The sequence below is a fragment of the Trachemys scripta genome, chromosome 8 (assembly GCF_013100865.1).
Source record: "Trachemys scripta elegans isolate TJP31775 chromosome 8, CAS_Tse_1.0, whole genome shotgun sequence".
Taxonomy (NCBI): domain Eukaryota; kingdom Metazoa; phylum Chordata; order Testudines; family Emydidae; genus Trachemys; species Trachemys scripta.
In genome coordinates, this window is record NC_048305.1 from 39704320 (window position 1) to 39776408 (window position 72089).

Genomic DNA, 72089 nt, shown 5'->3' on the forward strand with positions numbered 1-72089 from the left:
GGTCAGAAAAGATGGACCTAGAGCATCTGCTTAAGTGGATGATGGAAAACTAGCAGCAGGCAGCTCAGCCCAGCAGCAACAACAGCTTCTGCAGTAAATGGCTGCCCAGCAGCAACAGTTGATCTGAGACTTAGGGGCACAACAGCAGGAGCAGCAGCAACAATTGGTCCAATAGGTTGTGGCATTGATTCAGCCACAGGGTTCCCCCAGGGCTTCTCCTCCAGGGGCTGTAATCCTGTGCCTGGGGCCCTGCCCCATCCATGAAATTGAATGGTAGGATCTAAGGATGATCCTGAGGAGGAATACCACAAAGGGTGCCCAGAGATTGTGGGACCTGAGCTGGCGGTGCATGTAGCCAGAGATGTGGATGGGAGTCAAGGTGACTGAGCTCATTCTTGTGGACCAATTCGCTCACTTACTCCTGACTGGGGGTAGGGACTGGATACTTCAGCATGAGCCAGAATCCATAGTTGATGTGGTCCAACTAATGGAGAATTATTTAGCAGTAGAGACAGCCCTAATTGCCTCACCCGAGCAGCTGCCAGAGGCCATGGAGGCCCCTTGACTCAAGAGGGAACCCAACACAGGGAACCAGTGAGCAGACAGGGTGGTTCCCAAAGCACCAGCCTCTAAGGGGCCCAGCTGTCCCCCAAGCTTGGGACTGGGACCCAGTAAGAAACCCCAGCCTGGACAAACGCTTTTGGGACACCTGTGGACTCCCCCACCCGAAGGCCAGGAAAGGGGCCCAAACCCCAGATGTCAGGGCACTGGCCAGCAGCCCCTCGGTCAACCACAGGGGTATGCTTTTCATGTCAGTGCCCAGGTCAGCAGTATCATGAATGCCCCTATATGGAGTGTGAGTATGGACAAGTGTGGATGGCAGAAAGCATGCCTGTAAGCACACTCCAGTGAAAGTAACAGTACCTATGCTGATAAATGGAACTGCGGTAACATGCCTAGTGGATTCTGGGAATGGGTAGATGTAATCTGGGCTGACTTGGTCCCAAACCCTGAAATCCCCAGGGAGGCTATATTCCTGCAATGTATTCATGGAGACATTAAACCCTATACCACTTAATGTGTGCAGTTGACCATATAGGAGAACACAAAGTCCCTTGAAGAGCCCTGGCCTCAACACTAGCCTACCACATTATCTTGGGTCAGGATTGAGAGCATTTCTCTGAGGTATTGAGGGGCTAAATCAACTCCAGAGACACCAGAGAAAGTAGCAGAGAAAACCTGGGACCCCATGGCCTAAAATGGTGACAGGTATAGGTGAGAAGCTGGACACTGGAGATGGGGGATTTGGCCAAAAGGAAGCTCTGCTGGAAGGGCCTCCTAACAATGGGGAAATATTGATTCCCTACCATATGGGGAGATACTGACCACAGAGATGGACTTTTTAAAGGACCAGAGGGAGGACAAAATCTTAAATCAGGTGTGTGACCAACTGCTGGCATGTAACGTGGAACTAGGGTGACCAGACAGCAAGTGTGAAAAATCGGGACAGGGGATGGGGGGTAATAGGAGCCTATGTAAGAAAAAGACCCAAAAATTGGGACTGTCCCTATAAAATCGGGACATCTGGTCACCCTACGTGGAACTGACAGACCCTCAATGAGTGGCACACTATCCCTGGTTTGAGCTCCAGGGGGAGCAACTGTACTGACTGAAGAAAGACTGACTAACAAGGGAAGTTTGATAGGAACTCCTAATCCCCTGGCATCACCAGTGCGAAGTCATGTGCCTAGCACATGCTATCCCCTCTGCAGATCACCTCGGACAAGAGAAGAATATGGCCCAGATTTTAGATGGCTTCCTTTTGGCCTGGAGTACACCAGAAAGTTAAAAAAATTCTCCATCTCCTGCCCTGAATGCCAACTAGTAGGATCAAGAGGGGGGACAAAAGCCCCTCTGGTCCCCCTCCCCATTGTCGACAAATCCATATTAGTAACAGTCAATTATGCTACCTGCTATCCTGAGACAATCCAACTGCACAACACCAGTGCAAAGACTATTGCTGCAGAACTGCTGTAAGTCTTTGCTTGAAAAGGGTTACCTAAGGATATCCTCATAGATCAAGGTACTAACTTTGTCTCAGCTGCTAAAGGAGTTCTGTGGTTTTCTAAACATAAAGACTTTACGCACATTGGTCTATCATCCACAGACAGATGGTCTAGTTGAATGATTCAACCAGACCCAGAAGTGGATGTTAAAAAAGTTTATGCCTGAGGACCTCCAACACTGAGATCAGCTGATTCCCCTGTTATTTGCTATTCATGAGGCACCTCAATCACCTGCTGGGTTCTTCCCATTTTAACTCTTGTATGGGAGATGACACTGGAGAATTCTCAACTTGATCTGAGACATGTGGGAAGGGCAGGCTCCTAGGATAGAAAATATCCTACAAAATTTGCTGAAGCTCAAGGATAGGCTTGAGATCCTTGAGACCTTTTGCTAAAAAAAAAAAAAATATATCATCAATATTCAACGTACCCAGAAGTGAGCCTACAACTATGGGGTGCATGTGCACTTATTTAAGCCTGGTGATTGAGTACTCCTCCTGCTCCCAAGTTACTTGCCAACTGAAAAGGACTCTATGAAGTGGTATGCTAAGTCAGGCCAGTTAACTTTGAAATTAGGAAGACCAACAAGGACAGATCTAAAGTTGTGGAAGGAATGAAAAAGCTTATTTATTTCCCCTTATGTTTATGACCCAGAACTGGGGGCCCATGTGCTCACCTCATTGCCCTCAGACTCTATACAGATGGGGGGAACACCTCTGCCTGGAACAAAGAGCCCAGCTGAGAAGCCTCATTAAAGCCTTCTAGTTGGTGTTCTCCTCCTGGCTGGGGCAGACCCATTTCATGCACCACCATATCCAAATGGAACCAGGGTGGCTAGTCAAGGAGAACCTCCAGCCATACAGTCTGTGATGGGTTGGGTCACAGAGAACTCCTTGGGACTGCCATCTGATGTGCTGAGACTATCTCTGAGCCCATTTTCCCTAGCAGGTTGGGACTTCAGTACCCTGTCTTGTTGAGCCAGATGCTAGCCTGCTGCAAACACAGACCCAGGTCTGAACCATATCCCCCTGTCAAAGTTAGACTCAGGACGCATAGTTTGTCAGACCACTTTGTTTTATTAGCACAGCGCTCTGCTAATACAGTCAGATAATGTGAGCCCCCATGCAAGATTCAAACAGTCTTATTTATACAGATAAAAGGGTGCAAACTAAACAAAGGGACAGAGAGAGCAAAATTGTAAAATTTGCATAGGGCACAATATGCATATCCTGCTTCCTTATTAACTCTTATCGATCTAAGGCTAATGCTTCACCAATTGCCCTTAAGTGGGGCAATTCATTAAGCAGTTAATGTCTGCTTTCCTGCCCCCTGGCTTGCAGCATTTCTCCTTAAAGATACATACAGCATTCTTTAATTCATTCTATTTCTTTAATATAATTCATTTCGCTTTCACAATCCCTCCTTTTGGTCAAGCTTATGCAAAGACCAACAATTACTGGGTTCCACATATTAATCGTTCTTTATCTTTTCATTCATCAGTGATATTTTGAAATCATCATATTAGCACTCTGTTTTGGGGCAGTCACTTGGGTGGCATACCTTACACAATTCTGGATACAACAGGAGATTAGCTGAAAACATACAAAAATCATTAAGATTTCAAACAGGATAGTCAGGGCTCCCTGAAACAACCAGTTTCCTATGCCAGAGAAATTGAACAGGTTACTTAGCCACTTCCATAAAGAACTCGGCTCTTCATGGGGAAGATATGCAATTTGTTCTAAGTGACTAGCGTGATCTATTACCTCATTGGTGTCGTCAGGTATGAACACACAATATTCTTTTCCAGTGAGAGCACAGGTCCCTCCTTTGGCCACCAGCACAACGTCCAATGCCTGACGGTTTTGGAGGGTCATCTGTCAGATCGCCCCTGTTTCTTTGGCCAGGGTTTTTTAAACTCTCTCCGATTTCATTTGCCATTATTTCAACTACTGCTTGTAACCTCAGGAGCCTTTTTGCATGGTGTTGAAAGATTGTATTGTTTTCACTAAAGTTACTGTAGGGGGAACATGAAATTGATTTTTCTTCTGTTTGATCCTCAGGTCAAGAAAAAATTCATATCCCCATACCCACCCCGCCACTTTTTAGTTTTATTTGAATAATCCCATACACCATTGGCCGCAATATGCTGAAGGCAACAGCTTTTTCCCAGATCCAGCCCTGTCCATTACACACCCAACACCAATGACCTTTTCTCTCCACCACACTTATCCATTTAGATACATTTATTCCCACTGTTTCTCAAGTGTCATTATTGTTCCATGTTTTGTTAAACGGACAAAGTCCTCCAGTGAGGTCTGGGGAATTGAGTGGGATTGCCAGGACAGGAACACCAGCTTGAGAGTGGGCTGGGATGTGGCTGCAGACCCAGCAATTAGAAATATTAAGGGTCTGAGCTATCCACACTTGCTGCTGGATAAAAGAATTGTCATTGTGGACTCCCCAGACCTTAAGACACCAGCAGCGGAGGAACAGGCACCACCAGAGGTGCATGTTGGAGGCAAGGCCCTTCTGGTTCTGACAATCTCAACTGAGGGAACCGCAGTCATGGTTTTACATCCACCAGGCAGCAGGCGCTAGGCTCACTACTGCTTCTTTTTGGGCCTTGCTTTAGGTCCTTGTCTGCTTCTGGCAACCCTTACAAGAGCGTAGATGGTAAGGTATTGCAGGCTGTTCCTCTAGGTCGTCTTCTGGAGTCAAAATTGACTCTGCGTGGTCCTGAGGTGATGATTGATTTGCTGGGGGTGGTGCCTTCTTACACTGAGAAGCATGTATCCACGCTGTGATGCCAGACAGTTTAACAGCCATCTGGATAGTAAGCAGTACCTGATGATTCTTTGATGTTCTTTAAGTCTCTTTACTTCTTCCTTGACTCTGGCTATAACAATGGCCTTCACACCTTATCTTTTCCTGATGCATACATTCCTTATTCACACAGATTGAGAATACAAACAGTAGTATTTTATATCGAGCAAAAAGGCATTGCAAATTAAACCTTGCTAAGTTTTACAATCAATAACCAAGACAATTTACATTGAGACCTAGGCCTTCAATGTTCCTCTAATCTACTTAACAGACACAATAGAGAATCCTGTTTCTTACTTACTAAACCTTAAAACAAAGAAATGTATATTTAATTAGACTGCCTACTTCGTAATATATATAGGAAACCACAGTAGACATTATAACTTATTCTAAAACAAAAGGGTGACCATAATCAGTCATAAGGATTGTTCTGGTCTGTCATTCCTTTCTGCTATTCAAAAAGGGTGGCTGACAGGATGAAATCAAATCATACATTAATTCTTATGGGACATTATAAAATCCTGCTCCTACATATCCCCCCTTTTGACACTAAGATTATTAATTGCCAGTGTCACTTCTTATTTAGTCCATGTAATAGAAAATACTGGGAGGTGATTTGGGCCTGTGCCTCTAGCTTTGCATACATTTGTTTTATCCAACAGCACATTTCAAACATTCCAATTAAACCCACATACAATTTAAAACCAAAAGCAATTAGGGTTAGTAAGATTAGTATGCCATTAGTTGTGGGAGACCATTCAGAAAATATGTTATATCAATGGAAAGCAGTTATGTCTTTCTGCAGTGGCTATTCTTAACATGTTCCCATTTGCGTGTATAATATGAATGGGTCAGTTTCCCACATTGCCTTTTTGTTTGTTTTAGGAACTATGTTATCTTTTTACCTTTTGTAAACACAATACTTACATTACATTTACATTTGTCTATTGGAAGGTTGCTAACACTTCCATTCTTTTAAAACACTTTTCCTCCAAGAATTAACACATACACATAGCCCATTATACAGTACTTTGTTCTCATTATTCATTTTATCCCACATACAGGATCCTAGTGAGATTCTTTACTACAGGGCTTTGGAGCAACAGGCATGGATAATCATACCCACTTTTATTTGTTTCTTATTAGGTTGTCCTGTAGCTGATATTAGCTTTTTCTGAAAGACAAAAATAACATTTTTCTACCCCTTTTGGGGTGGCATTTATTATTGCTTAAAATATTCCTTTCTTTTACAAATACCCTTGCTGATTGCAGGCAAAACAAGAGGAATTACCTCCATATTTTCCTGTGTTTTTGTTCTATAGGAAGGCCAGGTTTCAATGGTTTCTATCTTTTAAGAGTTATGGGGAAATTATCCCACTGTTCAGTCATTAAATCCATGAGGTGGTGTACCTCAGTTTTCCCTTTACAGCAGACCAAGTTTACAATGTCTTTCCTGCTGTGTTAAGCTCTAAGTTTGCTTACAGGTAACAGCTGAAAAGCATCATTACCATAAAAGATTTTTCCAAAAATCATACACACTATACATTGTTACAGGGGTACTTATTAACATTAAATTTATTCTAATTAAAGGTATCTTGTTATACCATGCCTTTTATTTAGACAATTTGTTTGCTGACCAGGTATGTTCTTTATTTGCAACTTCTTTGCGCTGGCAGATCTCTCACTTCCTTTATCAGTTAGGTAATTTGCATCAACACAGGCTTGGCTTTTGGATTCAAAGCCATCAGCAGAGCTCAGAGACTCTGTCTTAAAAGGAACACAATTAACTTTTACCAGAGTTTTGATTACTTTTAACTCTTGCTTCCAAAACACACAGAGAGCTGAAAAAGAAAACACAGTATATTGTGGCTTCTTTGGAGCCCTAATAGGATTTTAATTAAGTAGCATGTTTCGTTTGCATTTCTTTTACCCCCTCTATAATATACACTGCACGTGTCTGCACATTCCTTCTATACTTTAACTTTTAAAACATTAGCCATATTAAGTTTTACATAAGGTGTAACTGTTTCTTTTGTTCTTACAGAGTTTTATGTACCCTTATCAAAGAGACAGTCTGATTACACAGAGCCATTTTAAGGCTCAGTGTTTCTAACATTGCTTCTTTTTGTTTTGTGCACCTCACCCCTGCTGTTGCTTCAGAGGGGCACTGTCTTTATTCTTTTACTACAGCTTTCATCTGCTATTTTGTTACAAAAACAAACAAACAAAAAAGAATCCAGAATCCCTCCCTATTCTTCTGATTTTGACTGCCCTGCTGCAGTCATGACTTGGTCTTTATTTGAAAACATTTAAATTTTGTAAAGAATCAAGTTACCCCTTAAGGGTTAAATACCAAATCTCAAAGCCAACCACCACTGATTACCTGTGTCTGGCAAAAAGGTCTGTCAGTTTTGCAACTTTGAATTAAAGAGTCAAATGGATTTTTAGTGGCATTATAAACAAAACAAAACCAATTTATCTTAAACCTACAAAACAGGAGTTTTACAAACATCACATATTCCCACAGACAGATGGATACATACACATTTTCGTTTACTTAACATCCCTTTTACACTGCTTTGTTTTTACATAGCTGTACATAAATTACATTACCTTTATACATTTGGAGCAGTTAAGTTCCAATAGAACCCCCCCTATGTTCTTTTAACAAATTTGACTCAATTGTCCATAGTCAAATGATTTTAATTAGATAATCTCTTTACCTGGATTATTTACAGACACTCTTTTGGAAAAGGGCCCATTTTTCCTTCAGAATGGCTGCAAAGAAACCAAGAATTCTTTTAACAAGGTCCTTTTTAACATTTTTACAAGGTTTAACTGCTTAATTCTTTTCAGCCTCTGTAGAGTTAACTTTTCACTCTCTTTCCTTAAATCATTTGTTTATTTCACAAGACGACAGCTTTATCAACTCAGATTTCACCATTTTAAGTATTGTTCCAGGGGTTCATGCTTGCACTTACTCCTGACACTATGCCCTTAGGGCTTCCAACCTGTTTTTCAGTTTCTTTATCTGTTGCTTGCCTGCTTGTCTGGGCCCGATCCTGCTTTTTCCAATGAACCGTTTTTGTGAGTGATATTGTGGTCATTTCACAATTTTGAAAGAAATGTTTAAGGAAAGGGACCAGGAAGGGGAGTTGAGGAGCCCACCCTCCTTGCTGAATTGGTAGTGGAACACTAAAGAATCAGTTTCTGAGGCATTCAATGAAGGGGAACAGAACAAGGGGCTTTTTGTCCTTTTTACAATGAGATGGGAGTATGGACGGGGTTGGGATCGATCCGGGGTCGTTGGGGGTTTTTTTCGGAGAACGGGGTAAAGGGGAGCGCTCGGTCTGGCGGTGGGAGAGGAGGCTTTTAATAAAGCTTTTAACTTATTATTTGAATATTTGAGAGAGGCGAGTTTTGATTTTGTCCACCTACGATTTGCCTCTTCCCACCACTTCATGAAACAATTAACCTCTCCTTTTCCAATTTAGTTTTAGATTGGCTGAGTTTGTCTTTTAAGATGTCCTCTCGGTCCTTGTTCCAAGATTTTAACAGTGGCCACTGAGTTTTGGGATCTCCCTGAGTTAGCCTAGACCATTTTTCCAGAAATTTACAGGAGTCCGGACCCTTCCTAAAACTGAGCCGGCATTCCTTTGGGGAACTGTCCCAACTTAGACATCTGGTTATCAATACAGGAGGACTTTACCACACCAATCACACAAGAAGGAAATTCGGGTTCATCAGAGCGATGCCCAGTGCAACACACAAAAGGAGCCCACAGGCTACTGTCTCAATCGCCCTTGCTTTCACACCAAGGGTTTTACCCAAGGTGCGGTGCGGCTGCGATTGTGCAGATTTCACTCACTCAGACCACGAGGACAGGAACCCCTTGGTCGGCCGATCCCCGGATGGAGATGGCACCCAGACTCAAACACTCCAGGAGGACGAATAGACACAGAGACAGGACAGTCCTCAGTCCGGACAAAACACAGAAATAATTACCTGACCAGATTTCTGATGTCAAATCCCGGGATCCCTACCAGAACAGAGTGGGAACCAACAGGTTCAATGGCATAGACCTCAGTGTGGTCGTTCAGGAGGAGGACCGCTTGGGCCAGGTGCCAGCTGCCACAGTCATCCTACAAAAATGGTCAGGAATCACACGGCCCCAGTGAAGACGGTTGCCATCTCGGTGGGACCTCCAAATTGTCAAAGTTAGACTCAGGACTCATAGTTTGTCAGACCACTCTGTTTTATTAGCACAGTGCTCTGCTAATACATTCAGATAATGTGAGCCCCCATGCAAAATTCAGACAGTCTTATTTATACAGATAAAAGGGTGCGAACTAAACAAAGGGACAGAGAGAGCAAAATTGTAAAATTTGCATAGGGCACAATATGCATATCCTGCTTCCTTATTAACTCATCAATCTAAGGCTAATGCTTCACCAATTGCCCTTAAGTGGGGCAATTCATTAAGCAGTTAATGTCTGCTTTCCTGCCCCCTGGCTTGCAGCATTTCTCATTTCTACTTAAAGGTACATACAGCATTCTTTAATTCATTCTATTTCTTTAATATAATTCATTTCACTTTCACACCCCAAAAGCTGCAGGCTTAACTGAAAATAGCTTAAGAAGTGCTCCTGTCTCCAGCAACCAGATATCCAGTTCCCAATGGGGTCCAAACCCCAAATAAATCTGTTTTACTCTGTATAAAGCTTATATAGGGTAAACTCATAAATTGTCTGCCCTCTATAACACTGAGAGAGATATATACAGCTATTTGCTCACCCAGGAATTATTAATTGACCCAGAGTAAGTAATTAAGCAAAAAGTGATTTTATTAAGTATAAAAAGTAGGATTTAAGTGGTTCCAAGTAATAACAGACAGAACAAAGTAAATTACCAAGCAAAATAAAACAAAAACACGCAAGTCTAAGCCTAATACAGTAAGAAACCGATTACAGATGAAACCTCACCCTCAGAGATGTTCCAATAAGCTTCTTTCATAGACGAGACTCCTCTCTAGTCTGGGCCCAATCCTTTCCCCTGGTACAGTCCTTGTTCCAGCTCATGTGGTAGCTAGGGGATTTCTCATGACTGCAGCCCCCTTTGTTCTGTTCCACTCACTTATATATTTTTTGCACAAGGCAGGAATCCTTTGTCTCTCTGGATCCCCACCCAAGGCCGGATTAACTTTTTGTGGGCCCGGCACCAAACATATTTGTGGACCCTCCAGGGGAATGATGGTAAAAGACAGGAGATCAACACAGAAATTGTCTTTGACACAGCACATAGCTACACAGGTTTTATTAACAATAGAATGGTGTGAGGGGTGGAGGAGCCCCCATTTGATGCTCAGGGTGGTCTGCTCCTCCCCCTCCCTGCCCACCCTTGCTCCTCTGTGCCCCCTCCTCCGAGCACCTCTACCAGTTTGGGGGGAGGCTATTTTCAGCATATTTATACACATTAGAGAAAAAAGGTGGATGAGGTAATATATTTTATTGGACCAGCTTCTGGTGGTGAGAGAGACAAGCTTTTGAGCTTTCACAGAACTCTTCTTCAGGAAGAAGAACTCTGTGAAAGCTCCAAAGCTCGTCTCTCTCTCTCACCAACATAAGTTGCTCCAATAAAAGATATTACCTCACCACCTTGTTGCTCTAATTTCCTGGGAACAACAGGGCTACAACAACCTAGCATACAAAAATGCAAGATTCACATGAACAGCACAGAGTGACCACCATCACACCAGGACACTATTTTCAGGATTCATCTTAGCATAATGTCATCATCACACCAAGGAAGTAGCACTACCAGCACAATGAGATAAATATAGCCACATGTGCATGCCAAAAATTCACAGTACAAGCACACTGGGATCCACACAGCAGGATAGTAGTGTCAGTTTAGCTCTCAGTTTAGTGGGGATACACTCAGGGACTGAGTCCAAAGGTTCAGCTAAACACAAGGGCACCTGCAAATAGTTGTACTAACAGCAGGATCTACACTGGCACAATAGGAGTTGCATGTCAGGGCACTAATCCCCAATCCCAGTGCAAGGTAATATGGGCTCCAGGCACCAGGTCTTTAGTACCAGAATTTGTACTCCCAGGAGAGTGGGATGGAATTATAGAAGTTACAGGGGGAAAAGCCCTCTGTGATCATCCTGGCTCAGTCTATCTCCCTGCCAATGCAGGGCTGATCCTTACTGATGTTTTGTTCAGTCTCCTTTTAAAAGTCCCAAGCCTTGGGGTTTCTAGCTGTGACACTCTATACCAGGGGTTCTCAGACTGGGGGTCGGGACCCCTCAGGAGGTTGCGAGGTTATTACTTGGGAGGTCACAAGCTGTCAACCTCCACCCCAAACCCTGCTTTGCCTCCAGCATTTATAATGGTGTTAAATATATAAAAACAGGAGATAGTTCCATCCTTCCCTTGGGAGACAATTCCATCCACACCCCAAGGCAGAGCTTGCACTGCTAGGAATGTTTCCCCTGATAACCTCAGTTTCCCTCTCCTACCCCCCCACCCCAATCCCTTCCCCACTGCCTCTTCCCTTTCACCTACCACCCTCCTAAGAGGCAATCACCCAGGTGCCAGGGAGGGGGACCAAGCGCACTACATGGACATGGCCACTGTCTCTGAGAGGCAGGAGTCTCTGCCTGGGCAGGGAGGGCAAGCAGGGGGGCACCACACCCCGCAGGAGATCAGGCGATCCCCCCCCCCACACACACACACCATGCCCATCCTGGTCCAGCTGCCTGGCAGGGGCTGGTACTCTCAGTCTCTCTGTACAATGGGGGTGCAGAGGATGCTTTTGGAGATGCCTCTGACTGAGCCCCCTGCTAGATGCAGAGAGCTGGGTGGCAGCTGGTGCCCACCACCATACAGACGGCCACCGCGCCAGCAGCCAGGTGCCGGCTCTCAGCACAGCCAGCTGGGAAGGGGTTTCAGTCCCCCCCAGCCACCCTCACCCCAAAACCCCCTTTGAAATACACTTACCAGCTGCTGCTACTGGCTGCCTTTAGTTGGGTGAGAGGTTGAAGGGAGGCTGAGAGCTGCTCAGCTGCAGAGCCAGAGAAAGCATGCCTGCTGCCTACAAGAAGCAGGTAGGAGAAGGAGGCGGGGCTGCACCAGTGGGGTCGCTCAGCCCCTGCTCCAGGAGCAGAGTTCCCCTCGCTGATTGGCTGGTGGCCAAAAAAAACAGCTAAACAGCACTGCTGGTGTAGTGTATTACACTACACCGGCCACGCTGATCAGCAACTCAGAGCTGGAAAAAGACGTCTTTGATCGGTGGCGGCTCCTGCTGCTGGCTCTGCAAAAAAACTGCTGATCATCTCTCCCCCCCCCCACCGCCCTGGCCAAACAGCTGATGGCTTGCTGGCCACCACAGGCCCCATAAACAGTTGACTTCTGGGTGCCCCCTATGGCTGGAGGGGCATGCACCGATTCCACCCCCTTCCCCAAGGCCCCACCCCCACCTCTCCTCCCAGGAGCGGCGAGCTTGCTGGAGCTCAGCTCTTCCCCCTTCCTCCTGCTGGTAGACAGCTGATCGGCAGCAGGGAGGGGTGGGTACGCAGCAGGCTGGGGGAAGAGGTGGGGGAGGAACTTGGCTGCCGCCGGCAGAGCCTGCCTTGCTGCAGCAGGAGCCCAGCACCAGCAGCGCCAAGCTTCAAGAGAGAGCAGGTAGCAGAGAAGAGCGGCCGGCCTGGGCCCCTTCAGAGTGTGGGCCTGGTGCAATGGCACCACCGGCACTATGGTAAATCCACAATTGTCCCCACCTCTCCTTCTAAATGGAAAAGCACAAGGTTTAAGATGGATTCCAGTTCAGGTGACATGATCACATGTCACTGTAAGACTTCATTACCCACTTGCCAGCACACACGTATACAGGAAGACTTACAAATAAAGAGCCATTTACAACCAATTGTCCTGGTTAATGAGAGCCATCAAGATTCCAAGCCACCATTAATGGCCCACACTTTGCATAATTAGAATAGGACCTCATTTATATATTTCATATTTCTAGTTTTAGATACAAGAATGATACATTTATACAAATAGGATAACCACACTCAGTAGATTATAAGCTTTGTAAAGATACCTTACAAGAGACCTTTTGCATAAAGCATATTCCAGTTACATCATATCCACATTTATAAACATATTTTTATAAGAATATATGGAGTGCAACGTCACCGCCCCACACACACACACAAAAAAGTGAGATGCCACAAAGCAAGAAGTCCAGGCGATGTTAGAGCTGAGGGGTCACTGAAGAATCTCACAGTGAGTGGTGAAGCCCAGTCATATGGTCCCAAAGCCAGATAGCACTCTCCTGTTTTGCATAGACTTCAGAAAGATCAATGCGATCTCCAAATTGGATCAAGTATCAGAGGGGTAGCCGTGTTAGTCTGAATCTGTAAAAAGCAACAGAGGGTCCTGTGGCACCTTTGAGACTAACAGAAGTATTGGGAGCATAAGCTTTCATGGGTAAGAACCTCACTTCTGCATCTGAAGAAGTGAGGTTCTTACCCACGAAAGCTTATGCTCCCAATACTTCTGTTAGTCTCAAAGGTGCCACAGGACCCTCTGTTGCTTTTTCCAAATTGGATGTTTACCCACTCCCCCAAGTAGACAAACTATTAGACCGGCCTGGCAAGGCCCAGTGTATCACACCAGAATCACAGGGGAAAACTACATTTTCTATGCTATTTGGCTGCTAGCATTTTTGGACTATGCCCTTTGGCCACCCTAGTACCCCAGCAACATTTCAATTGGTCATGGATTGAGATCTGCAACCACATGCCTATTCCACAATAAAAAAGGGGGAGTTCGCTGTGAAAGGGGACATGGACTCTCTACAATATTACCTCCTGAGAAATCCATTCAAGCTTGTCACCTACCATGCTGTCTTGAGGTGGTTAAATACCAGAAAAGACACAAATCCTTGGTTTATGTGCTGGCACCTGGCTCTCCAGCACTATGCCTTCCAAACGTAGGCACCGACTCCGTGAGTGCTTCAAGGCTGGAGCACCTATGGAAAAAAATTAGCTTGTGCTCAGCACCGACCAGCAATAGCGCTGCAGCCCCAGCCAGGGATCAGTAGTTCCTGGGCATCCCCACCCCCATTGATCAGCTGATATATGGCTGTGTTAATCACCTATCAGCTGTTCAACTGCTCCATTGCTCCAGCTAGGGTTGGGGTGGGCAAGGGAGGGAGCACAGGGCTCCCTCTGCTCTGCAGAAGTCCAGCCTGATCAGCAACCTCCTCACCTGGGTTGCCCCACCTCCTACCTAGCTCTCCTGGGCAAGCTCCAGTTCCCAGATGCTGCGACTGCAGGCAGCACTAGGTGAGTCCTGTTTCAGGCAGAGGGAGCCTGACTGGGGTGGGGGGCACTGCAGTGTCAGGAGAGGGTGAGGGGAGTCCACCATGGGCACAATTTGGGGGTGGGGAGTGTGACGGGTTCGGTCATAGAGACCCCCTTGGGACTGTCACCTGATGTGCTGAAACGACCTCTGAGCCCATTTTCTTTGATAGCTTGGGACTCCAGAATCATGTCTTGTTGAGCCAGACACGCTAGCCTGCTGCAACACAGACGCAGTGTCTGAACCACACCCCCAAAGCTGCAGACTAACTGAAAACAGCTCAGCAAGTACTCCTGTCTCCAGCACCCAGACACCCAGTTCCCAATGGGATCCAAACCCCAAATAAATTCGTTTTACTCTGTATAAAGCTTATACAGGGTAAACTCAAAAATTGTCTGCCATCTATAACACTAATAGAGAGATATGCACAGCTATTTGCTGCCCCAGGTATTAATCACTTACTCTGGGTTAATTAATAAACAAACGTGATTTAATTAAGTATAAAAAGTAGGATTTAAGTGGTTTCAAGTAATAACAGACAGAACAAAATAAGTTAGCAAGAAAAATAAAACAAAACACGCAAGTCTAAGCCTAATACATTAAGAAACTGAATACAGGTAAATCTCATCTTTAGAGATGTTCCAATCAGCTTCTTTCACAGACTAGACTTCTTCCTAGCCTGGGCTCAAGCCTTTCCCCGGGTACAGTCCTTGTCAGTTCCAGCTCAGGTGATAATTAGGGGATTTCTCATGACTGGCAGCCCCCTTTGTTCTGTTCCATCCCTTTTTATAGCTTTGGCACAAGGCGGGAATCTTTTGTCTCTCTGGATCCCCACCTCTCCTTCTAAATGGAAAAGCACCAGGATTAAGATAAAAAGAAGAACAGGAGTACTTGTGGCACCTTAGAGACTAACAAATTTATTAGAGCATAAGCTTTCGTGGACTACAGCCCACTTCTTCGGATGCATATAGAATGGAACATATATTGAGGAGATATATATACACACATACAGAGAGCATAAACAGGTGGGAGTTGTCTTACCAACTCTGAGAGGCCAATTAAGTAAGAGGAAAAAAAACTTTTGAAGTGATAATCAAGCTAGCCCAGTACAGACAGTTTGATAAGAAGTGTGAGAATACTTACAAGGGGAGATAGAATCAATGTTTGTAATGGCTCAGCCATTCCCAGTCCTTATTCAAACCGGAGTTGATTGTGTCTAGTTTGCCCATATCAATTCTAGCTCAGCAGTCTCTCGTTGGAGTCTGTTTTTGAAGTTTTTCTGTTGTAATATAGCTACCCGCAGGTCTGTCACTGAATGACCAGACAGGTTAAAGTGTTCAGTTCAGGTGACATGATCACATGTCACTGTAAGACCTTCTTCATTACCAGGTAGCTGGAAGACAAGTACATAGGAAGGCTTGCAGGTAAACAAACCCATTCACAGTTCATTGATTCTGAAGCACCCTTAATGGCTTCCATTTAACATGTTTACTTCAGTAATACAAGTTTATTTCTTATTCTTCTAACTCCAGACATAGAAATAATACATGCAAACAAATAGGATGAACACACTCGGTAGATCATACGCTTTGTAATGATACTTTACAAGAGACCTTTTGCATGAAGCATATTTCAGTTACATCATATTCACACTTTAAAACATATGGAGTGCAACGTCATAGGGGGCATGCAGAGTCACTGCCACTGCTTTCCCCCATTTCTCCCAGTGCCAAGTTGATCTGCTTTGCCTAGGTGGGGAAGTGTCTGTCCTTAGGGGTGCCATTAGGGAGGGAAGGGGGGACTGTCCTGGCCCCCTCGGATAGTAAAAAATCTGGGGGCAAATTTGTCTCTCATCCCTCCCTTGCACCCATGCATCCTTTTTGCCAAATACTCATTTGGCACTGAAGTTAAATAGCTGTTAACAAAATCAGACAAAACAGAGTTTTTCAAGGTGTGATTTAAAATCCCTTCCCCCAGGGCCATCGTTAGGATTTATGGGGCCTTACACAGTATTATTAAAATGGTGCCCCTATGCTCCACTGATGGCAGACCCCAGCCGGCACTGCTGACCCCAGTGTGTCAAGGTGGCACAGCCACCACCCCGCCCGTGGACCCCCAGAATCTCCCCCCCATTGCTGACACACACTGTGCTTCATACGCAGCAGACGCTGCGGCAGTGGCTCAAGGCAGGCTTCGCGCTGTCACCTGGGGGCTGCATCTTGCCAGAATCCACGGTCCTTCTGCAGCCCCTAGCCACTCCTGGCTCACCATGAGCCTTTTGACAGGAAGTACTAAGCAGTAATAACAACAACAATAATATGTGTGTGTGTGACAGTGTGCGTGTGTGTATGTGTGTGTGAGAGAGAGCCAGTGCGTGTGTGACTGTGTGTTGGGGGGCTGTGTGACAGAGTGTGTGTTGGGGAGTGTGAGCCTGTGTGTGTGTGAGAGAGAGACAATCTATATTGGGGGGCTGTGACTCATGAGAGGCAGAGTGTATGTGGGTGTGAGAGCCAGTCTGTGTGTGAGAGAGATTGTGTGTGTGTTAGGGAAGTGTGAGAGACAGTGAGCGTCACTTTAAGTCCCCCCTTTCACTTTCCCCCTCCACACGACTCACATGGAAGTTTCGCTCCTCCTTTTCTGGCCCTGGCCTGAGACCGAGCGGCACAGGCAGGCAGGATCCAGGGAGGGACTCCACTCTGGGTGGCTGTGGGCCGGGCCATCACGCCGCTCTGGGCTCCCCAGGGCTGGGGTGGCAGAGCCGGAGGCTGGAGCCCTCAGTCGGACAGCTGAGGCGCAAGGGAGAGGGTGGGGCCAGGGAGAAGCCTGCCGGCCCAGCACGGGGGAGAGGCCAGAGAAGAGAGGATTCCAGCCACAGCCAGCGAGGGGAATGGTGCCCCAAATTTTCTGGTGCCCTACGCAGCTGTGTATGCTGTGTATGCCTAGGGATGGCCCTACCTTCCCCTCTCCATTCTTCAATTTTCTGTCTCTTGATTCTTGTGATGTTGTCATTTCACTAGTTCTGTTATCATAGATTTTCTCTGGACTGTCCTACTGTTGTAATTAATTGCCAATTGCTTGTTAAGTGACTGTAAATGCTAATCTAGACACAAACATTTACAGAGTATCAGGACATGGTGGCTCAGCCTCAGGCAAACCACAAAACTTTTTGCTCCAGAACAAACATTTGTGGAGAGCCTCAGTTATCAACACAATTAGCATTTATGATCAATTTGCTCAAATTATAACAGGATCACCAACTCTAGTTTAGACAAAGACAAAGCATGAGTCCCCCAGGCTAGACAGGACTTGGATTTTTAATATAAAAGGAGGCAACATAAATGTACCTTCCCTCCCCAAAACAAACAAAACAAACATACACATAAACAAACAAATACCTAGGCCTCCAAATCTTCTTTACACATCAGAAGAAAATCAAACAAAGACACAGTCTCAGTTACTGCTCTTTACAGATCACCTTTAAAAATAAAATTATCCTTTACATTCCTAATTCCCCAAAATCAGGGCAACTGCTGACTTTGTGAGGCTGAAAGACTGGATCTGGGTGTGAAAATTTGTCCCTTTCCATGTAGAATCATAGAATAGGAGAGTTGGACGGGACCTCTGGAGATCATCTTGTCCAATCTGCCGCTCAAAGCAGGACCAATCCCCCGACAGATTTTTGCCCCAGATCCCTAAATGGATCCCTCAAGGATTGAGCTCACAATGCTGGGTTTAGCAGGCCAATGCTCAAATCACTGAGCTACTACCCTAGATACGTATAGAACAGAGTGCTGGGAGCACAACAGAATAGGTTAGGATAAGAGAAAGCTGATTAGGGAAAGAGACCCTCAAAAAAATCTTGTCTTGAAAATAGCTACAGGGTTAGTTTAGTAGCCAAGGTTTTTGAGGTTGTTTAAGTGAGGTACGGTCCCACTAAAACAATCATGTAACATCCAAATTTTACACTTCTTATAAAAAAATTTTTACACATAGTTGGGGCTCAAACTATGGCTCTGATCCTTATATTAGTCTCTTGGGATCAACTGTGGATAATTTCCACCACCCACTTCCCTTTTGGGGAAACAATAATTAAAAAGCTATTCAGGAACTGGGGTAGAATTTATGGTGCAAATTTAGGTAATTTGATCAAGAGGTTCCCAATATATGTCCTCCCCCTGCGTTATGATCTTCTCTTAATTTTCAAAGTACTCTAAATTCCACATGCATAATGAGATTATCTAGGATTATCAACAGACGCAAGTTTGGAATAATTTGGTTCAGGCACTCCTCAGATTCCCCCCCACCCTGAAGAAAATTTTAATATTCCAGTTGCTCTAAAACTGACATGCATAGTGAGAGTACCTTGAACAATGGTATTCCACAACTGAAACTGAGGTAGAGGGGAACTTCCATTGAGATGAATGGGTCATTTCACACCACCCAGAGCTATTGTGTTAGACTATTCATCTCTTTGGAGCATCCTAATTCATCTGAGCACACCCCACTGAGGTGAATGGTCCATTCTACATATCAACAGTACTCCTGTACTGCAGAGGACTGTGCAGAGCCCCTTCCTTTACACTAACTCCCTGGAGTAGATACAAAGGGTATGTCTACACTACGAAATTAGGTCGATTTTATAGAAGTTGATTTTTAGAAATCGATTTTATACAGTCGATTGCGTATATCCACACTAAGCGCATTAAGTCAGCGGAGTGCGTCCTCACTACCATGGTTAGCATTGACTTATGGAGCGGTGTACTGTGGGTAGCTATCCCACAGTTCCCGCAGTCTCCGCCGCCCATTGGAATTCTGGGTTAAGCTCCCAATGCCTGATGGGGCAAAAACATTGTCGCTGGTGGTTTTGGGTACATGTCGTCAGTCTCTCCTCCCTCCATGAAAGCAACAGCAGACAATTGTTTCGCGCCTTTTTTCCCATGCAGATGCCATACCACGGCAAGCATGCAGCCTGCTCACCTCAGTTCACCAACACTGCTTCTATTGTGTCCTGGGTGCTGCTGGCAGCAGACAGTGCAGTAGGACTGCTAACCATCATCCTCCACTGCTTCCACTGCAACTCTGCTCTGCTGCTATTGCCTTGATAGCGAATTTCTCCATGTTGTCTGTCATGGGCTCCCGGGTACATGTGTTCTTCCTCAGGAAATATGCGCGGTGCTAAAAGTCATCTTCCACCGCTTCTGCTGAAACTCTTCTCTCCTGCTCTTGCCTCGATAATGAATTTCTCCATGTTGTCTGTCATGGGCTCCCGGGTACGTGTGTTCTTCCTCAGGAAATGAGCGCGGTACTAACCATTGTCCTCCATCACTTCCACTGCAACTCTGCTCTCCTGCCCTCCTGGTGCCATGAATCCACCTCGCAGGTCCTCTCGTCTTTCTGTATAAATATCTATTCTCATGGCATCCATCATCATCCACCAATTCCGCTGCAACTCTGCTTTCCTGCTCTCCTTCAGATGCCATACCATTTGGAGTGGGTAAATCTACTGTGGGGGCTGCTGTGATCCAAGTAGCCAATGCAATCACTAAGCTGCTGCTATCAAGTGTAGTGACTCTGGGAAAGGTGCAGGTCATAGTGGATGGCTTTGCTGCAATGGGGTTCCCTAACTGTGGTGGGGCAATAGACAGAACACATATCCCTATCTTGGGACCAGACCACCTTGGCAGCTAGTACGTAAACCACAAGGGGTACTTTTCAATGGTGCTGCAAGCACTGGTGGATCACAAGGGATGTTTCACCAACATCAACGTGGGATAGCCGGAAAAGGTGCATGACGCTCGCATCTTCAAGAACTCTGCTCTGTTTGAACAGCTGCAGGAAGGAACTTACTTCCCAGACCAGAAAATTACCATTGGGGATGTTGAAATGTCTATAGTTATCCTTCGGGACCCAGCCTACCCCTTAATGTCATGGCTTATGAAGCCATACACAGGCACCCTGGACAGTACTAAGGAGCAGTTCAACTATAGGCTGAACAAGTGAAGAATGGTGATAGAATGTGCATTTGGATGTTTAAAAGCTCACTAGCACAGTTTACTGACTAGGTTAGACCTCAGCAAAACCAATATTCCCATTGTTATTGCTGATTGCTGTGTGCTCCACAATATCTGTGAGAATAAGGGGGAGGCATTTATGGCAGGGTGGGAGGTTGAGGCAAATTGCCTGGCGGCCGATTACATGCAGCCAGACACCAGGGCAATTAGAAGAGCACAGCTGGGCATGCTGCGCATCAGAGAGGCTTTAAAAACCAGTTTCATGACTGGCCAGGCTACGGTGTAACAGTTCTCTTTGTTTCTCCTTGATGAAAACCTGCCCCCTTGGTTGACTCTACTTCCCTGTAAGCCAACTGACATCCATGCTTCAATCACCAGTTTCAGAGGCAATAAAGTCATTATTGTTTCCAAATCACGCATTCTGTATTAATTCATCACACAAATAGAGGGAAAACTCGCAAGGTAGCCCAGGAGGGGTGGGTGAGGAGGGAAGGACAAGGCCACACTACAGTTCAAAACTTATTTAATGCCAGCCTTCTGTTGCTTGGGCAATCCTCTAGGGTGGAGTGGCTGGGTGCCTGTAGCCTCTCCCCCAACCCCGCGTTCTTGGGCAGGCAAGGGACAACAAAAGGACAGAAGAATCCCATGCACTGTTACAGAGTAGGGACCGAATGGCTAGGCAGCAGTTCTGCAGAAAAGGACCTAGGGGTTACAGTGGAAGAGAAGCTGGATATGAATCAACAGTGTGCCCTTGTTGCCAAGAAGGCTAACGGCATTTTAGGCTGTATAAGTAGGTGCATTGCCAGCAGATCGAGGGATGTGATCGTTCCCCTCTGTTCGACATTGGTGAGGCCTCATCTGGAGTACTGTGTCCAGTTTTGGGCACCACACTACAAGAAGGATGTGGAAAAATTGGAGAGAGTCCAGCGGAGGGCAACAAAAATGATTAGGGGTCTGGAGCACATGACTTATGAGGAGAGGCTGAGGGAACTGGGATTGTTTAGTCTGCAGAAGAGAAGAATGAGGGGGGATTTGATAGCTGCTTTCAATTACCTGAAAGGGGGTTCCAAAGAGGATGGATCTAGACTCTTCTCAGTGGTAGCAGATGACAGAACAAGGAGTAATGGTCTCAAGTTGCAGTGGGGGAGGTTTAGGTTGGATATTAGGAAAAACTTTTTCACTAGGAGGGTGGTGAAGCCCTGGAATAGGTTACCTAGGGAGATGGTGGAATCTCCTTCCTTAGAGGTTTTTAAGGTTAGTGTTGACAAAGCCCTGGCTGGGATGATTTAGTCGGGGATTGGTCCTGCTTTGAGCGGACGTTGGACTAGATGACCTCCTGAGGTCCCTTCCAACCCTGCTATTCTATGAGTCTATGATTCTACCTTTACCGTACAGCTCCTGAGGAAAGGGCTGAAGTAAGGTAAGATCTCTCCATTCAAGAACTGCCTAAAGGTGCCTATAACATTCTGAGGTGAAACCCAGACCAGTGAGGGACTGTGTCATCACCTGCCTTGCAACCTGGGGTGCGGCACCATACTTTGCTGCTGTAGCTCCCAACCTGGGCCCCTCACAAACAGCCAACCAGCATGCAGACCACACCCTAGATATCTGTGGAGACCTGCAGCCTTCCAGCAACACTGTCCACCCCGCTGCCTTGGTTATTACCTGCAGAGTCACCCCAGTCCCGAATTTTCCCCCAAAAGGTGTTTTCTGCACTATTCAGCCCTCTCCTGGACAGTTCAGATATTTTAGATCTGTTGCTCTGGTAAGGGAACAATATCCAACAGTTTTCTACTTTAAATGGAGTTACTATACAGCCTAGTTTAACCGCAACATTGGATTAGTTTTGATGAAAGAATAAAACAAGTTTATTTAACTACAAAGAGAGAGATTTTAAGAGAGTACAAGTTTAAGGCATTAAAGTTAGAAATGGTTACAAGAGAAATAAATATAAAACGATTCCTAGTACTATAACTTAACATACTAGACTTGGTTCAAAGTGAAATCCCTTACCACATGTTCCCAGTAACATCATAGAGCATCACAGAGACTTGTTAGGATAATACGCATGACTGGTATTGGTATAGAAGGGTACACCTTGCTCAGGAAGGACAGGCAGGGGAAAAAAGGAGGAGCTGTTCCTTATCTATTAAAATATATACACTTGGACTGAGGTTGAGATGGGAATAGGAAATAGACTTGATTAAAGTCTCTGGGTAAGGATAAAAGGGGTAAAAAACAAGGGCGATGTCCTGGTAGGGATCTTCAATAGACCACCTAACCAAAAACAAGAGGTGAATGAGGGTTTTTATAAACAACTAACAAAATCATCCAAAGCACAGGACTTCAACTTCCCTAGCATCTGTTGGGAAAATAATGCATCAGGGCACAGATTATCCAACAAGTTCTTGGACTGTAAACTCAGGAAGTTGGTAGGTAAGATCGCATGGGTAGCAAGTCTAAGGGGAAAACAGTTCAAGAGAGTTGGCAGTTTTTCAAAGAGACATTATTAAGGGCACAAGAGCAAACTATCCCACTGTGTAGGAAAGGCAGGAAGTCTGGCAAGAGACCACCTTGGCTTACCAGGAGATTTTCAATTATCTGAAACTCAGAAAAGAGTTCTACAAGAAGTGGAACTTAGATCAAATTACCAAGGATGATTATAAACAAATAACACAAGTATGTAGGGACAAAATTAGAAAGGCCAAGACCCAAAATGAGATTAAATTAGCTAGAGACATAAAGGGTAACAGGAAAACATTCTACAAATAAATTAGAAGCAAGAGCAAGAACAAGGACAGGGTAGGCCAATTACTCAATGAGGAGGAAAAAACAATAACAGCAAATGTGGAAAAGGCAGAAGTGCTAAATGCCTTTTTTGTTTCAGTTTTCACCAAAAAGGTCAGTAGCAACTGGACATCTAACCTAGTGAATGCCAGTGAAAATTATGTAGGATCAGAGGCTAAGATAGGGAAAGAACAAGTTAAAAATTACTTAGACAAGTTAGATGTCTTCAAGTCGCCAGGGCCTGATGAAATACATCCTAGAATACTCACGGAGCTGACTGAGAAGATATCTGAGCCATTAGTAATTATATTAGAAAAGTCATGGAAGATGGGAGAAATTCCAGAGGACTAGAAAGGGACAAATATAGTGCCAATCTTAAAAAGGAAAATAAGGACAACCCAGGGAATTACAGACCAGTCTGCTTAACTTCAGCACCTGGAACGATAATGGAGCAAATAATTAAGCAATCAATTTGCAACTACCTAGAAGATAATAAGGTGATAAGTAACAGTTAGCATGGATTTGTTGTGAGCTCAATCCTTAAAGGGGCCATTTAGGGATCTGGTGCAAAATCAGTACTTGGTCCTGCTAGTGAAGGCAGGGGACTGGACTCAATGACCTTCAAAGTCCCTTCCAGTTCTATGAGATAGGTATATCTCCATATATTATATAATATTACTGTAGAAAAGAATCTGGGGGCCATAGTGGATCACAAGCTAAATGTGAGTCAATAGTGTAACAATGTTGCAAATAAAACAAACATCATTCTGGGATGTATTAGCAGGAGTGTTGTAAGTAAGATACAAGAAATAATTCTTCCACTCTACTCCACGCTGATTAGGCCTCAGCTGGAGTATTGTGTCCAGTTTTGGGTGCCCCATTTCCGGAAAGATGTGGACAAATGGGACAAAGTCCAGAGAAGAGCAACAAAAATGAGTAAAGGTCTAGAAAACATGACATCTGAGGGAATATTGAAAAAAATGGGTTTGTTTAATATGGAGAAGAGACGACTGAGAGGGGACATGGTAACAGTTTTCAAGTACATAAAAGGTTGTTACAAGCAGTAGGATACCAAGCTGGGAGGGTTTGCAAGCGCTTTGGAGGATAGGATTAAAATCCAAAATGATCTGGACAATCTGGAGAAATGGTCTGAAGTAAATAGGACAAATAAGGAGAAATGAAAATACACTTCCCCTCCTAAGATTCTTTGATTGCTGGCCAAATTTCAGGTCAGGATCTCTCCCAAAATCATATGGGTGCTTCCTTTGTCTTCTTAGATAAAAAGAAAGAGAGATTGATGGTGAGAGATACCTGGGTTCTTTTTGCCCCTCACTTTATAATCCAGTCACCCTGTGAAGTGCATTTTCCTGAAGGTTCCCCCTAAGTAAAGTTCATTCCTACTGTGAGATTGGAGTCATGAAGTCTCATGGTGAAAGAGGTTCCATGCTGTTGTTTTCTAAATTGCAGACCTGTTTGTTCCTGCCCCCCTTCCTTGCCAAAGAATGAGCATTTGACAGGTAATTTGCCCATCAACTCTGATGTCAGTTGGCTAGAGGTGTCAGCTTGTTCTTTGCCTTTTGAGAAACAGGTTTATCCACACCCCAGATTTGTCTGGTAATCACATTTCAGTCACAGTTTCAGTTTATGTTCATAACGCTACATATAATGTTGCTACATACATTTCACCATGATATTATTGACCAGTGAGTTATTATTTTCAAGTAATACGTCACAAGGTATATTTTGTACAGAGATTATTACAATAATGTGCAAGTTGTGAATACAAGGGTGCATGCGGTCACAGTCCCTCTCTGAGAGAAGGGAGGACCTGCTTCTGATGGACCCTGAGAGGGAGGCATTTCCCCTTCGCACACCCTAACCCAGTTTGTTTGTGTTGATTCCCTGTGTTTGGTTTATGGACTGGCCCTGAATGGGAGCAAGACTGGGAAGTGACCTGGCCAGAGAGCCAAGGAATGGGAGGAGGCAGCCACCACCCCAAGAGGGAGAAATCTACCACATCACACCCATGAAGGGATGCCCAGTGGTGAGCAGGATGCAGGATGGTGGGAATTGGCCCAGGGAGGGGAGACTTAAGGCACTCCTGGGTGTCAGACTCCTTTGTCACCTCACATGGCACTGGGCTGCAGCCTGGTGGAGTGGGAGGACCCAGATTCCACTACCAAATCCCCTCTGCAAGTCAAAGGGCCTAAGCCCTGACCACTAAGCAATGCTCCCCATGAGTAATGACCATTACAATCCATAACATGTGTCCATGTCTGTGATTTACACATGAATCAATACAAAATGTATCATTCTTTGCCAGCTGAATTGAGTATCTCTCAGCCTCAACATTTGCTCGACTGTTAGTGCTCTGCTTCTCTAGAGCCTCACAAGAAAACCCTATGTGCAATGTTGTATGTATGCAATGACTTCAAACAGAGGTTTTAACTCCTCCAAATCCAGCGTTGGCAGCACCAATTCTTCACCATTGCAGTTAATAACCTTGTAGTGTGCCTCAGTTCAACAGTATTTGCTTCAGAAAGATATTTTTCTCCAATCTGGTGAACCACTTGGTCAGATCAGCTAATCAGATTCATGCCTCCAGCATCTGTTCTCCTTCACATTGTCACTATGTTCATCTCTAGTAATCAGGTCCACCAGGTTGGCTTTTCCATGCCAACCTGGCCAGGTTGATGGTTCACTTAAAGAATGAATTTCAGTGTTGGTATATGCCACGCTGTGTTGTAAACCCTGTGCAAGTTAGTCATGGATTCTGTCCACACCTGTGCTTCCGGCTGAAGAGATATGAACAGGAATTCAATTAACAAACCCCAGAGGTTTGGATGCAAACATGGGGATTACTTTGGAATCTTTCCAGTGCATATGACACTGCACCATATGACTGGTCATTGGCATGAGAGAGCACATGCCAGTGTCTGGCTGCATTTGCTTCTCTTTACCCCAATATGCTACTCTCTTGATATGGAGAACTTCAAAAACTGTGGCATAGATGTTAAGGCCAGAAGGGGCCAATCTGGTCATTCAGTCTGACCTGCGCAGCACAGGGCAGAGAATGTTACCCAGGGACTCCTGCATCTAGCCCAGAACTTCTGGTTGAGTTAGTGCACATCTTCCTGAAAAAGACATCCAGTCTCACTTTTCAGACTCCAAGGGATGGAGAATCCACCTCATTACTATGTAAGTTGGTCTCAAGATTCATTAGTCTCCCTGTTAAAAATCTGTGCCTGATTTCCAGTTGAATTTTTCTAGCATCATCTTCCAGCCACAGGATCTTGTTATATCTTTGTTCACTGAATTAAACACCCTCTACTATTAAATTTATTCTCCCTGTGTAGGTATTTATAGACTGTGATCAAGCCACATCTCATGTTTTAACCTTCTTCACATACTATTATTCCACCTGTCAAACAAATCATATGGCAGTAGATGTCCAAGATTTCACTGCTCTCTTGCATTTTTCAAAAGAAGTATTTTATTCTTAGGATAAAAACTGCTTAGAACCCATTAGGATGCAATGGATATTGTTGCTTGCAAAACAATCTTTTACTATGTCTCTGGGTTTTCATAGAATCTAAGGGAGTCTGGAGTTCAAATACTCAGGAACCACTTCCTATGCTTCAAGCCACAGGTGAAACTTGCCAGAGCACCACAGCGTTGTCTTTAGTGTTCTTCAGTGTCTTCCAATTAGTTATTCACTTCGAAATTCACATGCCAACTGCTGGCAGAATTTCTCTGGCCTATGTGGATTTATGGAAGGTTTCCTCCATCATCTCTGGATCCCAGCATAACATCATCACTCTGCAGAGGTCAACTGTAAAAAGTAAGCATTTACCTCACTGAGTTAAGGCCATCTCCCTAAGCAATCTCATTCCAGCCACAGGAAAATATCCCAGCTTCCTGCTGTAGTATAGTGCAATAAGAAATGTGTGCAGGGAGCATTTTCTAAAGCACACAGCTTTGGTCTAACTTGCTCCCATTGAACTCAGTGGAGATTTTACCACTGCCTGCAATGGGAGCAATTAGGCCTTCATTGAGTGCTTCTGCAAAACCCACCCTTAATTTTTCATATCAGCCTCTTGAAGATGATTCATTCTAAATCTGACCAATCCAAGGAGGCTGTGACGGGATCACCAGGATACAACCTGGAACTAGGGTACCGCTGTGCCCCCTTAACTCTCCAGCCTGGTCTGTCTCTCACAATGCTTTGCTAGTGATAAGCAACAAACCCCTCCAGGCACTGTTATCACTTAGCACAACAGCATGTGGAGCCCCACACCCAGCTAAATTGCCCCTGAGCTACTCACAAATCTCACAGAGAAATCTCGCAAGCCCCTAGCCTTGCACCTCAGAAGTATACTGTCTTGTCCTGTCAGAAGCCGGACTAGTGTAAGTTTATTACCTAGTCCGCCCCCACCCCTCGGTGTGGAGAGGACACACACTAGCCTTTGAAACCTGAGCTAAGATTTCCTAAGCACCTCAACCAAAACATACTGTTTTAGGTAAAATATAAAACAGATTTATTAACTACAGAAAGATAGATTTTAATGATTATAAGTAGTAGGCATAAAAGGTCAGAGACAATTACCAAAAGATAATAATAAAAAGGTAAGCACACAGTCTAAATCTTAAACTTTATTACACTAGGCAATATTTGAATCAAGCTGTTTTTTCACCTCACTGGATGTTGCAGGTAGGTTATAGTTCTTAATACACAGGCTTCTCCTTTAAGCCTGGGACTAGTATCCTCAGTTCAAGTCTTTTCCCAACATTCTTGTTGCTTCCAGCATAGGTGGGGGAGGAGAAAGGTCAAAGCATGATGCCACTGTCCCCTGTTTTTATCCTCAGTCCATGTCCCTGTAATACACTAGCACAGACATGTTCTGGTGGGCTTTGCTGAGTCACAGAATTGAGCAATCCCCCATTGTGTGGTGCTTGTGCAAATCTCTTACAGCATTGTAAATCCCTTGTTCACAACTCCCCTGCTGACCAATGGTCATTTAACATCTGCCTGGGTGTGGATCACCTCCTTTGTTGTTACTGGAAAAGAAGCAGTGGGAGACTCTCAAATTTACAGCATATTTCAGTAACAACCATACAGCAAAATCTCATAACTTCATACACACTAACGATATGCATATTTGGACAGAACAATGGGTTTCAACAGATCATGACCTTTCATATGATATCTTACATGGCATGCTTTGTATGAAATATATCATAATTATATGACAGGGGTGAATATGGGAGTTCCAGGGTGCTACTTCGAGGTACAGAGTGCCACAGATGCATCTCATGGCATGATTTTAAATTATGTCTCATAGTCACTGGCTGCTACAGAAAAAGGAGTAGGCATGGTGTTCAGAGATCACTGGGAACCGGGGGACTGACTGAGCTCTTTTTTTTTCAGTATCTGATCTCTAACTTACTAGCGCTGCCTAACATGACAATAACTGGTTCCAGCTGGCTCACACCCAAGCCCCCTAAAGGTACATTTCCCCACATCTTCCTTCCCCAGCCAAACAGAGCAACAATAACAATTAACAGTCAACATTAAGATCAAACAGAATTTCAAATACTTATAATTGTTCTACTAACTAAACTAACTACCTGTATTCTTAGTCTCTGGGGTGTCCTGTGCTGTCGTGTGGGCCTGTGGTTCTCCCCTGAGACATTAACATCATGACTTTCAGGCAGCAGGAAGGTTATTAGTTCTGATTATGCCATGTCCTGTGGCTCAGCTGTCTCATCTTGCTGTGGTTTCCTATTTCATCGAAGTCAACAGGTGCTGCCCAACAATGCCTAGAACATTCCCTGAAATTTTGGAATCGATTGACTGCAGGGTTCAAAAGTTATATTGTTATAGACAAACTGATGGACAAACAGAGAAATGTCATTGAATTGTGTGGAAGGCCTTGCCAATTGGCTAATTACTCAGCCAGGCTCCAATTCTCTCAGATACTAATATTTCAGTGTTGCCAGTGCTTGTGATTTTATTGTGACTATCACAATATTTGGTGTTTTTTCATAAAGCCCCAGCTCCTGAAGCCCCAGCTCCTGGAGTCATGTTAGAACCTCAGCTTTCATTTAAAAATAAAAAAGTAAGTTTGTATCCCTCCTAACTGTGGGAAAAATTGGAAAATGTGACCAAAGTGTGTTACAAAGGCTCAAAACCAGAGAGCAAAGAAAAGAACCCAAAATGTATTACTTTTAAAAATCTCATGACTTTGGGGGCTTGACTCATGATTTTAGCCTCTGTGGTACTGGAAATACTGTATGTGCCTAATTTTAAGCACCTGCATAGTATTAGTACACAGAATATCTCCCCAGAGTGAGTAACAGAAACCTGGGGATGTAGTGCTTTTATGTAGGAAAGAACTGATGAATGAGGCATTAGCTGTTCAAGTAGTTCTGTGGAAGGGTCAATGTCCTCCCCTCTCCTGCTCTTGCTAGGGGCCCACTCGATTTTCTGCTGGATGCCTCCACCACGGCATATCCATTCCTCATAGCGCCTCAGCTACTTTCTCAAAAGTGTTGTAAGTACTGGTTCTTTCCATTTGTCATTTCCATCCCTTTGACCCCTATGTATAATTGTTACTGGTGATCATTTATCATAAAATAAGGTGCAAAAGCCTTCCGCAGATGGGCAAGAGACAAAATGAAAACAGCATTAAATTAAGCTTGGATTTTGCATATGCTGATCAAATGGAGTAAGGTGAGGTCTTTCTCACTGGAGTTCATGCCCATGTAGACATACACCAGCCAATCTGTGCCTGTCAGAATCATTACCTCCTCCTGCCCCATAAGTGCTGGTGGGCCAGTGGCCACCCAGCAATCACACTAGCTGGGGATCTATGCAGATAGGGTGTTTGAGACAATTACATTTGAGACAAAGTCTTAAGATCAGAAGGGACCATCATGATCATCTAGTCTGACCTCCTTCACATTGCAGGTGACAGAACCTCACCCACCCACTCCTGTGATAGACCCCTGACCTCAGGCTGAGTTATTGAAGTCCTCAAATCATGATTTAAAGACTTCAAGTTACAGAGAATCCACCATTTACATTAGTTTAAACCTGTGCATGACCTGTGACCCATGCTGCAGAGGAAGGCAACCCCCCCCAGGGTCTCCGCCAATCTGACCTGGGGAAAAATTCCGTCCTCACCCCAAATATGGCGATCAGTTAGAGCCTGAGCATGTGGGCAAGACTCAGCAGCCAGACACCTGGGAAAGAATTGTCTGTAGTAACTCATTCATGACAAGGTCCCACTGTCTCCTCAGGATGTTGCTCTGGGATCAGAGTGGAAAACGGACTGTACCACTCACCCCTTCTCTGGTGGCCCTGCCCTCACTCATCAGAGGCACTGTCCTGGGAAGTCTGAGCCCGATCCACTCCCACCGCCAGCTTTTCTAAAGAGGGAACCGTGGGCTAAGGTCAGATGAGTGATTTTCAGTACCCAGTTTGAGACACCTCAACACAGCCTGATTGCTGAGAACCTACCTTCTGAACATCAGGTGCCTGGACCGTGTCTCAGGCCAGGCACCCAAGCCCGAAATATTTAAAATCCCTAGTGAACAGCTACACTAGAGAGTTTACAGCAGTGCAACCACACAACCGCAAGTGCTCTAGTATAGCCTCTCTAAGCCAACAGAAGAGTGTTCTCCCATCAGCTTAACTGCTCCAGCACGACGAGCGGTGGTAGCTATGTCGTGGGAGAAGCTCTCTTGCCAACATAGCACCGTCCACACTGGCGCTTCTGTCAGTGTAACTTTATGGCAGTCAGGGGGCAGTTTATTTACATCCCTGAGCGACACAAGCTCTGCCGACATAGGCTGTAGTGTTAGACATAGCCTAAGTTACTTCTCAAAAGGTCGTCATCCTAGGGTTCTGTGTTTGTGTCCCTGTGTTTGTGTGCACGTGGGCTTGTGTGCAGCTAGTGTGCAGGTATGTGTCCGTGGGGTGATCGTTGGGTGTCCGTTGGGTGATCCTTGGGTGTCTGTGGGTGTGAGTGTCTCAGGGTGTGTCTCTGTTTGACTGGCAGGGAGGGAGGGTGTGTCTGAATGAGTGGGTGTGAACAGGTTTAAGTGCCTGTGGCCAAGTGACCAGAGAGGTTCAGTGAAGCTGCCTGATCTACAAACAAAGGGGACTCGATGCCTGTTTTATTTCGAGTGCCCTTGGAATTGGAAGAGGATTCTTCAAGGGATTTGCATTTAAATCCATTGGAGCCATCTTCCCCTACCCAGCTGTGAGAGCCCACCCAGCTGACTGTGCATGAGAAGGGGCTCATCTCGAGGTGAGGGAGGCAGAGGCCCTGCCAGGCCTGTGGAGAACATGCACATACTTACTGCTCCTTAGGGAGGCCAGGAGCAGCGCTGAGGGGCCCTGAGGCAGTGGGGTCCTGAATCACATGATCTACCTAATGTTGTCATTTGCCCTTGCTTGCAGAACAGATAAGGTGCTGTCAGTGCCTATGCGCAGGGCAGTGTCGCTTCCTGCCACTAGCTATTCATTTCTATTGGACACAGCCCTCTCCGGGTGCCCTGGACCCTAGACACTCAGGAGGGTGCCCTATGCCCAGCCGTGGGGGCTGGGAGGCTGAGCTGCAGGCACCCTCCTTCCACCACAGATTTATGTGGTTTACCTTTTTCATTTCTTCTGGAGTGTGACATTTAAAAATGTGCACGTTTGTTAATCCCTGGCAAGCTGTGAATGGCTCTCCGCGCTGCCTCCTGCACCACCGTATAAATTACACTGACAACCCCTTATTACAAAGGAAAAATAAGTTAATGGAAAACCAAAGTAGAAATAGAAGCATAAAAATCCCAAGATGCCAAAATCAGCAGAATTGCCCCCAGGTGACAGTAATCTCCAATATTTAATTAAGCAGGTATTGATTGTATGGTGGGAATGGCATGTTTACACTATATTTGTTTTGTAGTAAATAAATATTGATATGATCTTGAAAATGATCCTGGCATAGACAACTGAGTAGGGCAGTGCTGGGAGGGGAAGGGCAATATTTCCTGTCTGATGGAGCCTCCCCACTCAGTAAGCCCAGGGGGGTGGTACATTTGTTCCTGCTAAGAAGCCCCAGGTCCCCTGGCCTGCTCAACCAGGAGGGGGGAGGAGCAGCTGTGTAGCACAGCTGGCAATTGCAGCCACGGCTGGGAGTTTGGCTTTTCTGCGTGTGAGACAGAGTAGTGGCCTTCCCTGGGTGAGAGAACTGATGTAAGTAGCACAAAGTGCCAGAGGAAGAACCCAATAACAGTTTATTATCAACCTTCAGTGGATGCACCCACAGCCTATGTCTTAGTATCATGGAGCTGCCCAGAAAGGCTCATTGAAAGCAGAGCCGGCTCCAGCTTTTTTGCCGCCCCAAGCGGCAAAGAAGAAAAAAAAAAAAAACCGATTGAGCTGCCGCCGAAGTGCCGCTGAAGAGGAGACTGAGTGAAAGACCCGCTGCCGAATTGCCACCGAAGACTAAAGCGGAGTGTTTGAGCTGCCGCCGAAGACCCGGACGTGCCGCCCAATAACGGACAGAGTGCCGCCCCTTTCTATTGGCTGCCCCTAGGCACCTGCTTCCTTCGCTGGTGCCTGGAGCCGGCCCTGATTGAAAGGCAGGGTGCAGTGCAGGAGCTGCTGGTAGTGGGGCCTGCACAGCGTTGAGTTACAAAGGGGTATGTCTACACAGCAAAACAAAAAAAAACCCAATAGGGCTAGCCCAGTCGGGGCTCAGGCTGGAGCCTGGGCTCTAGGACCATGCAGAGTCCTAGAGCCTGGAAGTCTGCACAGCAATGAAACATCCCCGCAGCCTGAGCCCTGTGAGCTTGAAAGAAAATTACACCTTTCAGAGCAAACCTGGCTGCTGGGGAGATGAGAGCATCAGGACTGGAACAGGCACACAGACAGGAGGGAGAGGGAACCCCCAGCATTCCCAAGGAGCCTCCTGCAGGCTGATGGGCAGAAGAGCTGGACATGTAGGGCGCAATCTCTCAGCAAGAGCAGTCCTTGGTCATGAGCCCATTGGGGCAAAGACTAGGCATGCTGGCCAGAGCCCACACGTTGGCTGTGTTAAATGGAACAAACAGTAAATAGCAATGATAACTGTCTGCATCTGGGACGTACTGCAGCAAAGCTGTTTCCCAGCTGTGCTGTGCGCTTGGAGTCTGTCACTGGCAACACACTCAAGCAAACGATACAGCTGCTCAAGTCATGCTGAGAAATACTACTGGGAGCAGGGCAGGCTCAGACTGCAGTAGGGAGCATTAGCTGATCTAAGCATTGAAACGACCCTCAAACCCAAGATCCCAGCTGGGTATGTGGTTTGGAGGTAGGAGAATGCTGTTCTGGCCTCCATGAGCCCCGTTATTCAGGCAGAATAGAAATTCCTGGCGCTGGAGAGGAGTTTCAGGCAATGGGAAGGGAAGCGTCCTGCTACTCATCACCTAGTTGGGATCTGATTCTGTATGTAGTGAGGGCTGGCAAGGTGCTGAGTGTGCTCAGTACCCATTGTGGTCACAGGTCAATGGCTCTTTCACATAATGCCCAATTAGCCCGTGGGACTCATTGTCACAAGATAGCAGCGAGGCGAAGAATTTAGCAGGATCTGGGCAGGGATTAAACATGTATATGGAGAATAGGACTGTTCAAAGGGCCAATAGTAAATACTAAAACAAAATCATTTGTACGGTTCTATAAACACTCCCACTTCTAGGCATGAGCCAATCTCAAATTGGTAGGTTTGGGAGGAGACTTCCCCTGGGGCAGCTTATCCCCTCCCTGATACCGTAGGATCCCTGCACCTTCCCTGACCCAAGTGGTGCTGCCACTGTCAAAGACAGGAGCCTGGAGCAGATGGACCCTGGTCTGACGCAGCCAGGCAATTACTGTGTTCCTAAGAGCCAAGGTTCTGGGCACTGCACAGGGTCTGACCTTAGGGATCATCTAGCAGGGTATGTTCAATAGGTTTTCAGATAATAAAGTGCTGTCCAAAGGCCCAATGTATGGAACGGGGACTCCATAATGGGCACTGATGCCTGCTGGATCTGACCTCAGCCTTCCTGGGAGCAGAGAACAATGTTCTAGTTGTGGCAAATGACAGAGAGCAACCTTCATTGCCATATTTTTTGCTTTATTGGGGTGAGCTGAGCAGTTGGGTTAAAGCTGCAACTTGTGCAGGGAACCTGGATGTGTATCCCGCAGGACAAACATGACTCCCACAAGGCAGAGGATGAGATGGCTTCCTCCCCAGCACCGTGTACCATTACTGGGTGTGATTATTCCTTAGGTGTAGGGAGCAATATGCTAAGGCTGGTGTGACGGGTTGGATCACAGAAACCCCCTTGGGAGCTGCCACCCGATGTGCAAAGACTACCCCTGCTCCTGTTTTCCCTGCCAGCTCAGGACCCCAGCCTGTCTTGCTGAGCCAGACACTCCCGTCTGGCTCCAACACAGACCCAGGATCTGAATCATTTGTCCCAAAGCTGCAAGTTTACCTGAAAACAGCTCACAGTAGTGTGCTTGTCTTTAGCACTCAGATGCCCAACTCCCAATGGGGTCTAAACCCAGATAAATCTGTTTTACCCTGCATAAAGCTTATGCAGAATAAACTCATAAATTGTTCACCTTCTATAACACTGATAGAGAGATATGCACAGTTGTTTGCTCCCCCAAGTATTAACACATACCCTGAGTAAATTACTAAATAAAAAGTGATTTTATTAAATACAGACAGTAGGATTTAAGTGGTTCCAAGTAGTAACAGACAGAACAAAGTAAGTCACCAAGCAAAATAAAATAAAATGCGCATATCTGTGCCTAATCAAGCTGAATACAGATAATCTCACCCTCAGAGACGCTTCAGTAAGGTTTTTTCTCAGACTGGACACCTTCCAGGCCTGGGAACAATTCTTTCCCCTGGTACAGCTCTTGTTGCAGCTCAGGTGATAGCTAGGGGATTCTTCATGATGGCTCCTCCTCCCCTTGTTCTCTTCCACACCTTTATATATCTTTTGCATAAGGCGGGAACCCTTTGTCCCTCGGGGTTTCCACCCCCCCCACTGGAAAAGCACCAGGTTAAAGATGGATTCCAGTTCAGGTGACATGATCACATGTCACTGCAAGACTTCATTACTCACTTGCCAGCACACACATATACAGGAAGACTCACAGGTAAATACAGCCATCTGCAGACAATGGGAGTCATCAAGATTCCAAACCATCCTTAATGGCCCACCCTTTACATAATTACAATAGACCCTCAGAGTTATGTTTTATATTTCTAGTTTTAGATACAAGAGTGGTACATTTCTACAAATAGGATGATCACACTCAGTAGATAATGAGCTTTGTAATGATACCTTACAAGAGACCTTTTGCATGAAGCATATCCCAGTTACATTATATTCACTTATATTTTTATAAAACCATATAGACTGCACAACGTCACAGCTGGCATTAGCTGCACACAAGAGGATTAAATGGAATTGGCATATTTGTTTCCCTGCTACCCTGATAAAAACAATGCAGGCTATAGAGCCTTTGTTCTGGTTTTATACGTCTCCCATTCAGCAGCAGTCTGCAGGTTTCACTATCAGTAAATGTTAACTGAGAAATCGATATCAAGAAAATAAAAAGGAAAACAGAACAAGAGAAAATATTTCTATTTTTGATCAGTTTTGACTTCAGTTTCCTGGTCCTGCCGTCTCCCAGATAATGAGTGAAAAACCCTTCTCCCTACAGCCTGGACTCTGATCAATACTCCACAGGCAATTTTCAGGGCTGGCTTGCTTCGTTAAAGACCTAACATTCCTTCTCCACCAGGAGTTTGTGGGACAACTGGGGAAGGCAGCAAGATGCAGAAAACGCCCAAGAGGCCAGACAGAGAGTGGCAGGGCAGGGGCTCACAGTCATAAATGCTTGACAAAATGCTGTTTCCTCTAGTCTCAAAATTGGATATAGATTGGAGACACATGAAGCATCTCATTAGGTGGATGCAGGGCAGGGCTCAGCTGGCATTGTACACTCCCATACCTCTCCTGCTCAAACAGGGGTTGGCAATAGCCCAGCAGCATGGACTGGATCACAGATTATGGGCAGCTCTTCTGTACACAAAGTCATTCAGAAAGTGTCTAGCATGACCTATTTAATGATATGCTAGGGCATAGATTTCACAAATCAAAGGACTGATATTTAATGGGTTTCTTTGTTAGCAGCCATTTTTAATCTGTACAGAATTTGTACAAGGAGGCATCAAAGTGAATCAGTCACCGAAGACTTGAAGAATGAAATCAGAGGTAATCAAGTACCTCCAGAAGAAAGGCTTTACCCTGGGAAGCAGTGACACTGAAATAGATACTCAGCTGAATGTGAGCTCCCAGTGCAGTGTTGTCAAAAGAGCTAATGCAATCCTGGGATGCATAAAGAAGTGAACCTGGAGTAGGAGCAGAGAGGTTATTTAATCTCTGTATTTGGCCCTGGTGCGACCATTGCTGGAATACTGGATCCAGTTCTGATATCCACAATTCAGGAAGGATATTAATAAATTGGATAGGGATCAGAGAAGAGCCACAAGAATGATTAAAAGATTAGAAAACCTGCCTTATAGTGATATATGCAGAGAGCTCAATTTATTTAGCTTAACAAAGAAAAGGTTCAGAGCCACTGGATCACAGTCTATAAGCACCTATATATTTGGGGAACAAATGTTTAATAATGGGCTCTTCAGTCTAGCAGAGAAAGATCAAACACAATCCAATGGCTGAAAGTGAAGCTAGACAAATTCACACTGGAAATAAAGTGTAAATTTTTAATGATGCGAGTAAAGAACCATTGGAACAACTTATCAAAGACTGACAATTTTTCAATCAAGATTGGATGTTTTTCTAAAAGATCTACCCTAGGAATTATTTTGGGGAAGTTCTCTGGCCTGTGTTGTACAGTAGGTCAGACTAGATGACCACAGTGAGCCTCTCTGTTCTTGGAAGCTATGAAGGTGGGAGGGCAAGAAAGAAGAGAAGAGATGCTAGTCCTATAAGAAGAGGGGAAGAGTCAATAGATACCAAACTTCAAAACCTCATCGGGAGGAGGGATAGCTCAGTGGTTTGAGCATTGGCCTGCTAAACCCACAGTTATGAGTTCAATCCTTGAGGGGGCCATCTAGGGCAAAATCAGTACTTAGTCCTGCTAGTGAAGGCAAGGGGCCGGACTCAATGACCTTTCAAGGTCCCTTCCAGTTCTAGGAGATAGAATATCTTTATTTATATACAGGATGATTCACAAAAGATTACAAGGGAGAAAAAAAAAAGACAAGAGGACTTGCAGCCAGAAAGAACAGGAGGAAGGCCAGAGAATCACACCATCACCAGGAAAAGGCAAATCTATGTGATTGGGGATTCCCTACTAAGAAGAACAGACAGGCCTGTCATCAGAGCTTATCTGGAGAACAAAAGGATGTGCTGTGATACGGAATGTGGATACAAGAACAGGGGATATGAGATGTAGATAAGAGAATACGGGATGCGAGAACAAAAGGGGAGCTATAATATGGGATGTGGACCTGAGGTTGAAGAGGATCCTAATGGGACCAGGAAAGAATCCACTGATTGTCCTTCATGTGGGAGCAAATGATACAGTATTCTTGCTGGAACGTATCAAAGGAGACTATGCCAAGCTGGGGAAGACGCTTAAGGAAATGGAGGTTCAGATGATCTTCAGTGGGATTCTACTGTCCCTAGAGGAGGAGAATGAAGGCAAGACAAGATTATGATGATCAACAGATGGCTCAGTTGTGCTATAAGGAGGTTTTTTGGGATATTTGACCACTGGGAGGCATTCATGGACAGAGGACTGTTCGCATGGGATGGATTCCACCTGAGTAGGGAGGGAAATAGACTTCTGGGATGGAGGTCCGCACAACTGATTAAAAGAGCTTTAAACTAGGACCTTGGGGGAAACCACTGGGAGATACTCATGTAATCTCCATGCCTGATTTTAACATTGAGAGGGAGGACAATCAAGAAAGAATCATAGAATCATAGAATATCAGGGTTGGAAGGGACCTCACGATGTCATCTAGTCCAACCCCCTGCTCAAAGCGGGACCAATTCCCAACTAAATCATCCCAGCCAGGGCTTTGTCTAGCCTGACCTTAAAAACCTCTAAGGAAGGAGACTCCACCACCTCCCTAGGTAACGCATTCCAGTGCTTCGCCATCCTCCTAGTGAAAAAGTTTTTCCTAATATCCAACCTAAACCTCCCCAACTGCAACTTGAGATCATTACTCCTTGTTCTGTCATCTGCTACCACTGAGAAGAGTCTAGATCCATCCTCTTTGGAACCCCCTTTCAGGTAGTTGAAAGCAGCTATCAAATCCCCCTTCATTCTTCTCTTGTGGACTAAACAATCCCAGTTCCCTCAGCCTCTCCTCATAAGTCATGTGCTCCAGACCCCTAATCATTTTTGTTGCCCTCCGCTGGACTCTTTCCAATTTTTCACATTCTTCTTGTAGTGTGGGGCCCAAAACTGGACACAGTACTCCAGATGAGGCCTCACCAATGTCAAATAGAGGGAAATGATCACGTCCCTCGATCTGCTGGCAATGCCCCTACTTATACAGCCCAAAATGCAGTTAGCCTTCTTGGCAACAAGGGCACACTGTTGACTCATATCCAGCTTCTCGTCCACTGTAACCCCTAGGTCCTTTTCTGCAGAACTGCTTCCTAGCCCTTCGGTCCCTAGTCTGTAACAGTGCATGGGATTCTTCCGTCCTAAGTGCAGGACTCTGCACTTGTTCTTGTTGAACCTCATCAGGTTTGTTTTGGCCCAATCCTCTAATTTCTCTAGGTCCCTCTGTATCCTATCCCTACCCTCCAGTGTATCTACCACTCCTCCCAGTTTAGTGTCATCTACAAACTTGCTGAGAGTGCAGTCCACGCCATCCTCCAGATCATTAATGAAGATATTGAACAAAACCAGCCCCAGGACCGACCCCTGGGGCACTCCACTTGATACCAGCTGCCAACTAGACATGGAGCCGTTGATCACTACCCATTGAGCCCAACGATCTAGCCAGCTTTCTATCCACCTTATAGTCCATTCATCCAGCCCATACTTCTTTAACTTGGTGGCAAGAATACTTCGGGAGACCGTATCAAAAGCTTTGCTAAAGTCAAGGAATAACAGATCCACTGCTTTCCCCTAATCCACAGAACCAGTTATCTCATTATAGAAGGCAATTAGGTTAGTCAGGCATGACTTGCCCTTGGTGAATCCATGCTGACTGTTCCTGATCACTTTCCTCTCCTCTAAGTGCTTCAGAATTGATTCCTTGAGGACCTCCATGGTTTTTCCAGGGACTGAGGTGAGGCTGACTGGCCTGTAGTTCCCTGGCTCCTCCTTCTTTCCTTTTCTAAAGATGGGCACTACATTAGCCTTTTTCCAGTCATCCGGGACCTCCCCCGATCACCATGAGTTTTCAAAGATAATGGCCAATGGCTCTGCAATCACATCCGCCAACTCCTTTAGCACCCTCGGATGCAGCGCATCCGGCCCCATGGTCTTGTGCTCGTCCAGTTTTTCTAAATAGTCCTGAACCACATGTTTTTCCACAAAGGGCTGGTCACCTTCTCTCCATATTGTGTTGCCCAGTGCAGCAGTCTGGGAGCTGACCTTGTTCATGAATGGAGAAGCAAAAAAGTCATTGAGTACATTAGCTTTTTCCACATCCTCTGTTACTAGGTTGCCTCCCTCATTCAGTAAGGGGCCCACACTTTTCTTGACTTTCTTCTTGTTGCTAACATACCTGAAGAAACCCTTCTTGTGACTCTTAACTTCTCTTGCTAGCTGCAACTCCAAGTGTCATTTGGCCTTCCTGATTTCACTCCTGCATGCCTGAGCAATATTTTTATACTCCTCCCACGTCATTTGTCCAATCTTCCACATCCTGTAAGCTTCTTTTTTGCGTTTAAGGTCAGCAAGGATTTCACTGTTAAGCCAAGCAGGTCACCTGCCATATTTACTGTTCTTTCTACACATCGGGATGGTTTATTCCCGCAACCTCAATAAGGATTCTTTAAAATATAGCCAGCTCTCCTGGACTCCTTTCCCCCTCATGTTATTCTCCCAGGGGATCCTGCCCATCAGTTCCCTGAGAGAGTCAAAGTCTGCTTTTCTGAAGTCCAGGGTCCGTATTCTGCTGCTCTCCTTTCTTCCTTGTGTCAGGATCCTGAACTCAACCATCTCATGGTCACTGCCATCCACTTTTGCTTCCCCTACTAATTCTTCCCTGTTTGTGAGCAGCCGGTCTAGAAGAGCTCTGCCCCTAGTTGGTTCCTCCAGCACTTGCACCAGGAAATTGTCCCCTACACTTTCCAAAAACTTCCTGGATTGTCTGTGCACCACTGTATTGATCTCCCAGCAGATATCAGGGTGATTAAAGTCTCCCATGAGAACCAGGGCCTGCAATCTAGTAACTTCTGCTAGCTTCTGGAAGAAAGCCTCATCCACCTCTTCCCCCTGGTCTGCTGGTGTATAGCAGACTCCCACCACGACATCACCCTTGTTGCTCACACTTCTAAACTTAATCCAGAGACTCTCAGGTTTTTCTGCAGTTTCATACTGGAGCTCTGAGTAGTCATACTCCTCTCTTACATACAATGCAACTCCCCCACCTTTTCTGCCCTGCCTGTCCTTCCTGAACAGCTTATATCCATCCATGACAGTACTCCAGTCATGTGAGTTATCCCACCAAGTCTCTGTTATTCCAATGACATCATAGTTCCTTGACTGTGCTAGGACTTCCAGTTCTCCCTGCTTGTTTCCCAGGCTTCTTGCATTTGTGTATAGGCACTTAAGATAACTCTCTGGTTGTCCTGCTTTCTCAGTCTGAGACAGGAGTCCTCCCCTCTTGCACTCTCCTGCTCGTGCTTCCTCCCAGGATCCCATTTCCCTACTTACCTCAGGGCTTTGGTCTCCTTCTCCCGGTGAACCTAGTTTAAAGCCCTCCTCACTAGGTTAGCCAGCCTGCTGGCGAAGATGCTCTTCCCTCTCTTCGTTAGGTGGAGCCCGTCTCTGCCTAGCACTCCTCCTTCTTGGAACACCATCCCATGGTCGAAGAATCCAAAGCCTTCTCTCCAACACCACCTACGTAGCCATTCGTTGACTTCCACAATTCGACGATCTCTACCCAGGCCTTTTCCCTGCACAGGGAGGATGGTCGAGAACACCACTTGCGCCTCGAACTCCTTTATCCTTCTTCCCAGAGCCACGTAGTCTGCAGTGATCTGCTCAAGGTCATTCTTGGCAGTATCATTGGTGCCCACGTGGAGAAGCAGGAAGGGGTAGCGATCCGAAGGCTTGATGAGTCTCGGCAGTCTCTCCGTCACATCGTGAATCCTAGCTCCTGGCAAGCAGCAGACCTCTCGGTTTTCTCGGTTGGGGCGGCAGATAGATGACTCAGTCCCCCTGAGGAGGGAGTTCCCGACCACCACCACCCTCCTCCTTCTCTTGGGAGCGGTGGTCATGGAACCCCCATCTCTAGGACAGTGCATCTCATGCCTTCCAATCAGTGGAGTCTCCTTCTGCTCCCTTCCCTCAAATGTATCATCTAGTCCACTCTCTGCATTAGTACCTGTGGAGAGAACATGAAAACGGTTGCTCACCTGTATCTCCATTGATGGAACATGGACGCTCCTCTTTCTTCTTCTGGAGGTCACATGCTGCCAAATTTCTTCACCGTCCCTCAGTCCCCTCTGCACAACCTGCTCTGATTCCTCAGAACGTTGTGCCCGTAGAAGCATATCCTGACGTCTGTCCAGGAAATCTTCATTTTCTCGTATGCAACGCAGGATCAATACTTGTTTCTCCAGACATCGAAACTTCTCTTCCAATATGGAGACCAGCTTGCACTTTGTACTAAGTCGTTTCTGTCCTGTGGAAGAAAGACAAACATGGCAAAACCTGTGCAGGTTACAACAATTGAATGCTCACCTGCCATAATTTCTTCCTTCTAAGAGCTTCCTCAGCTATTGCAGCAACTCACAGAAGCCCGTGAGATGTAAGCCTCAGTGGGCTCTCCCAAGGCGAACTCCACCTGTTAGCCTCCACTGTTCACCGCTCAGCTGGTTCGCTACTGACTGCCTTTTTATACCAGGCAGGCCCACTCAAGGCACACCTGGAACAAAGCACTCCCAATTCACACTGTTCAAACAAACAAACAAACAATCAAGCACACGGTCAAACTGACAAACTGTCCACTGCAACAGACACTCAGATACTCACCAACACAGCCCCCCAATGCAGCACTTAGCGTACCTCCTCTCTGACCGATCCCAGGCAAACTCCCTCTGTTAGCCTCCGCTATTCGCCGCTCAGCTGGTTCGCTGCTGACTGCCTTTTTATACCAGGCAGGCCCACTCAAGGCCCACCTGGAACAAAGAAAAGATACAGCAATGGAGAAAGAAACAGCAGTGGGTAGGAGAATGGACATTAAGAGGAAAGATAGTGCTGATACCAATTAAGCTAACAGTTAGGTAGGCAATACTGGCAATTGAATGACTGTACCCAGTTGGATGAGGAATGTGAGTGAAGCCAAGTAGCAACAACTAAGATGTTTGTACACCAATGAAAGGAGCTTGGGTAACAAACTGGAGGAACTGAAACCACTGGTGCAGGAAGTGAAGCCAGATATCGTAGGGATAACAGAAACATGGTGGAATAGCAGTCATGACTGGAGTACAGAGATTGAAGGGTATGTGCTGTTCAGGAAAGACAGAAATAAAAGTAAAGTTGGTGGAGTAGCACTGTATATTTATGATGAGATAGACTATAAAGAAATCATAAGTGATGGAATGGATAAAAGAGTCTGTTGGGGCCAAAATTACTTTGGGGAAGAAAGCTATTAGAGGTTCCCCTGGGTTAGTGCTTGGGGTATGCTACAGACACCCAGGATCCAATTTGGATATGGATAAAGACCTCTCTAATATTTCTAATGTAATAAATACTAGTGGGAATTGTGTGATTATGGGACACTTTAATTTCCCAGATATAAATTGGAGAGTAAGTGCTACTAATAATAGTAGGGCCCAGATTTTCCTTGATGTGATAGCTAGCAGATTTTTTCACCAAATAGTTGCTGAACCAACAAAAGATGATACCATTTTAGATTTGGTATTGGTGAGTACTGAGGACCTCACAGAATAACTGGCTGTAGAGAACAACCTTGGTTCGAATGATCATGAGTTAATTCAGTTTAAACAAAATGGAAGGATAAACAGAAATAGGTCTGCCATTAAGGGCCTTGATTTCAGAAGGGCAATCCTTAGAAAATTAAGGGAATTAGTTAGGGGAAGTGGACTGGACCAAAGATCTCAAGGATCTGAATATGGAGGAGGCTTGATGTGACGGGATCCGTGGGGTGAAGCCTGGGACTGTGGGACTGCTGTGCCCCCTTAACTCACTAATCTGGGTTGTCGCTCACAATGCCTTACTGGTGACAAGCAGCAAACCTCTCCAGGTGCTGTCATCACTCAGTACAACTGCATGTGGAGCACCACACATAGCTAGATTGCATGAATGTTCCCAGAGCTAATCACAAATCACACAGAGCAAGGCACCAGCCAAATCCCTCCAGGTCCCAGCCTTGTACCTCAGGAATATACCATCTTGCATTGCTTCCAGACCCTTTCTTGAGCAATGTAAATTTATTAATTGGTTCACCACTTCATCAATGGAAAGTGTATATACACCAACCTTTGTAAACCTGAGCAGATTTACCAAACAATTCAGGCAAACTCACTAGTAAATATAAACAGTAAAACAGATTTATTGACTACAAAAGATAGATTTTAAGTGATTATAAGTGATAGGCAAAAATTCAGAGTTAGTTACTAAAAAATAAAATAAAATATAAGCATGCAGTCTAAATTCTCAACCTTATTAGACTGGGAAACATCTAGATTAATCAGTTTCTCACCCACTGGATATTGCAGTTCATAGTACACAGGTCTCACCCTTGAAACTTATGTCAGTCTCCTCTGTTGAAGTCTTCAGTCTTCTCAGTGTCCTTGTTGCTTGCAGTTGAGGTGGGAGAAGGAGAAAAGCCAAAGCATGAAACCCCTGTGTTCTATTTTATACCCTTAGTCCCATGTGCTTGGAGAACACAAGTCCAGGCATGTCTGGTGGGCATTGCTGAGCCCCAGGCAAGGCTGAGCAATTCCCCTGGTGTGGTCTTATGCAGGTGAGTCTTGAATTGTAACTCCCTTGCTGGACATAGCTATTGATGGTTGCTTGACACGCACTGGGGTGTTGGTTACTTTCCTTGCTGTTGTCTCTGGGGAGCTCATATCTGGCTGCTTCCCCAACTTACAGCGTGTTTTATTGACAACCATACAACACAATCTCAATTTCATATGCACTAATGATATACATATTTAGGCAGAACAGTGACTTTCACCTGATCATAACCTTTCCCCTGATACCTTACATGGCATGCTTTATATGCAAGATCACAATTATATATAAATGAGGAATATGGGGGTTACAGGGCATTCCCCCAAGGTATAGAATGTTCATACTTGGAATTACATTAAGTCAAAGTCGCAGACGCTATCTGAAAGCTGCATGGGGAGGGGAGAGGGATAGCTCAGTAGTTTGAGCATTGGCCTGCTAAACCCAGGATTGTGAGCTCAATCCTTGAGGGAGCATTTAGGGAATCTGGGGCAAAAATCTGTCTGGGGCTTAGCCCTGCTTTGAGCAGGGTGTTGGACTAGATGAAATCCTGAGGTCCCTTCCAACCCTGATATTCTATGATTCCCAAGCAAGAGGAAAAATTCACAGTAAAGGGTTGCAAGCCAAGCTGGATGAGCAAACATTTCAAAAAGGTGATTAAGAGAAAGCAGAAAGTCTACACAGAATGGAAGATTGGCTGGATCAGCAAAGAAAGCTACCTCTTGGTGGTCAGAAAGTGTAGGAATAAAGTGAGAACTACCAAAAGCCAAGCAGAGTTGGACCTTGCAAAGAGAATTAAAACCAATAGTAGAAGGTTCTATACCATATAAATAAGAAGGAAAGAAGAAGTGGGACCACTAAGCACTGAGGGATGGGGTGGAGATGAAAGATTATCTAGGCATGGCCCAATACCTAAACAAACACTTTTCCTCAGTTTTTAATAAGGCTAATGAAGAGCTCAGAGGTAGTAGCAGGGTGGCTAATAGGAACAAGGACATCAAGGTAGAAATTACCAAATCCAAGGTGGAAGTCAAACTTCCTCTTTAATTGGGGGGCCCAGATAATCTCCATCCAAGAATATTAAAGGAACTGGCCCATGAAATTGCAACCCCAATAGCAAGGTTTTTTAATGCATCTGTAAACTTGGGGGTCATACCCTATGACTGGAGAATTGCTAATATAGTTTCTATTTTTAAGAAAGGGAAAAAAGGTGGCCTGGGAAACTACAGGCCTGTTAGTTTGACCTCAGTTGTATGCAAGGTCTTGGAACAAATTTTGAAAGAGAAAGTAGCTAAGGACATAGAGATGAATGGTAATTGGGATAAAATACAAAAGGTAGATCATGCCAGACCAACCTGATTTCCTTCTTTGAGAAGATTACTGACTTTCTAGACAAAAGAAATGCAGTAGATCTAATCTACCTGCATTTCATACAGTTCAACATAGGAAATTATCAATTAAATTGGAGAAGCTGGGGATTAATATGAGAATTGAAAGCTGGATAATGAACTGGTTAAAAGGGGAGATTTATGATTCTATGATACTGAAAGGTGAACTGTCAGGCTAGAGGGAGGTTAATAGTGGAGTTCCTCAGGGATCGGTCTCGGGACCAATCTTATTTAACATTTTTATTACTGACCTTGGCACAAAAAGTGGGTGTGCGCTAATAAAATTTGTGGATGACACAAAGTTGTGAAGAATTGCCAGTATGGGGGAGGACTGGAATATCATACAAGCTGATCTAGATGACCTTGTAAACTGGAGTAATAGAAATTGGATGAAATTTAATAGTGCAAAGTGCAAGGTCATGCACTGAGGGATTAACAAGAATTTTTGCTATAAGCTGGGGAGGTATCAGTTGGAAGTGACAGAGGAGGAGAAAAACCTTGGTGTATTGGTTGATCACAGGATGACTGAGTCATCAATATAATGCAGCTGTGAAAAAGGCTAATGCAGTCACAGGATCCATCATGTGAGGTATTTCCAATAGAGATAGGGAAATGTTAGTACCATTATACAAGGCACTGGTGAGGTCTCATCTGGAACACTCTGTGCAGTTCTGGTCTCCCATGTTTAAGAAAGATGAATTCAGACTGATACAGGTACAGAGAAGGGCTACGAGGATGATCTGAGGCATGGAAAACCTACCTTATGCGAAGAGATTCAAAGACCTTGTCTTGTTTAGCTTAACCAAACGAAGGCTGAGGGGAGATATGACTGCTTCCTATAAATACATCAGAAGGAGAAATACCAGGCAGGGAGAGGAGTTATTTAAGTTAAGTGCCAATGTGGACACAAGAACAAATGGATATAAACTGGCCATCAACAAGTTTAAGCTTAAAAATATTCGAAGGTTTCTAACCGTCGGAGGAGTAAAGTTCTGGAACAGCCTTCCAAGGGGAGAAGTGGAGGCAAAAAAACCTAACTGGCTTCAAGACTGAGCTTGATAAGTTTCTGGAGGGGATGGTATGATAAGACTGCCTACAAATGACATGTAGCCGATCTGCAAGTGCTAGCAGCAATTACCTCCAACGGCCAGTGATGGGACACTAGAGGAGGAGGACTCTGAGTTACCGCAGAGAATTCTTTCTAAAGGTGTCTGGCTGGTGGGTCTTGCCCACATGCTCAGGGTCTAACTGACCACCATATGTGAGGTTGGGAAATAATTTCCCCCTGAATCAGATTGGCAGAGACCCTGGCGGGGAGGGTTGTCTTCCTCTGCAGCATAGGGCACAGGTCACATTCAGGTTTAAACTAGTGTAAATGGTGGGTTCTCTGTAACTTGAAGACTTTAAACCATGATTTGAAGACTTCAGTAACTCAGCCAGAGATTATGGGTCTATTACAGGAGTGGGTGGGTGAGGTTCTGTGTCCTGCCATGTGCAGGAGGTCAGATTAGATTATCATAATGGTCCATTCTGACCCCAAAGTCTATGAGTCTATGCATCTATGACTCCAAAGAAAATCCATGAGGAGATGGTGGCAACACTGGGGGATGATGCCCCTTCACATGCCACAGTGAAAAACATTGGGCTGCTGCATTTATGCAAGGGAGAATCAGCACTGAGGATGAGCCAAGGTCAGGTTGACACAGAGATGCCACCACAGAAGAAAAAAGTTGATGTAGCCCACAAGATGGTGATGGATGACAGAAGATCAACAGAGACAAGATGGAGGAAGGTAATATCTTTTATTGGACCATCTTCCTTTGTTGAGAGAGAGAAGATTTCGAGCTTACACATAGCTCTTCTTCAGGTCTGGGAAACGAGTGTCACAGCTAAATACAAGGTGGAAGAGATTGTGAACATAATTAGTTAACCCACATTTCCAGGGACTGTTGAAGTGGCCTGTTACCACCCTTTCGGTCACAGGGAAGAAAGGCTGGGGGAAGGGGGAAAGCAGCGGTGGGAGGGTTGTTAGTGGGTTATAGATTGTTGTAATAAGCCATAAATATTGTAGTTTTAAGTTTTATTCCACTCTATATGCATCCGAAGAAGTGGGCTGTAGTCCACGAAAGCTTATGCTCTAATAAATTTGTTAGTCTCTAAGGTGCCACAAGTACTCCTGTTCTTTTTGCATAAATCCAGTGTCTCTGTTCAGGCTAGCAGAGTAATGAATTTAAGCTCCCAGGCTCATCTTTTGAAAGTGTTGTTCAGGTTTCCTTTAAGGGTGAGGGCTGATAGACCAATGTAGCCTTTTATTTTATTTAAAGTGAATTTTGTAATGTGATATTACACCACTGTGGGTTTGGCTCTGGTGGTTACTGAGTCAAGCTTAACCGAGTAAAAGTCACCTCTGCTACTTGTTTTAGAGTTAGTGTGTCTAAGAACACAAAGACCAAGAGTAGTGACCACACATACAGTCACAAGTACACGATCTAGTCTATTTTAGAAGTTTTATTAAAGTTACAGTTAAAGTTACAATTAAAGTTGTGATTACCTAAGCATATATACAGATCTATTTACAAGTTGCAAATATAGTTATACTCACATCCTTAACAATAGTGTTAGGGTCTGATGGGTCTCTCATGGCTTGGTCATCAGTAGAGGGATGGTTCCTGCTGGAGTCCCCCATAGGGAGCTCAATTTTCCCATTCTGGGCATCCCCCTTTTATAATGTGATTCTGTCTATACCTATATTCCGTTTATGTCCATAAAAGTGTCATTCCTCTTTTCTCTTATTGGTAAGTTTCCAGGGAACACAGAAGGGACACCAATTTTCTGTAGGCTGTGTAAGTTCCCTTTGTTCTCATTAGCATTGGCACACAACCTGTATCCCCTGGTTAAGACACATGTCTGAGACAGATGTGCCTTTACAGTATTTTTATGATCTAATATTAATCTTCTGGGTAATTTTGTGCAATATTACCATTTGGTACAGTAATGCCTCACTTAACTTTGTCCTGGTTAACGTTGTTTCGTTGCTGATCAGTTAGAAAACATGCTCATTTAAAGTTGTGCAATACTCCCTTTTAACGTTGTTTGGCAGCTGCCTGCTTTGTCCACAGCTTGCAGAAAGAGCAGCCTGTTGGAGCTGGCTGGTGGGGGCTTGGAACCAGGGTGGACCAGCAGCCCCCCCCCGCATCAGCTCCCCTTACATCCCTGTGCAGCAGCTGCCCAGCAGGCTATCAATTGCTGGGCACTTCAGCTGTCCCTCCCCCCCCACTGCCATGTGCTGCTCCTGCCCTCTGCCTTGGAGCTGCTCCCGGGAGGCTCCTGCTTGCTATGCAGGGGGCAGGGGTAGGGGGAAGAGGGGTGCTAATGTCAGGGTGTCCCCCTTTATCCCCCTCCTTCCCCCTGCTCCTTTACCCCATCTCCACAGAGCAGGGGGAAGGGGAGGGGACATGACAGGGCTCAGGATGGAGGTAGCTTGCTGGCAGCAGCTGCTGTCTCAATTTGCTGATCTACTTAAAAACGCAATGTACTTAGAGTGGGGGCAGCGTACTTTAAGGGGCAGTGCGTCTCTCTCTCACACACAAGGTGTGTGTCTCTGCCTCTCTCTGCCATGCTGTCTCCCATCCCTCCATCCAGGCTGCCTTGTACAGTGTGAGGCTACATTAACAACGTGTTAACCCTTGAGGGCTCAGCCAAGTGCTAGTTCATCATTTAGCAGTAAGGCATTCCCTGGAAAATATTCCACCCTCTTACTTCACCACCTCAACCAAGCTTCACAGTCATAATTGCTGTGTGCAGTATTAAATTGTTTGTTTAAAACTTATACTGTATACATATATGAAAATAAAAAATATAGTCTTTTGTCTGGCAAAAAAGATTTCCCTGGAACCTAACCCCCCTATTTACATTAATTCTTATGGGGAAATTGGATTCACTTAACATCATTTCGGTTAAAGTTACATTTCTCAGGAACATAACTACAACATTAAGTGAGGAGTTACTGTACCTCTTTCCTCAATCTTAGGGCATTGGGTTATTTCTTGGTCATTCTTAAGTCATCCTTTCTTGTCTCCAAGGCCTAAAATAGCTAAGCTAAAGTCTTGCAGGCCTACACCTACAGGTTCTTGCATTTCAGCTTGTCTTACTCAAGTCTAATACTTGGTTCCTCTAAATACTGATCAATCTTATACTTTTATAATCCTACAAATTAACTCTAATTAACATACAATGAATATATGTAATAACATATTGATTAATCATAACATCACACAATAAATGGAAGTCAAGGCTGATTCCCCACTCTGGCACTTCGAGTGCAGAAGGTGGGATCCCCCAAGGATTCTAAAAGTTAATACTGGCCACTCCAGGCTTGTATTAAACTCCCAAGGTTACAGCTTCTGTGACCTTGGTAGCATTTACCCATCCACCTCCCAAATTATAAAAAAAAAAAAAAAAGTAAATTTTATTAAAAACAAAAAGAAAGAAAATACATCTGGAACTTAGCCTACTGCTAGATTTAAAAAGAGCAAATATAATAATTAAGCATCAAGAATGGTTTTCTTGCGGTCCAGCTTCATGGTTACAAGCAAAACAAAAGCATTGGGGGTTAGCACAGAGGAGTCCCCAAGCCATAAAGAAATAAAAGAGATAAACCTAATTGCATCTTCCTAGACATTTCCTGATCTACAATCTGGGGTTCCAAATGAGTTGTTATAGGTATGATCTGGTGATTTTCATACCTGGCCCACAGCTTTTACAACATAGCTCCTACCCTATCTCTGCTCTGTCCCCTCTCTCCAGAGGAGCACCTCAGACAAAGGGAAAGTTTTTTCCCCAATTTTAAAAAGTTCTAGCCCTCCCACTGGCTCTTTTGGTCAGGTGCCATTCATCAGCAGCAAGGGGGTTGGACCTGCTGCCTCTTCCTTCCCTAGCTGCTTCCCCACAGCCCTAGTACCTCCTCCAGCCCTGAAAGCAAGGCCTCTGCCTGAGGATTTGCCAGGCTGGAGCTTCCCCAGCTCTTCCTGCCCTTCCCCAGCACTCTGCTGTCCAAGGTACCCTTTTCTCTATTGGACAGGCAGGTCCATCTCTCTACAAAGCTGGAGAGAGACTGCCAGCCTTCTGGCCCTGCACTCTTTTATACTGGCTTGGCAAGCCCTGATTGGCTGCCTCCCAGCCTTCTCTGATTGGCTTTCAGCCCCAGCCCCCTCCAAGGGCTGGCTTTTAACCCTTTCTGAGCCAGAGAGGGGTGACCACCCCACTACAGGGGACTGTACTGAAACATAATTACCAGCTGAACAAAATGATGGGTTTTTTTCTTCGTTTGCATTTCTTTTTCTTTCTCTCTGTCCGAACAGCTTGGGTGATTTCCACAGTGTTAAAACATTGCCCATGAAAATGTCAGCTCACAGGTACACCCAGCAAAGCAAAAAGACTCCCCGACAAGTGTCACCTGCTAAATAGATGTAAAAGTCACCTGTTCCACAGCCCAACATCCAGGAAAAGCCTGTCCGAAAATATACAGATTAACAATTTAGCTCCCCTCTGCACAAGGCCAGGCCCTGCCCAGTGAGGGCCCAATGCCCACCTCCCTCTTCACATGGCACAGCCCTGCCCAACGAAGGCCCAATGCCAGGCTCCGTCTGCCATAGCCCAGCCCAGCAATGGCCCAATGTCCAGCTCCTTCTGCACACAGCACAGCCCTGCCCAGGGTGGGCCCAGTGCCTAGTTCCCTCTGAAAATGGCACATTCCTGCCCAGCGAAGGCCCAATACCCAGCTCCTTCTGCAGAGGGCAAGGCCCTACCAAGGGAGGGCCCAATTCCCAGCTCCCTCTGCATATGGCACAGCCCTGCCCAGGAAGGGCCTAATGCCTGGCTCCCTCTGCACACCGCAAGGCCCTGCCTAGCTAGAGGCCAGTGCCCTGCTCCCTTTGCACATGGCAGAGCCCTGCCCTGGGAGAGTCCAGTGCCTGGCACCCTCTGCACATGGCATGGCTTTTCCCAGTGAGTACCCAATGCCCAGCTCCCTCTGGACAGTGTGTGACATTACTGACATAACCTGTGACCGTATATATCATTGTTGCAACCACTGTTATATATTTGCAGCAAATATTGTACAAAGGTTGTCATGTAAAGTGTTTATGGAAAGGTTATGATTTGCTGGTTATGATTAAGTTATCTGTATGTGTGTATCATTTTTGTAATTGAAGTTATGAATATTGGCTATGTACTTGTATATCAAGGTGTTTTGATTCTAAGTAGCCTCAGTGAAGCATTTGGTCAGCTTCTTGAGAAGGGACTATTCTCAGTAAGTGCCCAATCAAGAAACACTTAACAGACAACAAACTTTGGGAGACGCCAATCCATATTCGAGCTTTCCTGGGAACATTCAAACTAACATGTAAACAATGGTGTCGGCCTGCAAACTGAGTCACGCAGGGATGTGTGACTTGCCCATGTGACTCCAGACTCCACGTTGCTGCTGGGATTTTCCACAGTAAGAACAAAGAGGTGTCCTCCCACGGGCAGAGAATATAAAAAGGCCCTGAAAACTCCTCCATCTTCTCTTCAATCCTGCTTCTAACCTCTGGAGGGACCTTGCTACAAACTGAAGCTCTGAACAAAGACCTGAATGACCCATCCCAGCTGTGGATATACTCCAGAGACTTGATTTGAACCTGCATTTTATTCCACCACTGCTACCAGGTGGGCACTGGGCCCACCCTGGGCAGGGCTGTGCTGTGTGCAGAAGGAGCTGGACATTGGGCCATTGCTGGTAGTGAGGACGCAGTGCCTGGCTCCCTCTACACATGGCAAAGCCCTGCCCAGCAAGGGACCAGCATCCACTGCTCTCTTCCCACTGCACGTCTCTGTCCAGCAAGGCTGCAATGCCCAGCTCCATCTGCACAGGAAAGTGAGGACCCAGTGCCTGACTGCATCTGCACACAGCTACAGCTCTACCCAGCAAGGCCCCAGAATACTCTCAGTAGTGTCCCACCAAAAGCCGCTTTGTTACAGTGGCGTAGTCATGATAGGAGCCACAGAACCAGGTCAATTAAGCTTTGGATCAGAACCCCACACTATCCAAATTGGAATTTTGGTATTGAGAGTTTTGTTGGGTTAAAGATCGGTGACCATGAGCCAGAAAGCAACACCGGAAGCAATGAAACTGTAAGCCCTAAGAGAGAGCCTGCAATTTGAACATAATCAGAAACAGACAGAAATTCAAATGAGAGAGAAGCAAGCCTTGGTACAGCTGGAAAAAGAAGCTGCTAAAAGACAAAAAGGATCTGCTAAAAGAGAGGAAAGGGCTCGTAGGAGGCGTATGGAACAGCTGGCTGCTGAGGAGAGGGTTCGCCAGATGCAACAAGAAACTGCCAGACTTAAGCTCCAAGTCAAAAAAGCAATGGAAGAACAGCAGAAACTGTATCATCTTGAAAGTCCAGTTTATAACAATGTTGGTATGTTGTATTACTCTGAGCAGTTTTCTGTGTTTAACCCATTATGCTATGACCAAGGGGAGGGGGACTCTAACCTGGTAGGAAATAGCTGTTTGTGTGTGCAAAAAAGCAGTTTGTCTGTGAATGAAGTTTCTGCACAGCAAGTGCCAAGTGCACTCAGTTTGCACATGGTACATCCCTGCCCAGTGAAGGCCCAATGCCTGTCTAATTCTGCACAATGGATGGCCCTGCTAAAAGTAAAGGCCCAATAACCCTCTCCCTCTACACATGGCACAGCCTTGCCCAGGGTGGGCCCAGTGCCCAGCTCCCCCTGCACACAGCATGGCCCTACTGAGGGATGGTCCGGTGCCTGGCAACCTCTGTATATGGCATGGACCTGCCCACCAAGGGCCCAATGCCTGGATCCCTTTGCACATGGCAGGGCCCTACCCAGCAAAGACCCAGTGCCTGGCTCCCTCTGCATACAAAATGACCTTGCCCAGTGAGGGCCCTTTCTATGGCTGACTCTACACATAGCATGACCCTTACAAGGGAAGGCCCAATGTCCAGCTCCCTCTGCACACGGCATTGCCCTGCACAGGGAGGGCCCAGTGCCTGCTTCCCTCTGTACACAGCACGGCACTACCCAGTGAGCACCCAGTGCCTGGCTCCCTTTGAACACGGCATGACCCTGTCCAGCGAGAGGCCAGTGCCCTGCTCCCTTTGCACACAGCACAGCCCTGCCCAGGGAGGGTCCAGTGCCCAACTCCATCTGCACATGGCATGGACATGCCCAGTGAGGGGCGAGTCCCTGGCACCCACTGCACATGGAACGGCTGTGCCCAGCTAGGGCCCAATGCCCAGCTCCCTCTGGACACAGAATGGCCCTACCCAGTGAGGGCCAAATGCCTGCCTCCATCTGCATATGGAATGGCCATACCCATCAAGGACCCAGTGCCTAGCTACCTCTGCACATGACAAAACCCTGCCCAGCGAAGGACCAGTGTCCAGCTCCTTCTGCCCACTGCATGGCCCTACCAAGCAAGGGTGGAATGCCCGGTTGCATCTGCACACAGCACAGCCATACCCAGTGAGCTCCCAGTCTCCAGATGCTTCTGTACACGGAATGGCCCTGCCTAGCGAGGGCCCAATCACCAGTTCCATCTGAACACGTCAAGACCTGCCCAGTGAGGACCCAGTGTCCGGCTCCCTCTGCACACGAAATGGCGCTGCCTAGCAAGGACCCAGTGTACAACTTTTTCTGCATATGGCATGACCCTACCCAGCGATGGACCAGTGCCTGGCTCCCTCTGCACATGGCATGGCCCTGCCTAGTGATGGCCTAATAACCGGCTGTAATGATGCTGCCTTTGGCGGGACACAGCTGAGAGTATCAGTTCAGGACAAATTGCTTACAGCAGGGCAGTTACAGCCCAAAGCTGGAGTTCCTTTACTATTAAGGCAAACCAAACCAGCCAAACAGAGAGGACTTCGGTCTCACCCTACTGGCTAACCATAAGTCATACAAGCAATTCCCTTAAACACTCCAGTTTCCCAATATCACAACCAGTGCCACTCGTTATGGGGAGGAATGGTTATGAAAACCAGTACCCTAGTAAAAGAAAAAAGGTTCTCCCGATCCCAAAGGACCAAGCCCCAGACCCAGGTCAACATACAAGTCAGATCCTACCCACAAATCATGCTGTTGCCAATCCTTTAGAATCTAAAATCTAAAGGTTTATTCATAAAAAGAAATAAATATAGGTGAGAGCTGAAATTGGTTAAATGGAACCAATTACATACAGTAATGGCAAAGTTCTTGGTTCAGGCTTGTAGCAGTGATGGAATAAACTGCAGGTTCAAATCAAGTCTCTGGAGTACATCCTTTGTCCAGAGCTTCAGTTTGCAGCAAGGTTCCTCCAGAAGTAAGAAGCAGGATTGAAGACAAAATGGAGATGATGATACTGCCTTTTATAGTCCTTTTGCCATGTGGCTTGTGCTTTCTTTGTTCCAAACAAAAGCCATCCAGCACATGGCATGGAAAAACCTTAGAGTTCTGTCCAGACATGTCCCTGCATGCCTTACTGAGTCACAAGGTGTATCTGCATTCTCTCAATGGGTCAATTGTATAGCTGGTGGTCCTTAATAGGCCATCAAGCAGGCTAGGCAGTGCTGATGCCAAATTGTCTGGGGTGTCACCCAGAAGCATAGCACAAGTTTGAAATACAGACGGTATAGAGCCAATACCTATAACTCTAAATACAAAAATGATATCTGCATACAGATAGCATAATCATAACCAGTAAATCTTAAATCATAGTCTCAGAGGGGTAGCCATGTTAGTCTGAATCTGTAAAAAGCAACAGAGGGTCCTGTGGCACCTTTAAGACTAACAGAAGTATTGGGAGCATAAGCATTCTTCAACTTGCATCTGAAGAAGTGAGGATCTTACCCGCGAAAGCTTATGCTCCCAATACTTCTATTAGTCTTAAAGGTGCCACAGGACCCTCTGTTGCTTCTTAAATCATAACCTTTTCATAGACACCTTCTGGACCTTCTTTGTACAAGATTTGGTGCCACTATATGACCTTGGTTGCAACAATGATCTATACGGTCACAGTTCATATTAATAACGTCACACTTGCTCCCGCTATACATGGCACAGCCCTGCGCAGGGTGGGCCCAGTGCCCAGCTCCCCCTGCACTCAGCACAGCCCTGCCCATGGAGGGTCCGGTGCCTGGCAACTTCTGCATATGGCACAGGCCTGCCCAGTGAGGGGCCAATGCCCAATTCCCTCTGCACATCACATGGCCCTGCCCAAGGAGGGCCTGTAGAGAGGTTAGCTGGGGCTCGTCTCTCTCTGGGGTGGTGGGACCCCCACCGCCTCACTAAATTGGGGAATAGGTCTTGCGGGGAATTAGTCACTCAGGCCACAGGAGTCGTCCTCGGCAGCTTTTGTGAAGGTAGAAATGACACAGTAAGACCAGGCCCTAGGTCAGGGTGGGGCACTGGTGAGTCAGGCACTCTGACCCTCAGGCAGGGGCTGAGCAATAACAGGCCCTAGGTCAGGGCGGGCGGGGGGAGGCAATGGTAAGTCATAGAATCATAGAATATCAAGGTTGGAAGGGACCTCAGGAGGTCATCTAGTCCCACCCCCTGCTCAAACCAGGACCAGTCACCAACTAAATCATCCCAGCCAGGGCTTTGTCAAGCCTAACCTTAAAAACCTCGAAGGAAGGAGATTCCACCACCTCCCTAGGTAACCCATTCCAGTGCTTCACCACCCTCCTAGTGATTTTTTTTTCTTAATATCCAACCTAAATCTCCCCCACTGCAACTTGAGACAATTACTCCTCATTCTGTCATCTGCTACCACTGAGAACAGTCTAGATCAGGGGTAGGCAACCTATGGCACGCGTGCCAAAGGCAGCACGCAAGCTGATTTTCAATGGCACTCACACTGCCTGGGTCCTGGCCACTGGTCCGGGGGGCTCTGCATTTTAATTTAATTTTAAATGAAGCTTCTTAAACATTTTAAAAACCTTAGTTACTTTACATACAATAATAGTTTAGTTATATTTTATAGACTTATAGAAAGAGTCTGTCTAAAAATGTTAAAATGTATTACTGGCACGCAAAACCTTAAATTAGAGTGAATAAATGAAGACTTGGCACACCACTTCTGAAAGATTGCCGACCCCTGGTCTAGATCCATCCTCTTTGGAACCCCCTTTCAGGTAGTTGAAAGCAGCTATCAAATCCCACCTCATTCTTCTCTTCTGGGGCCCAAAACTGGACACAGTACTCCAGATGAGGCCTCACCAATGTCAAATAGAGGGGAATGATCATGTCCCTTGATCTGCTGGCAATGTCCCTATTTATACAGCCCAAAATGCCATTAGCCTTCTTGGCAACAAGGGCACACTGTTTACTCATAGCCAGCTTCTCGTTCACTGTAACCCCCAGGTCCTTTTCTACAGAACTGCTGTCTAGGCACTCGGTCCCTAATCTGTAGCAGTGCATGGGATTCTTCCGTCCTAAGTGCAGGACTCTGCACTAGTCCTTGTTGAACCTCATCAGATTTCTTTTGGCCCAATCCTCTAATTTGTCTAGGTCCCTCTGTATCCTATCCCTACCCTCCAGCGTATCTACCGCTCCTCCCAGTTTAGTGTCATCTGCAAACTTGCTGAGGGTGCAGTCCACGCCATCCTCCAGATCATTAATGAAGATATTGAACAAAACTGGCCCCAGGACCGACCCTTGGGGCACTCATGACCCTGCCCAGTGAGGGCCCATGCCTAGCTCCCTCTGCACACGGCACGGCCCTGCCCAGGGAGGGCCCAATACACGGCTTCCTCTGCACATGGCATGGACGTGCCCCACAAGGGGCCAATGTCCAGTGAGGGCCGAATGCCTGCCTCCATCTGCACATGACACAGCTCTACCCAGTGAGGACCCACTGCCTGGCTCCCTCTGCCCATGGCACAGCACTGCCCAGGGAGGACCCAGTGTCCGGATCCTGCTGCACATGGCATGGCCCTGCCCAGTGAGGGCCCAATAGAATCATAGAATAGAATATTAGGGTTGGAAGAGACGACAGGAGGTCATCTAGTCCAACCCCCTGCTCAAAGCAGGACCAACACCAACTAAATCATCCCAGCCAGGGCTTTGTCAAGCTGGGCCTTAAAAACCTCTAAGGATGGAGATTCCACCACCTCCCTAGGTAACCCATTCCAGTGCTTCACCACCCTCCTAGTGAAATAGTGTTCCCTGATATCCAACCTAGACCTCCCTGACTGCAACTTGAGGTCATTGCTTCTTGTTCTGTCATCTGTCAGCACTGAGAGCAGCCAAGCTCCGTCCTCTTTGGAACCTCCCTTCGGGTAGTTGAAGGCTACTCTCACTCTTCTCTTCTGCAGACTAAATAACCCCAGTTCCCTCAGCCTCTCCTCATAGCCATGTGCCCCAGCCCCCTAATTATTTCCGTTGCCCTCCACTGGATTCTTTCAAATTTCTCCCCGTCCTTTCTGTAGTGGGGGGCCCAAAAATGGATGAAATACTCCAGATGTGGCCTCACCAGTGCCAAATAGAGGGAAATAATCACTTACCTCGATCTGCTGGCAATGCTCCTACTAATGCAGCCCATTGTGCCGTTAGCCTTCTTGGCAACAAGGGCACACTATTGACTCATATGCAGCTTCTCGTCCATTGTAATTCCCAGCCCTCTAATCATTTTCGTTGCCCTCCGCTGGACTCTCTCAAATTTGTCCACATTTGTCCAATTTGTCCAATGCCCAGTTCTGTCTGCACAGCCCTGCCCAGGAGAGGGTCCAGTGCCTGGCTCGATCTGCACACGATATGGCCCTGCCCAGCAAAGACCCAATGCCCAGCTCTGTCTGCACACCACACGTCCATGCACAGAGAGGGCCCAGTGCCTGGATCCTCTGCACACAGCACAGCCCTGTCCAGGTAGGGCCCAATGGCCAGCTCCCTCTGCACATGGCACGGCCCTTCCCGGTGAGGGCCCAGTGCTTGGTTCCCTCTGTACACGGTATGGCCCTTCCCAGTGAGGGACCAATAACCGGCTTCCTTTGCACATGGAACAGCCCTGCCCAGGGTGGGCCCAGTGCCCAGGTCCCCCTGCACACAGCACGGCCCTGCCCAGGGAGGGTCCGTTGCCTGGAAACCTCTGCACACAGCACAGCCCTGCCCAGGGAGGGCCAAGTGCAAGACTCCCTCTGCACATGTCATGACCCTGCCCAGCGAGGGCCTAACATCTGGCTCCCTCTGCACATGGCACGGCGCTGCCCAGCAAGGGCACAATGCCCAGCTCCTTATGCACATGGCACGGGCCTGCTAAGGGATGGCCCAATGCCCAGCTCCATCTGCACATGGCACAGCTCTGCCCAGGGAGGGTTGGGTGTCTGGCTCCCTCTGCACATGGCACGGCCCAATGCCCAGCTCCGTCTGCTCATGGCATGGCCCTGCCCAGTGATGGCCCCATGCCCAGCTCAGTCCCCTTCAGAAAGGGGAACTATGCAAAAATGAGGGGGTTAGTTAAACAGAAATTAAAAGGTACAGTGACTAGAGTGAAATCCCTGCAAGCTGCATGGACACTTTTCAAAGACACCATAATAGAGGCCCAACTTAAATGTATACCCCAAATTAAAAAACACAGTAAAAGAACTAAAAAAGAGCCACCATGGTTTAACAACCATGTAAAAGAAGAAGTGGGAGATAAAAAGGCATCTTTTAAAAAGTGAAAGTCAAATCCTAGTGAGGCATAAACACTGCCAAATTAAGTGTAAACATGTAATAAGAAAAGCCAAAAAGGAGTTTGAAGAACAGCTAGCCAAAAACTCAAAAGGTAATAACAAAATGTTTTTTAAGTACATCAGAAGCAGGAAGCCTGCTAAACAACCAGTGAGGCCCCTGGATGATCAAGATAGAAAAAAAGCACTTAAAGATGATAAAGTCATTGCAGATAAACTAAATGAATTCTTTGCTTCAGTCTTCACGGTTAAGGATGTTAGGGAGATTCCCAAACCTGAACCGGCTTTTGAAGATGACAAATCTGAGGAATTGTCACAGATTGAGGTTCACTAGAGGAGGTTTTGGAATTAATTGATAAACTTAACAGTAACAAGTCACCGGGACCAGATGGCATTCACCCAAGAGTTCTGAAAGAACTCAAATGTGAAATTGCGGAACTACTAGCTATGGTTTGTAACCTGTCCTTTAAATCGGCTTCTGTACCCAATGACTAATGTAATGCCAATATTTTAAAAGGGCTCTAGAGGTGATCCCGGCAATTATAGACCAGTAAGTCTAACATCAGTACCGAGCAAATTAGTTGAAACAATTATAAAGAATAAAATTGTCAGACACATAGAAGAACATAAATGTTGGGCAAAAGTCAACACGATTTCTGTAAAGGGAAATCATGTCTTACTAATCTATTAGAGTTCTTTGAAGGGGTCAACAAACATGTGGACAAGGGGGATCCAGTGGACATAGTGTACTTAGATTTCCAGAAAGCTTTTGACAAGGTCCCTCACCAAAGGCTCTTACGTAAATTAAGTTGTCATGGGATAAAGAGGGAAGATCCTTTCAAAGATTGAGAACTGGTTAAAAGACAGGGAACAAAGGGTAGGAATAAATGGTAAATTTTCAGAATGGAGAGTGGTAACTAGTGGTGTTCCCCAAGCGTCAGTCCAAGGACCAATCCTATTCAACTTATTCATAAATGATCTGGAGAAAGGGGTAAAAAGTGAGGTGGCAAAGTTTGCAGATGATACTAAACTGCTCAAGATAGTTAAGACCAAAGCAGACTGTGAAGAACTTCAAAAAGATCTCACAAAACTAAGTAATTGGGCAACAAAATGGCAAATGAAATTTAATGTGGATAAATGTAAAGTAATGCACATTGGAAAAAATAACCCCAACTATACATACAATATGATGGGGGCTAATTTAGCTACAACTAATCAGGAAAAAGATCTTGGAGTCATCGTGGATAGTTGTCTGAAGACGTCCACGCAGTGTGCAGCGGCAATCAAAAAAGCAAATGGATGTTAGGAATCATTAAAAAGGGGATAGAGAATAAGACGGAGAATATATTATTGCCCTTATATAAATCGATGGTACGCCCACATCTTGAATACTGCGTACAGATGTGGTCTCCTCATCTCAAAAAAGATATACTGGCATTAGATAAGGTTCAGAGAAGGGCAACTAAAATGATTAGGGGTTTGCGATGGGTCCCATATGAGGAGAGATTAAAGAGGCTGGGACTTTTCAGCTTGGAAAAGAGGAGACTAAGGAGGGATATGATAGAGGTATAAAAAATCATGAGTGATGTGGAGAAAGTGAATAAGGAAAAGTTATTTATTTGTTCCCATAATATAAAAACTAGGAGCCACCAAATGAAATTCAGGGGCAGTAGGTTTAAAACAAAGAAAAGGAAATTCTTATTCACACAGCGCACAGTCAACTTGTGGACCTCCTTGCCTGAGGAGGTTGTGAAAGCTAGGACTATAACAGGGTTTAAAAGAGAACTAGATAAATTCATGGAGGTTAAGTCCATTAATGGCTATTAGCCAGGATGGGTAAGGAATGGTGTCTCTAGCCTCTGTTTGCCAGTGGGTGGAGATGGATAGCAGGAGAGAGATCACTTGATCATTACCTTTTAGGTTCATTCCCCCTGGGGCACCTGGCATTGGCCACTGTTGGTAGATAGGATACTGGGCTGGATGGACCTTTGGTCTGACCCAGTACAGCCATTCTTATGTTCTTATGTTCTTAGTCTGCACACGGCTCAGCCCTGCCCAGCGAGGAGCCAGTGTCTGGCTCCCTCTGCAAATGGCATGACCCTGCCCAGCAAGGGCCCAATCTTCGGCTCCCTCTGCACGCAGCATGGCCCTGCCCAGCAAGGGCCCAATGCCCGGCTCTGTCTGCACATGGCCCGGTGGTGCCCAGGGAGGACCCAGTGTCCAGCTCTCTCTGCACATGACATGACCCTGCACAGAGAGGGCCCAGTGTCTGGCTCCTTCTGCATACAGCATGGTCCTGCCCAGGGAGGACCCAAAGTCCAGCTCCCTCTGAATATGGCACAGCCCTGCTCAGGGAGGGTGTGACGGGTTTGGTCACAGAGACCCCCTTGGGACTGTCACCTGATGTGTTGAAACTACCTCTGAGCCCTTTTTCTCTGATGGCTTGGGACTCCAGAACCCTCTCTTGTTGAGCCAGACACGCTAGCCTAGTGCAACACAGACCCAGGGTCTGAACCATGCCCCCAAAGCTGCAGACTAACTGAAAACAGCTCAGCAAGTACTCCTGTCTCCAGCAGCCAGACACCCAGTTCCCAATGGGATCCAAACCCCAAATAAATTCATTTTACTCTGTATAAAGCTCATACATTGTCCGCCATCTATAACACTGCTAGAGAGATATGCACAGCTGTTTGCTCCCCCAGGTATTAATCACTTTCTCTGGGTTTACTAATAAACAAAAGGTTTTTTATTAAGCATAAATAGTAGGATTTAAGTGGTTTCAAGTGATAACAGACAGAACATAGTAAGTTACCAAGCAAAATCAAACAAAACACCAAGTCTAAACCTAATACATTTAGAAACAAAATACAAGTAAATCTCACCTTTAGAGATGTTCCAATAAGCTTCTTTCACAGACTAGACTTCTTCCTAGTCTGGGCCCAAGCCTTTCCCCTGATACAATTCTTGTTAGTTCCAGCTCAGGTGGTAACTAGGGGATTTCTCATGACTGGCAGCCCCCTTTGTTCTGTTCCACCCCCTTTTATAGCTTTGGCACAAGGCAGGAATCTTTTGTCTCTCTGGATCCCCACCTCTCCTTCTAAATGAAAAAGCATCAGGTTTAAGATGGATTCCAGTTCAGGTGACATGATCACGTGTCACTGTAAGACCTCCTCCTTAGAATCATAGAATCATAGAATATCAGGGTTGGAAGGGACCTCAGGAGGTTATCTAGTCCAACCCCCTGCTCAAAGCAGGACCAATCCCCAACTAAATCATCCCAGACAGGGCTTTGTCAAGCCTGACCTTAAAAACCTCTAAGGAAGGCGATTCCTTCATTACCTATTAGTTGGAAGACAGGTACATAGGAAGGCTTGCAGGTAAACAAATCCATTCACAGCCTTAATGGCTTCCACTTAACACATTTACATCAGTAATACAAGTTTATATCTTATTCTCCTAACTCCAGACATAAAAATAATACATGCAAACAAACTGGATGAACACACTCAGTAGATCATAAGCTTTGTAATGATACCTTACAAGAGACCTTTTGCATGAAGTATATTCCAGTTACATCATATTCACATTTATAAATATATTTCCATAAAACATATGGATTGCAACATCAAAGAGGGTCCTATGCCCAGCTCCATCTGCACATGGCACAGCCCTACCCATGGAGGGCTCAGTGCTTGGCTCCCTGTGCACACAGCACTCGGCTCCCTCTGCACATGTTACTGGCCTACGTAGACTTCTGCACACTGAGCCCTTCATTTAGGTATGTCCCCTCAGTGCCACATCCCACGTAGCCTGACAGTCCCCATAGGGCGGAGCTCCAGAGTGCTTTCATCCATCTACAGCTCATCTCTACCTCCCGTCTTCATACACACACATATCGCTGCAATCCACCCTGTTGCCAGGCCTGTACCAACCCAGCACTCCAGCTGCCCTGGCAGAGGGCAGGACCAGCCCCTTTCCAGGTGTGAGGTTCTCAGGGCAGGCACAGAACCACTAAGACCAATGACCCCCAGTCTGTATTTGGCACAATGTGGAACTTCACCAGCCATTCCCCCATGTGAGTCAGGTCTACACTTGCCCAGGTTGTACCTGAACCCAGGAGCCCTCTGTAAAATCAACTCATGGTTGGGGAGGGCATAGGACAGAGCAGCTCTTGTCCCAGGGGCTCTCCTCCAAAAGCAACAGAAGCTTCTTCTGCTCTGTCAGTGGCCTTCCCAGGGGCCAAGGCCATGGCTAGTACAGATACCTCCATGACTACTCTGCTCCAACCAGCCAGCGGAACTGGCCTGGGGCTGTACTCTGATTTATCTCCCTCCCAGGCGGGGAACGAGAAGCCCTTCCCTGCAGCTCCTTAAACATGCAAAGGGCCTTTCTTTAAAAGTTCTTTTGCATAATTACCCTGGAAGATAGTCAAACCTATTGCACCCCTCAGGCCTTTGAAGTTCAGAGAGACTTTAGCAGGTGTGATAATCCCTTTATTCTAATCCCAATGGCAGAGATATACTGGCAGAGCTTTTCTGCTGGCCCAGTGGGAAGTCAGCCAGCGAAAGAGAGCACTTTTCTCTGTGTGGAGTTACCAGGGGCCCCACCACTAGCCCCACATCTCCTTTCACCTCCACATCACTGGTTGGATGGAGTCTCCCAGGAGGATGGGAAGACAGGAGGGAAAAGTGTGAACTAGATGAAAACACAAGGCCATGGTGCACCTAAGCACTGCAGTACAGACCCTAAAGGGATGGTAGTTTGGATTCCCGCTCCTGAATCCTCTGCAGGTTTTCTCTTTGTTCCCCGCCATTTCTATAACACTCAGCAGTGTGATATTTCTTGCCTAGACAGGAGGCTTAAGGCCACCAGTGCAGGCCAGCGGCTTTCTGGTCTACTGTGTGGGGTCGTGCGGGTTTCTCTGAAGGAATTCTAGCCTAGATGAGTCAGCATGAGCTGGATCCCTGAAAGGTTTTCACTAGAACTGGCCAAAACTCAGAACTTTCATTTGGTGGGAAATTCCAATATTTTGACATTTGTTTTCCTTCCAAATCAGAATGAAAATAAACCATTTTAAAATGACCTGTGAGTTTTTTTTTTTTTAAGTGTTTGGCTCAATCCAAATGATCCAGTTAGAGAAAACTGATGGATAGCTAGCTAGCTAGACGGGGTGTATGGGGATAGATAGATAGATAGATCCTTATGGAGGTCAATTCCCCTGGCAAACAATAAAAGTGTATTATGCCAAATGCTCCTGACTTAGACTTACCCCCTGAGACCAGGCAGGCTTTATTAAAAATGAAACCTGGGTGTAACAATGTCAGGCAACTTTTAAAAGCCACCCACTCGGCCAGGCTAAGTGGCTCCCCAGCTGTCATTCTTTCATTGACTGCTGAGAAGGCATTCACTGAGGTGGAATAGCATTTTCTTTTTTCTACATTCCAAACCATAAGGCTGGGCACTACCTTTCTTTTATGAATTAAATTGATGTACAGTAGCTTGTGCCATCTGTTAAAATGTTTTGTGAAGGTCGTATAGAATCTAAGAACCACTGCCCTTTGGAGTCAATGGGAGCTTTGCTGGAGTAAGGACTACAGGATTTATCTGGGAGGTTTTATTCTAAAAATAAAATGTGCACATTTCTTGGAAACAATTACAGCAGGAGGACTTGCCCTCCAAGTCATTCCCTCTTGTGCTTTGGCCTGTTCTTGTTTGGTTTAACAATGACTCTGATACCACTGAATCTCTCAGGAGCCATCCTGTACGTCAGACATTGCTTTTGACTGCATTTCCTCCCTTCCGTGGAAGCCCATTCAGCCTAATCTTTACGAATTCATACAATAAACCCGGAGACCTAAATTCACCCCTGCAGTAATTCTGCTGAGGTCAGGGAGTTACATAGAGGATGAATTTTACCCACTATAACATTGTGGTTGAAACTGACAAAACTCTTCAGCTCCTTTCTCTATATTTCACCCTTAATTCCCTTCTGCCATTGCCCCCTGCATTTCTTCATCAGGGCTCTGTGCATCTCCCAACATGAAGACTAGAGTATTAGGAACTTAGCAAAGTTTGTTCATCTCATGAATAAACTGGATAACCTGTAGACCTATGACAAATTAAAATATGCTATTCAGCTATGTAGATATTTCCTTGGCTCCATTTTTTCAGGTTCAGCAATTCATTGCTAACAAGTTCACTGGAACAGAGAAAAAGTATCACACAAAATGATCGGCAGCACACAGCTAGGATTTCTAAAAAGTAGGCAATTTGGCTAAAGGAACAGGCTACAAAAGATATACTGAGCAATGGAAATCTAACATTCCAATTAGAGCCAGGCAAATTATTCACAGCAAGCAATTCATTGAATGAATGTAGTCTTTATTCTGTTTGTGAAATATTTGCAAAGTCTTCATTTTGCTAGAGATTTGTTAATGAAATTATTCAATTTGTGGTTTATGGGAATATATTTCAGTCTGAATTGCTTGCAAACTATTTGCCATGACAACTGCCCTGAATATTCACTGTTTGGAATTCGCTAGTCATGCTGTGTACTGGGATCACTTAATTCACATTTTCTGTGTACATTTTGATGAACAAGAATTTGCTTGTATGAATATTTCCTGGAAGCAATTAAAAGAGGGACAATACAGATAGGGTTACCATCTTAGAGGGAAGCTGGAGGGGAGGAGAGAGAGGGGGGAGGTGGAGCTGGAGGGGGTACAGTTGGGGTAGCTGGAGGAGATACCTGCAGCAGCAGTACTCACTGGGGATGGTGGTCAGTGTCACTCCCTGTCATGGTGGCAGGCCGGCTGACCCAAGCCCAGTCAATGCCTCCTTGAGGGACCTCTCCCCAGGGCTGGGAGTCAGGACCTGGGTGGGAGGAATCTGGCAGCTGTGGCTGCAAGGGAATGGACTAAGCTGTGGATGCAGGGGAGGGACCAATCAGGAAACAGACCAATCGGGGCTCTTTCTGAGCTGCAATGTCTGCTCTGCAAAAATCCTAGACAGTGCCTGTTATTTGAAAAATTCGCCCAGAGAGTGGATGGAGCCTCAAAAAAGAGGCAATGTCCAGGAAAACCCGGATGTCTGGTAACCCTATATACAGAGAGACTTTGTGGGCTTTATTCAACAAACATTCACCAATTTTTTGCAAAATATGTTCAAATCTGCTTATAGCCCAGGGGAAAGTTCACTTTAACATTGGTAGTTTGATTGAAATTTGGAGAGGTTTTTTTGTACCAATCACTTAAATACACGGAAGTTACAAATGGGACTTATTTTACTCCACAAAAACTTTTTTAAAGGTGTCATTATAACTCTAATCTTTGCTCGTGATGGATTGCAGTCCCATGGTGGGTTCATTCACACCTCTGCTGTGGGATTACCTTGGGGCACATCATTTGGGAGTCTTTTTAAGTCTTTTTAAGTACAAAGTAGTAAATTAATATCTCAGTAGCTTTGCTAGGAACAGAAAATGACCATCCCTTAACTCTGCTCAGTATTTCACTAACTGCAACCATTGCCCCAGTGGCATAGCTCCAATGTCTGGACTTGAAATCACTGGCTTTGGGAACAAAGGGCTGTTCTAGCAATGGCAACATGTACTAGCTTGAAATATGTGTAGAAAGGAAAGAACTTTGGTGTTTGGTCACATTCATTGACCTGCAAAGCCTGGTGTATCTGCCACTAAACCCCACTTTGTTCCATGCAGGTGAAAAGTTTCTGCCTCCAGCACCTTATCTGTGTTCCTTACCTGTTGTACTTACCATGTCATTCTCTGTACACTTTTCAATGGCATGCTACACACCCTATGTCCCTATCCTCTTACAAACCCCTACGATTTTTGACTGCAATTCTTCCTTCCCTCTTCCCATCACTCTAAAAGTGAAACCCGCAGTTTCCAGTGTGTCTGGGCAGAGTCAGGTACCTCCAGGAGCGAGCTGAGCTGCCTGGAGATAAGTTAGGGCAGGATCTCCATGGTGCAAGCAGAAGACAATTCCCCAGAGACAGTCTGTGCATGGAAGAGAGGCACCTTTCAGGGCCTTAGTAGGAGGACAGGGTCCATTCTAAAACCTGTATAACCAAGGGGAATTGCATCCATCTGACGCAACTCAAGCAAGGACTCTCCCTCTGCCAGGGATATGTGGCATTTTCTGTCACTAGGGTGGCCAACTCTGACTGAAGCTATTCCCAAAGAATTTTTTCCCAACATGACATAATGTCATTTTCTTAAAATATCCTATTAAAATCTCCTGGATTGCTTTCAATAGTCACCAGGAGATCTATGCCGATTCCAGGAGACTTCAGGCCAATCCTGGAGGGTTGGCAACCCTATCTGTCACAGATGGAAAAGGAGCAGCCCCCAATTCCCTGTGCTACAATGCACAGAATGTCCTAGCCTCCAAAGAGAGGCATAGGCAGCCACTGTGCCTTATAAGGCCCTCACATGGAAGCATTACCATGGCAACTGAACTCTGCTCCAGACAGGAGGGGGTTCTCTTAGAAATCCCAACCCAGCACTTAGCACTACAACATCCCCCAATTCCTCATGTCACACAACCAACCCCAGTGAGCAACACACAGAGGGACACATGGCAATGCAGGAAAGGGGGCAAGATGGGCCCCGCAACAGCAGGCAATACATACAGAGTGAGTGAGGTCAGAGCCAATTTGTATACTTCCCTGTAGCTACTGGCACGGGGTGTGTGTGTGTGTGTGTGTGTGTGTGTGTGTGTGTGTGTGTGTGTCCTGGAGTCTTCCAGAATCAGCATCGAACTCCCTGTGACCATTGAAAGCAATCCAGGAGATTTTAGTAGGATATTTTTTAAAATGACATTATGTAATGTTGGGGAAAAAATCTCCCAGAATAGCTTCAGTCAGAACTGGCAACCCTAGCAAGTACATCTGTGGTTGTGTATGCAAAGGCAGGAGTGAATGGGGGGAGGAGGGGTGAGTGTACATCGCAGTCTGTGTGTTTGTGTAGGTGTAAGTGCATATCTGTACAAGCATAGGCAAGAAAGCATGTCTGTGTTTGTGTATGTGTACCTCTAGGGCTGTAACTGGATGTGCATATGGCAGGTATCAATGTACATTGGGGTATTAGTATGAAAACCTCATCTTTTGGGGCCCTTATTTAGAAAAGCATTTTAACAATATGCCTAGTATTCAGCAAAGCAGGTAAGCACATGCTTAACTTTAGGCATGTGCTTAAGTCCGTGGAATATACCTTGCTGAACAAGGATGGACTGTGGCATAGGGCCTTCTGTTCTGTGCGCAGGACTGCATGTGCCTGTGAGTAATCCCGTGTAACTGCAGCCTCTCTGGTAGTGTATTGTCATTAGCAAAGAGCTACAACATTACGCAGGACTCGTGCATCTGCAGTGGATGTCCCCAGGTGCATATGCTAGTGTGGTGGGCTCCAGTCTCTTGTGCAGAGCCAGAAGGGTATATGCAATAGCAGCTTTAAACTACCTTTGCAATCCTGGATTCTGGGGCCCCTGGGTACCAGTCAGACCCCTGTGTGAATCAGAGCACCATGAATTCAGTGCTCACCAAAGGCCCCTGGTGCCATTATGGCAGCTGGGTCACCACCTCCACACCCCCTTCTCTGTGGCTACACCTAATTGTCACAGGAACTGCTCCAGTGGCCCTGCTGTGCCCAGGGACCCCCTGCACACAGGGAATCTTCCTTGGCTGAATCCACTGAGCCTGGGCTGTGTTGTGCTGCAGGAGTAGCATGAAGCAGTCACAGAGCACTGGCAAATTGGGCTGCAGGCTTTAAGCATGTGACCACATCCTGCTTTTTCTCAGGTTCCCTGCCTTATTCTGCATGAAACCCATCACTGTCGACAGAGATAGCACAAAGTAGGATTCACAGGGACATGAGTGGGGCTTCGGCTTTGTGCCAACTGTGCACGAGGGTGTGTCACCCTCTGTGGGCAGTGTGGACGGGAAATGAGGCAGAGCTGGGCAGTGAATGAGATTTGAGTGAAGAGCATCCATGCCCCATTCGCTTCAGGGACTGAGGCAGCAGTGTGCAGGGTTGGGATGGTGCCCATGGGCTGAGGTATAGGGCACAGTTTAGATTGATGAGGATACACGGACATGCTGAGCACTGTCCATCATGTGCACTGGGACAGGCAGGGGCTTCCACACTAAAAAGATAAGAGACAGGGTAAGCCAAGACTTTACTGTCATGCAGGTGCTCAAGCAGGGTTGCTATATAGGCATGAATCTCTCTCTGTGCGTGAAGGTGTGAGATCCTGTCTGCGGGTGTTGCATGTTTATGTTGTTCGCAGGAAGAAAACAATAGCACTATACAGCTGACCAATCTACTTTCTTCTAGGAACTTCTAATCCACACTGATTGTAACTCCTTGAACAACCAATCCCAGGTTACAAGGTAACTCCCTGCCTCACACCACCACAGGATTGTATGCCACCAGCTCAACCTCCATTTCAAAACAACGATGGCCGCATTTCCACAAGTTGCTTTGGCTACGTAGCAGATTGGAGTAAAAGGGAGTTGTGAATGCACCTCTGGAAGTCAGGCCCCATATTGGGTGTCTGAGGCTGGGCACCCAGAATTGGAGGTCCCCCAAATTAGAGGGCGTATTTGTAAATTGGGCTCATGTTTCTAGCCCTTATGGTTGCAAAGTAGTTTGAACACATTCCCAGAGAATAACTGATACAGTGATGTCTGTTTTTCCAAAGCACGGAGCAGGCCAGCTGCTCCCACTAGGTCGATGGCATCTCTGCAACTGTTAAAGGGTCATGAACAATGCTTGCTCCTCTGACATTGCTTTCAGCTGTGTCAGTTTTGCAGAGCTTTTATGGGATGCTGATAGTCATTCAGCACATTTTTATTAGCGTGGGCACAGACATCTGGGGCCTTGGGGGTGCTTTCACACACCATTTAGTGATTGCATTAATATATAAAGAAAACAATGAATTTGGAACAGAAGCTCATTTCACTCACTCATTTCACTAATACAAAGCTACTCATTCAAGCGTTACTTTTAAAACATGAGTAAAAAGAATGACTTACTCATCTGAAAAGGTTCCAAACAATGAACTTCATCCTGGGTGTGGAAGCAGAGAAAGAACTGACAGGAAGGGGATGCAATACATGACAGTTCGTTAGCAAGAGTCAAGCTAACTGTAACCCTGATAATGCGAGATTTGTAGAAGCGAGGATTGTGTGAGGCGGGTGAGAAAGAACTGTGTAAGAAGTCATTATGACCTGGTATAGATAAGGTGTAGAAGACCTTGTGTAGATAAGGTATAGAAAATATTGTATGTTGGCAAGAGTCAAAACAAGTGAGGAAATGAGATATCAAGATGGCCTATGTATAAACAAAATGCAACTGTTGCTCATTATTGTCTGTAACAAAAGGTATAAATGCTTGCTGTAATTGTTTACCTGTTGAGAGACCTGCTTAGCTCTCTCCCTCTGCGCAATTGTGAGAGTTAATAAAGCATCTGACTTGCTATACCTAAACAAATAGTGAGAACTCTGTTTTTCTCCGACAATTTGGGGGCTCGTCCGGGATGGCAACACCCGCAGAGGCACCGGCAGCTGCTACGGATCGTTCCCCTTTGAACCCCATGGCGCCACAATAGAGGTAGGAGACCTTTTGAAATCTCTATTGGGGTGTCGGAGGAGGACTGTCTGTGGGGCCGTCTGTCCCTGTTGGGCTCACGCCATCCGAACTTAATGACTGTGCAGCAAGGTCAGATGCTGAGCGGCTTAGGGGAATTGTTGCCGCCCCCTGTATGCATATGCTAGGTGCATAGGGTTTGCACCTGTGTTGAGGGGTTGTTACCGCCTCAGGAGGGGTTTTTACCGCCTCGAGTGATGCATCGAGGTACTTGGGAATAGTACCTGGAGGTACTTGGGAATAGTACCTGGAATAAGGCCTTGGTGTGTGTGTGTACACCAGTGTGAATTGAGTGTTACCGGAAGACGCCCAGAGTACTCTGCGAAGTCTTTTGGCTCGTGACCAGAACTACTCTAACGCAAGCCCAGTAACTAGAGGATCTTTTAGGAGATCCGACCCACGGTGGGCTAACTCGGCCTGGCATCGTCCGGCGAGGAGGCTACCTGGGTCTAGGAGTGTGTGAACCCATCTTCCCTCCCCTTTTCCTCTCCGTGTGAGCCACTGACAGTCTGATCATCTCACTGGATGCAACAGAGTAAGCGGCGCCATCTCTCTGAGACAAGCCGATGCTCTTTGCTGAAGGGAGGTGTAGGAGGGTCGTGGCCATCCTCGTTAGTCTCTCCTGTGTGAATACCCTGTAGGGAGAGATCCTTAGTTTATGTGCCGCTAGCGCGGACACGGCATCCTCCTCCCTGTGTGTGTGATTGGAAAATGGGTGGGGGACAGTCTAAGGATTCCCTCTCACCCACTAAGGGTACCCCAGCTTATTTCATGTACGTACATTATGGTACTAAAACCTGCAGGTATTTAGAGAATTGAAATCATTACACGCGTGAAAATTCATCTAAACAATGCCCACTAGAAGGTACCTTCAATCTAGATAAGATCATACATCTCAGAGGAGCTTTTAATCACCAAAAAGCCTCTGACACACAATGGGAGCAATTTGTCTATTGAGGAAAGGAACGGGTTAATTTGAAATTCAGCTTGGTCCAGAGATAAAGAGAAAGTTAATC